The sequence below is a fragment of the Ipomoea triloba genome, chromosome 10 (genome assembly GCF_003576645.1).
Source record: "Ipomoea triloba cultivar NCNSP0323 chromosome 10, ASM357664v1".
In the NCBI taxonomy this organism is placed as follows: Eukaryota; Viridiplantae; Streptophyta; class Magnoliopsida; order Solanales; family Convolvulaceae; genus Ipomoea; species Ipomoea triloba.
In genome coordinates this window covers 4,466,651-4,538,739 of record NC_044925.1, presented here as the reverse complement: position 1 = coordinate 4,538,739, position 72,089 = coordinate 4,466,651, and the positions used below count along the sequence as shown (strand labels likewise).

Here is a 72,089-nt window from a genome sequence, read left to right as displayed (position 1 = left end):
CTGATTCCCAAACAACCAGGGAAGTTAAGCATGCGCTGGGCGTCCATCGATAGGTATCAAAGCCAACGTCACAGGTTCAAATTGATGGCGAGGCAGTTGCTAAGTTCACTCCTGGGTGGGATGGGTATAGATAATCAAGTTGCGTAACTTGAGAATAAGCATAGTGAAACGCTAAGATCCATCCAAATGATCGAATCCTAACCATCTTCCGTGACTAAACTCATTATGAGGAGATGGTCTAGTTGATAATGTATGTTTGCTAATTAATTGGTCTTTACCGAAGATATATATCTTTTGCATATATATATTATTTTCTTATATTATTTTAAGAATTTATTAGACTTTTTTTTTTTGAAAACAAGAATTTATATTAGACTTATTTGTTGTATCTTGTAATATTTAAAAAAGAAAAGTATAATGCATTTATTGTTTTGATTAAAAAAAAAAAAAGAAAGAAGAAAGAACCAAATACTGTATTAAGCTGAACAACGGGAAACTGGAAACTAAACATACGGTTATTTAATGCCATTTACTGAATTTGTCGAGTGAATAAATGTGGCACTCCTTTCTATGAAAAAGATAAAATAAATTAAGACTTGTTTCCCAGAATATCAATTATACTTCCCAGATTAGTGCAGTGCATCCATATGCAAGGCATTGACCATTAACCAAATTGAAGGCCGCCGATGAAGTTGAGATACGAAGAAAGTGTTTGATCTTACATATCGTGGTAGTTTAGTTCAGATTGCATTTTGATTATGAATAACTGTGATTTCCTGGAAATCCAATGGTTAAAAGTGTGCAGCCAGAAAAGTGGGAGCTATCAACTTTTAAACACCTACCATCTTAATAATCACCAGTATAATGTGTATATTTCAAGACGTTTGATTTAAGGCTCCCCAACTCTATAAATGGAAGAAGTTGAATAATATAAAATTGTTGAGATATTTTTGCGAGTAATTCTAAACTCTCCAAAGCTTATAGCATCATCTAGATTATGTATTGAAGTATTCTAAACACAAACACAATTCTTTGTTTATAAGGTTGGATGTCTTATCTTAATCTCAAGGTGACGTGTTGGACAGTACAACCTTTTCGGTTGAAGTAGGGTTATTAGCGAACAGAGCTTTCGACAAACTACTCGTGTTCGAGCTCGGTAAGCGTTCGTTTATTAAGGTAAACGAACATTAACAAACAAAATTTAGAGTTCGATTAATAAACGAACAGAGTCTGAAGAGTGGTAAGCTCGTTTGTTAAGTGTTTGCGAACAAGTTCGTTTGTGTTTGTTTAGTAGTGTTCATGAACAAGCTCGTTTGTGTTCGTTTAGTAGTGTTAGTTCGCGAACAAGCTCGTTTAGTGTTCGTTTAATAATGTTTACGAACATGTTTAGAAATATATATATATATATATATATATATATATATATATATTATAATAATGTATATAATTGTTCGTGAACGTAGATTATTTCTTGTTCACGAACAAATTGTGTTCACGAACATGTACAGGTGCTTGGTTATTAAGTGTTCACGAACGTGTTCATGAAGTAAATGAACATGTTTGTGAACATGTTTGTTAACGTTCGTGAACGTGTTCGCGAACGTTAACGAACACTAACGAACGCTTAACGCACGAACACGAACAGGATTTTCAAAAACCTTAACAAACGAACACGAACAATCCAAAATCCTTAACAAACGAACACGAACAACCTCCGTTCGTTTGTGTCCGGTTCGTTAACAGCCCTAGAAGATTATGTAGTGGAGATCAGAATGTACAACGTAGTGAACAAAAGTCATTTCATATATGGATTGTCAACAAGGGCTTTTAGCAAGTAATCTAGTTAGTTTAGTTTACGAGTGTGAAAAACTAAAATTTCAGTTGCATTCATATTGTACTAGTCAAATCTTATTGGTATAAGGAAAATAATTCACCACTACTATAAAAATAGTACTTCGATTTCTCTATTCCTTACTCTTTATTTTCTATTTGCTTGAACTCAAACACACACTATATTCTTCTGCAACAAAAATATTTGATAGTATTTTGCATTTCAAAGTTTTAAACCCATGACCTTGTGGTCTAATAACACTCGGTTGCATTCCCATATGGGAGGAGGTGGGTTCGAGTTTTAGTGGATGTGATATTGACTCCATCTAGACTTTATTGACTCCATCTTCTTATGAAATAGCAATAGCATTTATTTTGGTTATGAAATAGCATCAAACCTTCAATAATGTGATGACTTAAAAATGGAGCTTGGAAGGTTTGAGAGTTCGAGAAAATGGTTTCTTGAAATAGCTCTTTTCTTCCCTAAGCTATATTATGATTGGCGGGATAAAAGTACTCCATAGACAATTGAGAAATCAAAGAAATTACTTCATTGACCCTAGAGGGACAGAAACTTAACAATAGTATAATTGAGAAACGAATTGAAATGTGCAAAGTCAAATTATATGAAAATTGCATATGAGGATGTGTTTTAGAATTTATAATATATGAAGTTGCACTATTAGGACTCTATGTATATGAGTCATACTAGGATTATCAATTCAAGTCATACTAGGACTATCAATTCGAGTCTACTTGAGACTACTCTTGTATATATACTCTGGTCTTTATCATTATATTGAATTGAACATTATTGAATACAAGCAATCTGTTCTCATCTGGTATCAGCTAGCCTAGGTTTCTTTCCTATGGCCGACGGATCTGCTAATTCCTCCGAACGGACCGTCTCCAATGCTGTTATTTCTTCTTCGGTCTCCTCGGCCGTCACCTCTCTATCCACTGCCCATCACTTTATTAGCGTCAAATTGACCAACACGAACTTTCTTTTCTGGTGTACTCAAGTTATTCCGTTTCTTCATGGTCACGAGTTAATGGGTTTCGTTGATGGTTCAATTCCTATGCCCTCCGTTCTTCTTCCGGCTATTGACGCAACAACTCTCGCTCAGCCTCATCCGGCATACGCACCATGGTTTTGTCAGGATCAAAGTGTTCTCAGTATGCTGATTTCTTCTCTTTCCCCGGAGGTTATGCATTTGGCGATTGGCTGTCCTACGTCACGATCGTTATGGTCGGCTATTGAACAGGCGCTGGCGTCCACCTCGCAGGCTCGTGTTCTACATCTCCTTGGGCAGTTTCCCTCCATCCAGCAAGGAGATTCCTCCGTCACCGATTACATAGCCCGGGCGCAGGTCGTGATTGAAGATCTTGCCCTCGCCGGACGAGCCGTGTCATTGGAGGAGCAAAACCTCTATGTTTTTAGAGGCTTGCGTCCAGAGTTTCATCTCGTTACGGCGTCGATAGCTGTTCGCGGTCGTCTGGTGTCTCTTCAAGAGCTTGCTGATCTACTGGGCTCTCATGCGTTTGTTACGGGCACTGGCTCTTCTCCTACAGCCATGGCGCCTGCGGTTTTTGTGGCTAATCGCGGTGGTGGAGGTCGCCGTTCGTGGCGGGGTGCGCAGCATCGTGGTGTAGGTGGCCACCGAGGTGGCGGACAGCAGCAGCAGCAGCTTCATGGCGGCAGTGGCGGTGGGCAGTTTGCTGGTCGTGGCGGCAGAGGTGGTAGGACGCGTGGAAGGGGCAGGAACAACTCCTGGCAGCCAAAGTGTCAACTTTGTGGCATCTTTGGTCATACAACATCGAATTGCTACTCTTACGTTCAATCACAACCTCAAGCAAATTTAATTTATTCAGATAATGCTCCGAATTATAATTTGGACTCTAATTTGTGGATACCTGATACTGGAGCCACGAATCACGCTACACCTGATATTGCTGCGTTGTCCACTTCGGAGGCCTATTCTAGTGATGATACATTGAGAGTTGGTGATGGTAAGGGATTACATATTAGTCGTGTAGGTCATGCATCTTTTGTTACCCCGTCTAGAGTTTTTAAGATGTCTGATATTTTACATGTTCCTGGTTTATCTTCGTCTTTGCTGTCTGTTCAGAAGTTTACTCAGGATAATAATGTCCTTTTTTGAGTTTCACCCTTCTTTCTTTCTTGTGAAGGATATCACCACCAGGGCGACTCTTCTACGCGGCAGTAGCTCAGGCGGGTTGTACGCGTTGCCCGTTCCAACTTCTCAGCCTGGTCCTCAAGCTCTTGTTTCTTCTCGTGCGTCCTCGTCGGTGTGGCATGATCGCCTGGGTCATCCTCATCAGCGGGTTTTAAGTCGTATTCTACCTTCTTGTTCTGTCATTAGTTCGGTTAGGTCTACTAGTTGTACTCCTAGTCTTTGTTCTGCGTGTCAGTTGGGCAAGTCTGCTCGTTTCCTTTACCTCGTCTTGATACTGTTAGTTCGAATGTTCTTGACTTAATTTATACTGATATTTGGGGACCAGCTCTTGTGTTGTCATCTACTGGCTATCGATATTTCGTTATTTTTGTTGATGACCATTCCCGATATACATGGTTCTTTCCTATGCGTTTAAAATCAGATTTCTATGCTATATTTGATTCTTTTCGTGCTTTAGTTGAGCGATATTTCAGTCGCAAAATCGAGGCTATACAATCTGATCTTGGTGCCGAGTACAAAAAATTGCATTCTCTGTTTGTTACGTTAGGTATTAATCATAGGCAGTCTTGTGCCTACACTCATGAACAGAATGGTCGTGTCGAACGGAAGCACAGACATATTGTTGAGACCGGTCTTACACTTATGGCTCGTGCTTCTGTTCCTTATCGTTTCTGGGACTATGCCTTTGAAACTACTGTCTATTTGATCAATAAAATGCCATCTAGTATATTACGTAATTCGAGTCCTCATCTCTTATTGCATAGATCCCCTCCGTCTTATTCCTTCCTTCGTGTGTTTGGTTGTCTCTGCTATCCTCATCTGCGTCCTTATAATAGACACAAGATGTCCTATAAGTCCACTCCGTGTGTTTTTTTGGGATATCCAGAGTCTTTTAGGGGGTATAGATGCATGGATTTACATACTAACAAAATCTATATTTGTAGACATGTGCGGTTTGATGAGCAGGTATTTCCCTTTGTTCCCACCACTGCGCCATCCTCTCCTGCTGCTGCCCCTCGACCTTGGGCTGAGTCTGTGCTACACGTGCCTCCTATCTCCACTCCTGCAGTGTCCGACTCGCATGCTCCTACTACAGTCACTGCTCCTACGCAGAGACGGGGTCGTCCCCGTGGCCGATCCACCAGGCCAACTATTCGGACTCATGCCATGGCCACTAGGAGTATATCTGTTGATCCGCATGTTGCCTTATCTGCTCAGGTTTGTCCTTCTGAACCCACGTGTTATACTCAAGCAGTCAAGTATCCTTAGTGGCGGGATGCTATGGATCAGGAGTTCAATGCTCTTTTGCACAATCACACTTGGGATCTTGTTCCTCCTAGTCTAGGTATGAATGTGGTTGGCTGCAAGTGGGTCTTTCGTACGAAACGAAAGGCTGATGGCTCAATAGAAAGACACAAGGCGCGGTTGGTGGCCAAGGGTTTCAATCAAGTGCCTGGTCAAGATTTTTTTGATACATTCAGCCCGGTTGTTAAACCAACAACAGTCAGGTTACTTTTGAGTTTAGATGTCTCTTCTGGTTGGGTTATACGACAGCTCGACATTCATAATGCTTTCTTGAATGGTCATCTCACCGAGACCGTGTACAAGCGCCAGCCTCCTGGTTATGTTGATGCTCTCTTACCTGATCATGTGTGCTTGTTGAAACGGTCCTTGTATGGTTTAAAGCAGGCTCCTAGAGCTTGGTCTAAAACAGATGTGTCTTTATTCTTGCTCTCTCAAGATACTGCCTGTGTTTATTTACTTGTTTATGTTGATGATATACTTGTGATGGGGAATGATCCCAAGCTTGTGACTGATTTATTGTCAAAGTTGTCTACTGCTTTCAAGATTCGGGATCTTGGTGAACCAGGGTTCTTCCTGGGTATTGAGGTGGTTAGGAGTGACAATACCATTATTCTTTCTCAGCAACGGTATATGACTGATATCTTAAAACGTGCTGGTATGTCTGAGTGCAAGCCTTTGGCTATTCCTGTATCCACCACGAAGTTGTCTACTTCTGATACGGATCCGTATGATGACCCAACTCAATTCAGGAGTCTGGCTGGTGCTCTTCAATATCTCACGGTCACTCGTCCTGATCTATCCTTTGCGGTCAACCAGCTCTGCCAACATATGCATGTTCCTGCGGTATCACACTGGGAGCAGCTGAAACGAGTGCTTCGGTATGTTAAAGGTACACTGACTTATGGTTTGCGTGTGAATCGTTCGATGTCCAGGGAACTGCATGCCTTTTCAGACTCTGATTGGGCTGAATGTCCGGATGACCGGAAATCTACCAGTGGCTATGCTGTGTTCTTGGGCACCAATCTTATATCTTGGGTCTGCAAAAAGCAACGGACAGTGGCCAGATCTTCTACGGAGGCGGAATACAAGGCTCTGGCGGATGTATGTGCTGAAGTCACCTGGATTATGTCGCTACTGCGTGAAATCAATATCACTAATGTTCCTGCACCTAAGCTCTGGTGTGACAACCTTGGTGCTACATACATGTGTGCTAATTCAATCTTTCATGCTCGTACCAAGCATGTTGAGATTGATTATCACTTTGTCAGGGACAACGTTGCTATTGGTGCAATTCAGGTCAATTTTATTTCAACCAAAGATCAACTTGCAGATATTTTCACAAAGGCTCTTCCCGGACCTCGGTTCTCTTTTCTTAGAGACAAGCTGCAAGTTGCTAGCTTACCCTGCGCTTGAGGGGGAGTATTAGGACTCTATGTATATGAGTCATACTAGGACTATCAATTCAAGTCATACTAGGACTATCAATTCGAGTCTACTTGAGACTACTCTTGTATATATACTCTGGTCTTCATCATTATATTGAATTGAACATTATTGAATACATACACTCTGTTCTCATCTGCACTACTTTTATAATCCATTATATTACTGTATTGTTTAGCACTTTTTATTCTTCATAATATTTTTTTTATTCATGGTAATATAATTTTTTCCTGCAGTCAAAAGCTAACTTGAAAAAGAACTCTAGTATAGTATATGACGTTGTCTACGTCACGGTGTAGATTCTATGGATCCCGCCATGGATTTTAATCAAAAATAAAATAAAATAAAATAAAATAAAAATTAAATTTGATGGTCGGAATTAATGATTTAATGGGAAATCATAATCACCAGAGTATGTAGTTGACCTATACTCCATCCCTTGTAACCTATACATCTCAAATTCTCACTCTCTCTGATATGACAATTTAAAAGAAACGACATTGTTTTGACCTGGGTCTCGTTTCACTATATATATATATATATATATATATTTTTTTTTTTAAAATTACTAAACATATAGCCCTGAAATGTGAGAATATGAAGGTTTCAAATTGTGAATATGGAGTATAGAATTTGTGAATATAGAGTTATGGATGTGTGAATATGGAGTATAGAATTTGTGAATGTAGAGTTATGAATGTGTCAATCTGTAGTAGAGTTAACAGAGTTCTAGCTGCCCTGAAATGTGTGAATGTGGATGTTTCAAATTGTGAATGTGGAGTATAGAATTTGTGAATGTAGAGTTATGAATGTGTGAATCTGCACTAGAGTTAACAGAGTTCTAGCAACTTGTAGCCCTGTAATGTGTGAATGTGGAGTTCCCAAGTTGTGAATATGGAGTATAGGACCTGTGAATATAGAGCTTTGAATGTGTGAATGCATAACAGTGGTAATATAGTTACTAAACATATAGCCTTGTAATGTGTGAATGTGGAGTTTTCAATTTGTGAATGTAGAGTATAGGGTCTGTGAATGTAGAGTTTGTGTTGTGTTGCGATGAGGAGCCGCCGTTAATTTTTTTTTTTAATTGTAAAACGACGTTGTATTGGAGGACCTGGGTCCACGGCATAACTACTGATAATTTTCCCTTCTAAAGAATTTGGGCTTCAGAACATATAAGATGATTCTAAATGGGCCAACTAAGCCTATTTTATTCCACCAAATTAAGTCCTAACACTTATTTTTTTTTTGAAAACAAGTCCTAACACTTATTAATAATATAATAACAATATCAATTAGGGGTGTAAACGAGCCGAGCCGAGTTCGAGCATGGGGTGGGTCGAGCTCGAGCTCGCCAATTTTCGAGCTGCTCGAGCTCGATTGTTCGAACTCGATCTTGAGCTCAAGTTCGAGCTTGAATTCGTGCTCGAGATTAGGGTTGAACTCAAGTTTGTGTTCGATTTTGAGCTCAAATTTAATCTGTTTGATTTTAAATTCATGTTTCAATTAAAAATAAACTGTAATTTTATATGTATATATATATATGGCTCGCGAGCGACTCGACGAACCACGAGCCTAAGACATTAGAGATCAAGCTCGGCTTGATTATTAAACGAGCCGTTCAAGCTTGGCTCGAGCTCGAATTTGACCTAGCTCGAACCGAGCTTTGACCGAGTGGCTCGCTAGCAGCTCGCTAGCAGCTCGTGAACTGCTGGGCTCATTTACACCCCTAATATCAATATACAATTATGGCCCAAAATAATCATAAACTTAATTATTTAAATAATTATTATATTAATTCAAAATATAAAATAAATTTTAAAATAAATATAATGTTAAATAAATAAAACTAATTTATTATAAGAGTCAATCTAAATTAATTATAAAAATAGTGTTCATCAACACTCTACACTCTTTTTTATTTGGTAAATCCACCGGATCTTTTTCTATTCGTTTATCAACACTCTACACTCTTGTGCTTAACTATTTAGTATTCAATCAACTCCACTTCGATTGAGGACGACATTTCTTCATTCTCTTACTACTTTTTACACAATTTTCAATTAACATAATGCATTTATTAATATGAAACTTTAAAAAAAATGAACACGTTAAGGTTTAAAAAAAAAAATTAAACAAACAAACAAACAAAGAGTTGTACGTACACTTCAATTATATTACACGATGAGATATCCATATAAAATAAAACGTATACTGTTATATTATGGATCATTTTCTACCTTGCATTGTGAACTCTGATCTCAAAAAAATATTAAGGGTGTGTTTAGTAACTCGTAAAATGACTTCCGAAAAATATTTTTTGAGTTTTCGGTGTTTGGCAACGTCCGGGAATGCGGTCAAAGAAAAATGTTTTCCGTTGACCGAGGAAAATCAGTTCATTTTTTTGTAAAATGACTTACGGAATTCCGGAATGGTCAAAATGGTCGTTTTGCATGTTCTCGGCCAAATTGACCATCTTTCCCATTCCAGTTGCTCTGATTTCGGCCAGAACCAAGAGCCGGACCTTTTTATTTTTTATTTTTTAATAATATTATTATTTATATATTTTTGATATTATTTTATATTTTAAATAAAATAATAAAATATATAATTATACAATTCTACTCATTTTCCAGAAAATGAGCAAAGCACACCAAGACAGATTTTTATAACGCAACCACTGGTACTCATTTTCCAGAAAACATTTTTCGGAAGCCATTTTCCTGCTTTCCAAACGGAGCCTAAGATTATATGTTTGCAGCTAACATATTATATAACTTCAATTAATAAATTACGGAGTATGTACTTACTATAATAACATATTATATGTATTTGCAATTAAAATAAGATGTGCTTACCGCTAACATACATATTATGTATCGAAAATATATTTATAGTTGCATAATCGGTTAAATGAAGTTACATAATATGTTAACTTTATACATATAATTTGAATTCATTTTAGACTAAGGATCTACAATACAACGTGTATCATTGTCTATTGTATAATTACTTATGGTAAGTTACGTGTTGTGTTGTATGTTGCCCCACATCACCTCTCAGTCGTTAAACCGTGGACCGTGATCACAAAACGACGGCGTTTCAGTAAGTGGGAGACGGAGTTTCGTAATTGATACTACAGTTCATCTCAAAAGATACTGCCTTACATCTGTTTTTATATTATCAAATCAAACTATAGTTATATCGAAATGTAACTGTAGTTGTGTTGAAATGTAACTGTAGTTGTGTTGAAATGTAACTGTAGTGTATATGAACGGATACTGAATAACAGTTTCACATTTGTGTTTTATATTATCGAATGAAACTGTAGTTATATCAAAATGTAACTGCAATGTATATGAACTGATGCTGAATAACAGTTTCACATTTTTGTTTTTATATTATCGAATGAAACTGTAGTTATATCGAAATGTAACTGCAGTGTTGTTGAAATGTAACTGCAGTGTATATGAACTGAAAGAGATCATAATGACGCGGAACGAAGGCCATTTCATCTATCTGTTTTCATTAATCAAAACAATATCGTTTTGATGCGCGGTCCATGATATAATTTGCGATTCCCCTCTATTCAGAACATTCCGAACATAGTATTAGTTACGTGTTGTGTTCTATGTATGTTGCCCCGCAATCTCACATCACCTCTATTTAGAACTTTCTGAACATAGTATCATTACCTCAATTGGGTTGTCAATTATGTACTGCGATTTCTGGCGTTCCGGTGTACTCCGGGCTAATTTTTCTCTATTTCACTGTTTTTTGAATTTATACTTTTAGTTTTGAATTTTGTTTAAGAAAAGTAAAATAATAATTCCATCTCTCGCTCCATCATTAATTTTAAAATGAATAATACTAGAGACTTAATAATTTTTCACATCAAATTCAACCTTCATCATGACAATATTTAATTAGTAACTTAGTTCTATTTTTAATTAATAGTAGGGACAGTCAATTTATGATAACTAATGAGTAAATTTTTTATTGGAGCTAAAATTTTAGAAGCAATGAATAGTGTGGTACTGTAATAATACATCTAAATGAGTAAATTTTCTTTATTAAAATATTTTTGAATCAAATTGCGTCTTAAAGCCAACTACTATGTAGTGTGATAACACATCTGTGTAGGATCGAACCTAATTGAGCGGGCATTGATTCTTTGAGCTGAAAATATTGAGAAAGTATAGAGTAGATGAAGTTGATACTACCTTGTAAAGAATCATGAGTGTTTCAAAAAAAAAAAGTAGTGTACCAAAGAATTTGAATTCATCTTATTAACTTGTAATAATATTAATAAAGATAATAAATTCTGATTATCTTTTAAAATTAATTAATTATCTTCTAATATTGATTTGTCGCCATGATAATAGTATATTACACAATATACGTCTATGAAATTTTAAAGAATTTTCTTTACATTTATTGATTATATGTGAATTAATTAAATAAATAATGTAACACTTGCTTATCACTTGAATTGTTTTAAAAACCTTTAAACTGAGTAAAGTTTTTTATTTCAATTTATACTAGCATCTATATTAGAACTATCAAAACGGGCCAACCCGTCACGAATTAGGGAAACGGGTTATGGTTTGATCCAACCCATTTTTAAAAACGGTTTGGGATTTATAATTGAGTACTGACTACGGACTTACACTTATTGTATTAGACTATTTCTTTTTTAAATATTACTGGCTGAGTAACTCGTGGGTTACTCGGGTTTAGGCCGTTTTACCCGGACAGCCAATGGGTTAAACAATTGTTATATGGTGGACCAGGGTCCAAAAACGACATTACTTATAGAAACGATCGGTTATATTATTTAACTATTCCTGTATTTATGATGTGCTTAGAATAAAATGAAACTACAATGTATTTAAAATGAACCTGAATAATATGTCTCACGTATTAGGTGCACATTGTCAAATGAAACTGTAGGTGAATTAAAATGATACTTTAGTTGTGTGGTAATAAACTACAGTATGTATAAAATGAAAATGAATAACTGATCTCATATATTGAGTATATATAGTGAAATTAAACTTTATTTATATCAAAATGATACTTTAGTTGTGTACTTGTTGTAATGAAACTACAATGCATATATAAAATGAAATTGAATAACAGTTAGTTTCACATATTTGAGTGTATATTGTTCAATGGAACTGTAATTGAATTATAATTATACTTTAGTGGTGTATGTGTAATAAAACTACAGTAGGTATAAAATGAAATTCAATAACGAGTCTCACATATTGATTGTATAATGGCAAATGAAACTGAAGTTGAATCAAAATGATACTTTAGTTTTGTTGTAATAAAACTACAGTGTATATAAAATGAAACTAAATATGTCATAATAACATAATTAGTTGGACAAAACGGGTTCCGTTTCTTTTCATTAAAAAAAACGACACGGTTTTGGACCATGGTCCACAGTAAAGTTTGCTGGTCGGGTTAAAAGAGTCGGGTTGGAAAAATCTCCTAGCTGGCCCGTCTAAAATTAGGGTTAAACGTGTCTAACCTGACGAGTTTGGCCAGTTTTGACAGCTCGACTCTAGAATACGAAGGGAATATTTCCACTCTAAATCATCAACCAATTTCGGCTATTTCCACATCATCATCATCATCCACTTATTTAAAAAATATATTAAAGAAAAAAGAAAAAAGAAAATAGAAAGAGAAGTGTAAACGTTTACACTTTTGAAGCCCGTGCAAAACTGTCCGTTGAAACTGTAGTTATATCGAAATGATATTGTAGTTGAGTTGTAATGAAACTATAGTGTATGTAAAATGAACTGAATAACAGTTTCACATATTTGAGTGTATAATGTCGAATGAAACTGTAGTTATATAAAATGAAACTGCAGTGTATATAAAATGAAATTGAATATGTTATACAAACAAAGATAATTTACGTGGAACAGTGCAGACGCGTGTTATTTCTTTTCATTAAAAGAAACGGCACCGGTTTGGATCATGGTACACGGTTCCCTTCTAAAGCAATCATTACAGTTGTGCGGTCCATACTATCAAATAATGTACATTGTATTCCGATAAAAGTATATTATTTGAGTAATTAAAATACATTATTTTGTATATTTTACATTCAGTATACAAATAATGTACTTTAATATATTAAAAATATACTTTTTATTATAATCCACATAACATTGTGTGGACCATGATCCACACAATAATTTACCATTCTCAATGATTTGGACTTCAGAACATATAAGATTATTTTAAATGGGCCTATTAAGCCTATTTTATTCCACCATCAACTAATTAGGTCCAACTATTATTAATTACTCTCCCGATCTTATTTTATGTGTCTAATTCGGTTAACAATACTTGACTGAGGTTATTTTTACTTCAACTTTTAATAATATTAAGTTTAGTGTTAATATACAAAATTTATATATTTAGAAAATACATAAAAGTACTATTAAACACAAAAAAAAAAAAGCAAATTTAAAAACAAGTAAAAAATAATAAAGAAAATAAACAAAGAAGAAAGAGTTAATTTCACAAATGAATAGTAAGTTTGACAGATAAAATAGGATAGAGAGAGTATATAATAACAATATAAATATAAAATCCTAATGGCTGAAAATAATCATTAAACTTAATTATTTAAATAATTATTATATATATATTTTTTAAACTGTTAATAATTATTTATTCGTTGATATATAAAATACAGTTTAAAATAAATATAATGTTAAATAAATTAAAATAATTCATTACGTGGTATAAGAATCAATCTAAATTAAATAAATAAAATAGTGTTTATCAACATTCTACGCTCTTGTGCTTAATCATTTTCGATCAGCTCCACTTTAATCCACTTCTTGAGGACGACATCGCCTTGCTACTTTTTACACAATTTTCAATTAACATAATACATTTATTAATATAAAATTAAAAAAAATAAATACGTTAAGGTATATAAAAAAAATAAAAAATAAAAAAAGAAAAACCAAAGAGTTGTACGTACACTTCAGATATCCATATAAAATAAATTATATACTATTATACCAGGATCATTTTCTACCCTTGTATTGTGAACCCTGATTCCAAAAAACATTAAGATTATATATTCGCAGTTAACATATTATATGATTTCCATTAATACATTTTGTACTTACTATAATAACATATTATGTATTTGCAATTTAAATGATGTGCTTACCATTGACGTATTATGTATCTAAAATGTATTTATAATTGCATAATTAATCTGTTAAATGAAGATACATACTATATAGCACACAATTTGAAATCATTTTAGACTAAAGATATACCCTACAACGTGGATCATTGTCTATTGTATAATTATTTATGGTAGTTAGTTACGTGTTGTGTTGTATGTTGCCCCACATCACCTCTATTTAGAACATTCCGAACATAGTATTAGTTACGTGTTGTGTTGTATGTTGCCTACAATCGCCGTTGTGATACCGTGGACCATGGTTCACAATGTATTGTGAATCATAGTCATGAATGATACTGTAGTTATGTTTGTGTTGAAAGGGATGTGTGAAACAGATGTCGTTTCATCCGTTTGGAACTGTAATTGTGTTGAACTGATACTGTAGTTGTGTTAAAAGGGAACTGTAGTTGCGCGGAAGAGATACCGTTTCATCTGTCTATTTTCATTAATCAAAACGACGTCATTTTGATTGCGCAGTCGACGGTATAATTTGCGTACAATCCCACATCACCTCTATTTAGAACTTTCCGAACATAGTATCATTACTTCAATTGGGTTGTCAATTATGTACTCCGATTTCTGTCTTTCCGGAGTACTCCAGGCTAATTTTTCTATATTTCACTCTTTTTTGAATTTATACTTTTACTTTTGAATTTTGTTTAAAAAAAGTGAAATAATAATTCCATCTCTCGCTCCATCATTAATTTTAAAATGAGTAGTACTAGAGACTTAATATTTTTTCACATCAAATTCAGCCTTCGTCATGACAATATTTAATTAATAACTTAATTCTATTTTTAATTAATAGTACGAACAATCAATTTATGATAACTAATGAGTAAATTTTCTATTGGAGCTAAAAATTTTAGTTGTGTTGTAATGAAACTACCGTGCACATAAAATGAAACTGAATAACAATTTTACATATTTTAGAGTATATTGTCCAATGAAAGCGTAGTTGGATTATAATTATATTTAAGTTGTGTTGTAATTAAATTTCAGTATGTATAAACTGAAATTCAATAACAAGTCTCACATATTGATTGTATAATGACAAATGAAACTGAAGTTGAATCAAAATGATACTTTAGTTGTGTTATAACGAAACTATATTGTATATAAAATGAAACTAAATATGTCATAACAACATAATTAGTTGGACAGAACGAGTTCCATTTCTTTTCATTTAAAAAAAAAAAAAAGACATTATTTTGGATCATGGTCCACAGTAAAATTTACCCGGAATAAATGAGTCAGGTTGAAAAAATCTCCTACCTATCCTGTCTAAAATCAAGGTTAAACGTGTATGTCTAACTTGACGGGTCGAGCCAATTTTAACAGCTAGACTTAGGATGGGGAATATTTCCACTCTACATCATCAACCAATTTTAGCTATTTCCGCATCATCATCATCATCCACTTATTTAAAAAATATATTAAAGAAAAAAGAAAAGAACAAAATAGAAAGAGAAGTAACGTCTACACTTTTGAAGTTAAGTGCAACCTACCTTGCAACTTTGTGCAATTCCTTTTAACCTATCACTAATTTTAATTATGCATATTAATAAAGAAATTCCAATCACTATCTTCAAAGGTATAATATCTTATCGTAACAAACTTACGACTAGGCAAAAGTGTTTCTCACCATATATAGCATAATAAGAGTAAATATCAGTGGAGGTCACCCGACTTTGATGGCACCGTCACTTTTAGTCTTCAACTTTTAAATCAATCACTTTTAGTCCTCCGACTTCGATGGCACCGCCATTCTCAAGGGCAATTAAGTTATTTCATAATTGTACTCAAAAAAAATTATTTCATAATTAATGTATTAAGTATTATGTTTCCTCATCAGAATAATTGAAGAAACCCTATTCTCCACTCTCCTTTGTTAACACTTCCAATTGTAAAGGAAGGACCATAGGTGGTTAGAAACAAAAGTAAGAGGACTAAAAGTGGTTGATTTAAAAATTGAGGATTAAAAGTGGCAGTGTCATCAAAGTCGGAGGAGTAAAAGTGATTAATCTAAAAGTAGAGGACTAAAAGTGGCGGTACCATCAAAATCGGAGGACCTCCACTGGTATTTACTCAGCATAATAAATTGCCAAGCAATACACTACATACGGCTAAGCCAAATGTCTTTCCTTCATAATTTGTGACACCTTCCAACCCATGATATATTATATATTCCACTCTCGTGCATAACCATTTAGTCCATTTCAACTTCATCAATACCATCAGAGCACTGTGTTAAGCTTATCCTTGGAGCTATTGTGGTTTTGCCTCACCAAACTCTTGAAAACCTATCTCATATCAAAGCATCCAACCCTTCTACTTCGGCTGCCATGGCCACCATTGCCACCACCATTATTCCGGTTATAGACCTGTTGGATCCCGCGGCCAGAGAGCAGATAGTAAAGGCCTGCCATGAGTTCGGATTCTTTAAGGTTGTCAACCATGGTGTCCCCTTGGAAGCCATGACAAAATTAGAAGAAGAAGCTGTGAATTTCTTCAACTTGCCTCAGCTTGAAAAGGAACAAGTTGGCTCTCCCAACCCCTTTGGGTATGGCCACAAGAAAATCGGCTCTAATGGTGATATGGGTTGGGTTGAATACCTGTTCATGTCCACCCACAACCCCATCACCATTCCAAGCCACTCTCAACTTTTCAGGTAATTAACAAATCTTTCTTAAACTATCTTAGCTTGACTTATTTAATTAAGAGCAAATTGTCATTTTGGTGTACTGACTATAAGGGTCCTATTAATTACAATCCACAGACTTTCAAAATTGTTAATTTCGTACTTTAACTATGCAATTTTTATCAGTTTTAGTTACTCCGGACAAATTGCTGGTCAAATCTCATCCAGCCTCTCGAAAATATGTGGCTAAGTCCACCACCCAGCACCCGGTCATTTTTTTTTAATCAATTTTAGTCACTCCGACCAAATTATCGTACATTAACTATGCAATTTTTATCAATTTTAGTCACTATCCGATGAAATATTTGTTGAGCGGAGGTCCGTAAAGGGGCTCAGTCCAACACCCAACCTCTCGAAAATATGTGGCTGTATAAGTAAATAAAGTTACTAATTCGTTACTAGTTATACCTTTTGATTTAGTATTAAGTGTTTGGTCCTAACACGTAGTGTTTATGCAAATTGCATAGGTGCCTTGTGAAGGAGTATATTGGGGCTGTGGGAGGCATTGCATGTAAGGTTTTGGAGATGATAGCTGAGGGATTGAAGATTGAGGCAAAGGATGTGTTAAGCAGGCTAATAAGGGATGAAAAAAGTGATTGTTGGTTTAGGATAAACCATTATCCGCCATGCACGGAGCTCCAAACTGGGATGAACGGTGGAGATCTGATTGGGTTTGGAGAGCATAAAGACCCACAAGTGATCTCTGTTGTGAGATCAAACAACACAACTGGATTGCAAATCTTTGTTGGAGATGGGACATGGCTTTCTGTCCCACCTGATCACCACTCTCTTTTCTTCAATATTGGTGATTGTTTGCAGGTATTCATTTTTTTCTTTTATTTTTTAGTTTCAGAAGAACCAAACATGGCGCATGTAAACAATTAAAAAAAAGGAAATATTTCTTATCATTCTTTTTCACTTCAACAGGAAATATTTTTTTTTTCCTTGATAATATGCTATATTAAGGATTCAATTTACAACAAACTATTATTCGTTGTTAGATTTGGGAAACACGCCAGTTGTCCCAACTATAACCATACTACTAGTGTCACTAATTTCCGATATTGAGTATTTCAAATTTTATGAATAATGCATCTAACTTATTGCTAAGTATGTTTTGAAAATTGACAATATCATTGCCAATTAACACAGCAAAAATGCACTTTTATATATATATATATATATATATATATATATATATATATATAATAGAGATAAAATGAGAACCAACATCCCATAAGTTTATGAGAACTAATTTCATCCATCAAAAAAATGAATACATGAATGAGATTAATTGGAGATTAAAAACGTGTGCGTTCATATTAATTAAGCATGTCACTATGTTGCACACAACATACACATGCTTAATATACATAAACGGTCTTATTATACAGACATCATAATGCTTAATATTCACACACCATTTTTAATTCCCAACTAATCTCATACATACTCAATTTTTTTTCTAAATAATGTGATGTTTTATTTATTAAAATATTTTATATTTAATTACTACTTCCAAATTATAAAAACATGACCGATTAAAATTTTGACTATAACATTACTGGATCTACAGTTAATGAATTTTCAAAGTCAATGCTGATGTTGATTTTTAATTTTTTTAAAAATTCTTTCTTGTGGGTATTAAATTAGTTTATATACAAAAGTGATAGATTATGACATTACAATTATTTAATTAGTAATTGAATTTTGGTGGAAGGCGATGACTAATGGGAGATTTAAGAGCGTAAAGCATAGAGTATTGGCAAACAGTATTGAACCTAGGTTGTCAATGATCTACTTTGGAGGACCAGCTCTGAGTGAAAAAATAGCACCATTGTCTTGTTTGATGGAGGAAGGAGAGGAAACCTTGTACAATGAGTTCACTTGGAGTGAATACAAGAACTCAGTTTACAAGAACAGGTTGGCTGATAACAATCTGCTGGCCTTTCAGAAGAACAAATCTACCTGTGACATGATTAATTAGTCAACATTTGGCACAAATTTTATGTTTATGATGTTATATATATGTATGCAAAATGATGGAAAACTTTCAAGACCTTTAATTTCAATACCTTCAACATAATATAATAATGTTTATGATGAAATTAAAACTTTGCATTTCGTGCAGGACTTAGGTAGTTATGTGCATATTTGTTATTTTACCTATTTTTAAATTATTTATATGTACTTTTCAAATAAATTAAACAAACTAAATACACATTTGTAGCTTCAACGATTCAACATAGAAGTTAAAGAATAAAACCATTCCAACTAGATAGATTTACTATTGTGTATTTCTTATCACTTACGCTTTAGCTTACAAGATCAACAGGACCAAATAAGTCGTATACAATAAGCTTAGTGGCCATGATGTTGATTCATGGAACTTGGATTTGAACGATGATTTCACTTGTTTGCTTTTTCTTTTATATCAGGTTCATTTCCTTGTTAGAATGTCTTAAAAAGAATAAATAGTATTAAAAAAAGAAAAAGGAAATTGTTATGATAAAATGTTAAATTTTTATTAGGAATATTTGCATATTTGGTCCTTGAGTTAGACCTAATTTTTACCTAATTTTTATTAGGGAACTAACATGTTCATTACATACAAACATAATCAGAAAGTATTTTTTTATCGCAGTTTGAGGAGAGGAAGACTTATTTTTCTTTTACTAAAAAGTTTCACAATATATGAAAATGGAGTCGTAATATGATTAAAATATAGTAGATGAGCTGAATTTCCCATTTTTGTCCTCCATTTTAACACCAACTTGATGCTAATGCTAACGGAGGACTAATATGACTTAAATTTCAATAGTCGAAGGACCAGTTTGGCTGCAATTAAAAGTCATGACCAATATAAAAAAGGTCATAGTCGGAGGACCATTTTAAGAATTAACTCAAAAATTATTGTGAAACTCACTTCTATTCCCACTCCCTAATGCATATCAAATGTAGTTAGGACTTTTATTTTGATCAAAATCTCCTCTCTCTTTTTTTTTTTTTTTTTTTTTGATGGCGAGGGAAACCTTATAACTCTTTTTGAGTGTGAGTAAACACCACCTTGTAGCCTTAACCGATGATAGATTACAAGTAAATCAGCCTAGGCTAGGCATAGCTGATCGACTCAAATCAAAGAGAAATGATTCGAACTCGTAACCTTGTAATTACAAGCGTGAATCTCTTGCCATTTTAATTGGATTATCTTTTTTTTTTTTCACTCTTTAAGTAAAATTGATATGAGAACTACATCAACGGACTAGGTAGGTATATAACTAATGGCGATTTAATGATTATGTTTACAATTTTAATTAATTATTATATTCTTTTTCATTGTGTAATATATTCTATCAAAAACGTTCAATAATTAAAATACAACAAATCAAATCATCTAAAACATAAAACAATCTATTGACTATGACGAATCTTTCCGGCCGAATCAAAGTTATACAAATCCAAAACCAATCCCAAGTGCTAACATGAAAAACACAATCATTATACGTTTATACTGTGGAACATTATCTACATTCAACAATTGATATACAAATTTATTTTTAACAATTGATATACAAATTTATTTTTAATATACTGAAAATTCAGTTTTTAAACTTATGTATACCATCCATCTATTCCAAAAACCAACAGCTCTAGTCATCATTAACGGTACATCAATTAAGTTTAACAAACTTAATTGTAATATTAATTGGGTCACACTTGTGTGAGACCGTCTCACGGATCCTTATTTGTAAGAAGGGTCAGGTTGAGTTATCATGCAAATATCATACTTATATGCGTAAATGTCATACTAATATGCTCAAATGTAATACTAATCAGGAATAAATTTTTTGTCATTTATAAGGGAAAATGTAATACTTTTGAAGAAAAATGTATAGTAATAATTTTGCATTTTGATGTAAAAGTATTATATTTTCCATCAAAAGTATTACATTTTCCATAATAAGTAATGTTCACCTTACTTATAAGGAAAAATATAATACTTTTGAGGAAAAATGTAATACTTTTAAATTGAAATGTAAAAGTATTACATTTTTCCTTAAAAGTATTACATTTACCATTACAAGTAACAAATTTTTTATTCCTGATTAATATTACATTTGAGCATATAAGTATGACATTTGTGCGTATAAGTATCACATTTTCACCTTGACCCGACTCGACCCGACATGTCTCACGGTGAGACGGCCTCACACAAGTTTTTGTCATATTAAGGGTTAATAAGACTGTACTAATACACTGAATAACGTAATGCCTACACCATCTATAGAAGTGTTTGAAAAATGACTTATCAGTCAAAGTCTAGCTTATTTGACTGGTCACATAGCTAATATGAATGTTGGTAAACAGTTTTTGGCTTAGATTTTCTTTTGAAAGATATTTTTTTCTTAGCTTATTTATGCTAATAAGCTTAAAAATGAAAAAGTTACTTTGAGTAGCTTATTGAATTAGTTTATTACGTTTTCGTTTTAAAATTCTAATTTTACCCTTAATAGTTGTTAATTATTGTGGTGTTTATATTTATTCAATTTTTATTTAGACTTACATTTTTAATATCATCATAACCGCCTAGAGCCTTACATCTAAATTGACTCTTTGCCTAAGACATACAAACACGTGTGTGTGCGTATAAATAATTGTGTTAACCATTATGTTAAATTATTACTAACTACTAAGTATTTCTTATAATTATCAGTATTAATAATAAAATAAAAAAATAGTTAAAAATAATTAATAATAAAATGAAGATAACAATAAATTATAAAAATACTTTAAGCTAAGTAGATAGTAAAATACACTTATGTCCTTATACATTTTTACATGTAATAAGTCAAGAGTAAACAATTAATTTAATATACACTTTTTGTTGGAAATAATATAATTCTTGAAAAACCCAAGAAAATTAAATGGAGATAATAGAAAATTCACAATAAACAAATAATCCAGGAAATTAAACCTACACAAAAGTTAAATAAACCTAGAATAACTTGGGGACGGAGATGAACGATCTTTGAGGTAGTTGTAACCAAACATTTCATTTTTCCGCTCATTTTAGACAAAAACAAATTATTTTAAAATTTGAAATCAGATCAGTCAACATAAGATAACAATACTTAACAAAATTAAATTATATTTAAGTGAATACCTTAAATTTGGTACATGTATATATATAAAGCTTACTAAATAAAGCCATTATTGAATTATATATACATATAATGACTTTATTTGGTAAGCTTTATATATAAATATATATATATATATATATATATATATATATATATATAGATTTTGTCCTAAATTGTTATAAGATTAGAAATTTATATATTATGCATGTTGTCATAAAAGAAATTAGAACTTTGTTTTTCCAAAAAAAATATATGTTTAATTTTTCACTCTAATTTTTATTAAGTTATAGAAAGTTTGTAATGACTAAAATAATTTTTTTTTGAAAACTGACTAAAGTTTATTTGCAATGAAAAAATAAAAACTAAAAAATGAAGTTCTAAAATAACTACAATTAACTAATTGTGGTATTATATATATTGGTTTCTGATAGAGTATTATACGGGAATATGAATAAAAATACTCTTTATTAATAATAGAACGGGTATAGTACAGACTACCCTAGGAGAATCCGATCTACGTGACAGTGGGTCAGATGTTCCCGGTCTCTTTGACTATTATATAGTTGAAACATCCAAAAGTCCTGCTGCCAACATTAAATGCGGTATTTATAAGTGACCTTTGGGGACAAGTTCCGGGCTCGCGGCAATCTAAAGTGTTGTATTCTCTTGTATTATTATTTAGTTATATTATAAATCTGCTTTTATTTATTGTAGTTAAACAATAAGACTTGTATTCTTTAACATGTTTTTTTATAATCAGTTTGGTTTGGAAAGAAAAATTACATATGACTTTTTAGATTCGAATTCCATTCAACCTAAATTGACAAGTCCCGAAAGCAAGACAAAATATAATTTCGCTACTATTGAAGAAGGAAAACATTTTATTTTGCAACATATGTTTACAAGTAAGTATTTGGGTTATACATACAATAATTTATATAATACTATTGTTTTGATTTAAATTAATAATAAATTTGTTTGCAATGATCTTTGGATATTATTGTGTGTGATTTGTCCTGAGTAGTTTAAAATGTACTGGTTTAGTTCTATATATATATCCAACTGTTTCAACCGCAATTGATGGCGGTTCCAGCCGAAACTGCAGGATTTTTTTTTTTATAAATATTATATACAACGTTTTAAATAGTATATTAAGTATCCTCATAAGATATTTAATTGTTCTAAACAATCGTCATATAAAATATTTATTTACTATGTCGGTCAGTTATACGTCACTCTGTAAATCGTCATATACTATGTGTAAAAAATAAAATCATAGTAGTATCTATTTTCTATAGTAATGCATGTGCAGAAATCATAAGCTACTCACTTAGTTTCTCCATCCTTTCGGATGACCATATTTTTCTATATGCTCACATTGATACGGGTATACGTATAGTAATTCATAAAGTTAGAAAAATCAAAATTTGAATTTTCTCCAGTCAAAGAGAGGGTGTTGGACTACTGGGACTAAGCAAGTTGCTTGTGTAACTGTTGCAGCAGTCGTACTCTACTCAATTAATTTGTCCACTAAAGGATGACCATATATTTTTCTATATGCACACATTGATACGGGTAGTAATTCCCAAATTAGAAAAATCTAAATTTGAATTTTCTTTTTGAAATTTCTTTAGTCAAAGAGAGGGTGCTGGATTACTGGGGCTAAGCAAGTTCCTTGTGAAGTGACTGTTGCCGAACAAGACAGTCCATATTTTTATATAAGCACACATTAATACGATTCAATAGTGTACAACAAAATTGATTAGCACATTATATATTCATCATCTTTACCAAGAGAGCATGATGAACACGACATGGATTTGGACAACATTTGCAGTGATTGCAGCCATTTCTATCTGCAACAGATTTCTGAAGAGCAAAAGCAAGAGGCTGCCGCCCGGTCCCAGAAGGCTTCCAATCTTGGGACACCTCCATTTGGTGGGGAAAACCCCCCATCAAGACTTACAAAAACTGGCCAAAATCCACGGTCCTATCATGCATTTGCGCTTCGGTTTCGTCGACAATATCATCGTCTCGTCACCGCGAGCCGCTGAACTGTTTCTCAAGACACACGATCTCAATTTCGCATCCCGGCCACCCTCAGAGGCAGCAAAGTACATGGCCTATGGCCAGAAAGATATGGCGTTTGGCGAATACGGTCCGTTCTGGCGCAACATGCGAAAGCTGTGCACTTTGGAGCTCCTTAGCAACGTCAAGATCAATTCGTTTCAATCTATGAGACGAGAGGAGTTGCGTCTTCTCATAGAATCGTTCAAGCAAGCGGCTGGGAAAGGAGAGGCTGTTGATTTGAGTGCCAAGGTTTCTTCCATGAGCGCAGACATGAGCTGTCGGATGGTGTTTGGGAAGAAGTACGAGGATAATGACATTGGTGAGAACGGGTTTAAGGCTGTGATTCAAGAAACAGTTCATCTAACAGGTATTCCCAATCTTGGGGATTATTTTCCTTATTTTAGTAAGCTTGATATTCATGGATTGACAAGACGGATGAAGGCGGTTGCCAAGCTCTTTGACCAATTCTTCGAGAGGATCATTGATGAGCATGAACAAGCTAAAAACCAAGGTAACACTCAAACCACAAAGGATTTTGTTGATATAATGCTGGAAATCAGAAACTCTGGAGAAACTTCGTTTGAGTTCACGCGAGAACATATCAAATCTATGATGCTGGTAAATATACCTTACTTTCAACAATTTACATCGACTCTCAACATACATCCATATAGTAGATGTCAACTACTTTGTTGTTGATCTTTATCAATTATATATTCATTTAGCATGGTACTTTTTTCACCTAATTTTCAAAAAAATCTTGACTTTGTAGGATTTGCTTACAACTTCAATGGACACGTCATCAACAGCCATAGATTGGACAATGTCTGAGCTTTTCAAACACCCAGAAATAATGAAGAAAGTGAAGAAGGAGATAGAAAGACAAGTAGGGTATGATAGGATGGTGGAAGAGGAGGATTTGGAGCACTTTGAATACTTAGAAATGGTTATAAAAGAATCCTTAAGGTTGCATTTGATTGTGCCGTTACTCGTTCCCCATGCATCCATAGAGGATTGTATAGTTGATGGCTTTCATATACCTAAAAAATCAAGAATCATTGTGAATACTTGGGCAATTGCACGTGATCCAAATGTGTGGAGCAATCCAGAGGAGTTCATTCCAGAAAGATTCAATGGATGTGATATTGATTACAGAGGCAAGCATTTTGAGTATCTCCCATTTGGATCAGGGAGGAGAAGTTGTCCTGGAATGCAACTTGGAATAACAACAGTTCGACTAGTGGTGGCACAATTAATACATTGCTTTGATTGGGATCTTCCAAATGGGATGCTACCTAAAGACTTGGACATGACTGAGCACTTTGGTGTTGTTGTCAGTCGAGCTAAGAATTTGATAGCAGTTCCTAAATATAAGTTGTGTGTTTAAATTACTTCTATAAATAAATTCTTGTCAATAGGTTGTATTCCTCTACAACAATATGTTAACGAGTAACGAGTGAGTCTCCAAGTGAGACCATCTTACGCAGTGACGTATCCAGGATTTCGGTTGAGGGGGGGCGAAGAAGCAAGGGTAAATTAAATTAAAAAATGATTTTTGAGTACCTACTTTTTCAACCTATTGAAGCAAGCCTCCACTGAGGCTCGAACTCACTCTTTTCCATGTGGCTCGAACTCACTCTTTTCCATGTGGGAGTATAAACTGAGTGCCACAAGGTTCAAATATCAAATACGAATAAATTCTTAAATTACAAAATACATTATAAATATTGTTTGATATAGGCAGAAAATAAAACACATCAAAACTTTATTAAAATATTCATAACTCTATATAAAATATAATTAATTTAATAAAATAATTCAAATAGAAAACACATTATAATTATACATCTTATCATTAATATATATATATATATATATATATATATATATATTAAATGAGCAATATGTACGTATACAACTGAAAAGCTGCAAAAATAATAATAAAAAAGCAAGCGCTAGGGCTAGGATTCAAACCCTCACCATTTTTTAAATAACACCACACACTTACCAACTCTGCAAGCTTATCAATTGATAACTTCTATCTATTTTTATCTATTTATATATAAAACATGTACTATATATATATATATACATACAAAGGCTATATATGTGGTAGGGGTGGGGTGAGTGGAGGCAGCTGCCCCCACTGCCCCCAGGGTGGTTCCGTCAGTGATCTTACGGATCTTTATCTGTAAGATGTTTGAGGTCAAGATGGAAATGTAATAATTATGCTGGAAAATGTAATACTAATTATAAATAAATTGTTTGTTACATATAAGGGAATGTGTACTACTTTTTGGAGGAAAAATATAATACTTTTAATTAAAAATTAAAGTTAATTTTTAGTTGTTGAACAATAACTTATGAGAAAAACTGTAATACTAATCATAGATAAATTGATTGATTGTTACTTATGAGAGAAAATGTAATACTTATGATAAAAAATGTGATATTTTTGATGAAAAATGTAATACTTTTAAATCAATATGTAATATTAGGGATGGAATAGTTACTTGTTAGGAAAATTGTAATTCTTACGAGGAAAAGTGTAATACTTATGAAAAACTTACCCATTTTACGAGTAAGCTAAGAATTCGTGAGACGGTTTCATTGGATACTTTGCCTATGGTAACTGGTGTAAATTGATGTGGGTTTGGGTGGTAATAGGGTTGGCCGAGTCCAACTTTATAGAATTAGGTTTGGATCTGCTATGAAAATCTAAAGCCTTGGAGTTGTTATACCATGGACCATATTTTTAATTTTTCTATATGCACATTGATACGGGTAGTAATTCACAAATTAAAAAAAATCTAAATTTGAATTTTCTTTTTGAAATTTCTTTAGTCAAAGAGAGTGTGCTGGATTGCTGGGGCTAAGCAAGTTGCTTGTGAAGTGACTGTTGCAGAATACGGAAGTCCATATTTTTATATAAGCACACATTGATACGATTCAATAGTGTAATCCAAATGAAAAACTTGGAGAGGTGGAAGAGTTACTTGTGAGGAAAATTATAATCCTTATGAAAAACTTACCCATTTTACAAGTAATCTAAGGATTTGTGAGGCGGTTTCATTGGATATTTTGCCTAAGTTAACGGGTGTAAAGTGATGTGAGTATGGATGGAAATAGGCCGGTTTCGCAGAGTCGAACTTTATAAAATTATATTTGGGCTTGCTATGAAAATCTAAGGCCCTAGAGTTGTTATACCATGGACCAGGGTCCACCTTCATTTCGTTCAGTGGTTGCGATCTCCTCATCCATCGCTTTTTGCCATTTTGGTTCTCTAATTGCTTCTCCAAATGTTGTAGGATCACAATCTGAAAATAAGGCAAAATGAGTAAGTGGGTCTTCAACATTATTTACCTCATAATCAGCCATCCAAGTGGGTTTTATTGGAATCCGTTGAGAACGTCGGAGTTGATTATTTGAAGATTTTGATGCATTATTTGAACCATCTAAATTTTGTTGGTTAGTCTCCTATACTCTCCATAGGTTGTTGCTTCTGTTCCTCTACATCATTTCCTTCAAAGTTGACCGAAATTCTTTCTTGTGCTACATCGTCATTACAAGGCCAAAAAACTTTTAGAATAGCTTAGTGCGATTTTTGCGTTTGCAAACACCATTTTGATGTGGTGAGTACACTATTGTAAGTTGCTTTTTAATTCCATGATCCTCACAAAATCTTTGGAACTCCTGTGACATATAATCACCATCGCGGTATGTACAAAGAACTTTGATTGGATGACCTTTTTCCCTCTCAACAAGCACTTTAAAGTTTTTAAAAGTGTTAAAAGCTTCATATTTTTCTTTGAAGAAATAAACTCAAAGTTTTCTACTAAAATCGTCAATGAAAGTAAGTATTTGTTACTTCCATTTGAAAGTGGATTTATTGGCCCACAAATATCGGAGTGCACCAATTCTAACACCTTATTCGCTATCCTGGATGTTAATTTAGGAAATTGCTTACGGTGTTGTTTGTTAAGAACACACTCTCCACAGACTTGAGAGGGAACTGAAATTTGAAGAAGACTAGATACCATATTTTTCTGTTGTAGAGTTCTCAAACCACTAGAGTTTAGGCGGCCGTAGCGAAAACGCCATAGCTAGGCTACATCATCTAGCTTTGATGCGAAGCATGAGTGAGAGGAGTAGCGAAGATAAAGTGGAAACATATGATTTTCCATCATTTTGACTCGAGCAATCAAGCCAAAATTTTCATCTCGAATTCGACATTCTCCATTCTTGATCAGGATCTCATACCCCTTCTCTTGAAATTGACCCAAATTAAGAAGGTTGGTTTTTGGTTCCATAATAAAAAGAACATTTTATATGGTGTGATTAAAATTCTCTCTTATTTGTATAGACACCATTCCTTTACCCATAACTGCTACACTGGAATTGTCACCGAACTTGACAGTGTTACTGAAAGACTCATCCAATGTGGTGAAGATTTCTTTATCTCCACACATGTGGTTGCTGCACCCAAAGTCTAAATACCACATGTTTTTATGAGTTTCCTCACTAGCCTGGCACACTAACACAAAAAAAAAAGAAATTTCTTCTTCTTTTTCTACAAAATTAGTACTTTCTTCATTTTGTTTGTTCAAATTAGTACGACATTCTAATTTATAACGCCCATACTTATGACATCTGTAACACTCAATATTTGACTTGTCTACTGATTTTGTTGAGTGATGGCCTCCTCTATCACGACCTCTGTTACCTCTACCTCTCCTGCGATCTCTTCCTCGATTACCACCATCAGTTGTCGATGACTAGTTTTGTGCTAAGACTTTTGAGGCTTGCTCAGCCTCATTATCATGATGATTCAACTTTCTTTCATGAACTAAAATAGAACTTTCTAGTTCATCAAGTGTCAGCACATCTAAGTCATTTGCCTCCTCTATAGCACAGACAACAAATTGATATTTTGATGTCATAGATCAAAGTATTTTTTCAATGACAACACTATCTTCATCTTTGTCACCATGGATCCACAATTTTGTTGACTATTGCCATAGTCCTTAAATAATATTTTGTGAAATTCGATCTCACCTTCTTTCATTCGAAGTGTTTCGAACTCCGACTGAAAATTTTGAAGCTGCAGCCTCTTCGTCTTTGTGTTTCTATGGCATTTCTTCTTCAGAGAATCCCAAATATCTTTAGAGGTATCATCTTTAAAGATAGTCTCCAGAACAGTTCGGTCAATTGCTTAGAAGAGATAGTTCTTAGCTTTGAGATCTTTCAATTTCAACACCGCTTTCTAAGCTTTAAACATCACATTGATTGATTCTCCTACTGCAGGGTTGATCACCTCCCACAACTCTTTCGACCTCAGAAAGTTTTCCATCAACATCCTCCAATAATCATAGTGACCATCGAAGCATGGAATTGCAGGTTGAACAAAGTTTTCTGTGGTCATTTTGCTTAGGAGAAATAGTGGAAGATATGTAAATCTCACTCACTTGTGTTTCACTCACTCACTGGTGGCTCTGATACCATTGTTAAATAATAAATGATTGCAAGAAAAACACTATGTATTATTGCTTTAGAAATTTAGCCTTAAATAGGCCATACAAGAACAAAATATAGCTAAACAGAAGCAAATAAGAAAAGCTCCTACAATTAAGGAGAGCCAATACATTTGCTAGTGTAAAGCATAAAACTAGGACAACTGTAGAAAAAATCTTACGGACTTAAATTTTTATTCAACAGGCATTTGGTTTGAATTTCGTTTCCCTCCAACAAAAAATTCAAAGAGGTATATAATACCTCAATTCAAAACTAAATGAGGTGTTGGTTTTTTAAAGAAAATCATGCAAGTGCTCAAAACTACTTTCAAATAAATCAAGATGACCATTGAGAGATAGTTGCTATTCATTTCAAGATTAATTGAAGACGTTGGTAGATTCAATAAGTATTCAACACCAAGTCATCATTAGTTGGAGAAAACAAGTTTCATGTTCAAACCCAACATCTCTACTTGTTGAAGTAGAAAAGGGAAGAATAACAAGTATAACTTGTTAAAACCTGCTTGAAGTTTGTGGCTAACATTGTGATCAAAGCACAAGTCCTCTCTACTTGTATAAGGAGTGAAATACTAGTGAAAACCTCCAAAAAAATTCTAGGAAAAGAGTGGATTCCCTATTGATTGAACCACTATAAAACTCTCATTTACTCTACGCTTTTATTTCGTGTCTATCTCATTAGAACTCAAACGTAATATTTAACAAGACTAGAACCTACCTCACAATTTAAAAAGGGTTAATATTGTTATCCGTTGCATTTTAAAAAACACTAACTTTCTAAATTAAGGCTTATTAGAATTTATTTTCAAAACTCAATTAAGTCTATTCACCCTCCGCTATCTAGACTTGATCCGCAAACCCTTCGAGACCAACATATCATTCTAGTGAAACTATGTGTATGCTCATTTGAAATATACACATACAATATTGTTCTAACATTACAATCATCTCGTAAGTTCCAGAATTATTTCTAACTGCATCTCGTAAGTTCCAACATATCATTCTCATAAGTTCCCCCAATATGTTTGGTTGTAATTTCAATTTGGTTTACAAAAATCAATGTTCAAACACAAATGTCAAATTGATATTACAACCAAACATATTGAAGAGAAAAAGTCAAAAAAGTTTAGCCAAAAAGGTTTTAATTGGGAAGCGTAAATGATGTCATTTCTTTAAAATAATAAGGTTAAAGATGGAAAAAAAAAAGTTAGGAAGCTACTAGCTTATTTTGAAAAAGTAGTGTTCAAAAATAAGCTCTTATTTTAAGCTACTAGCTTATTTTAGGAACAATACCAAACAGAGCTTATATCTCATTAGTACCTTAAAATAAGTTATAAGCTCTGCCAAACAGAGCTGATGAGGTAAAAAAGTATTTTCCTTCTAGCTTGAGTTATAACTGGGAGCAAATTCGTAACTTTAAAATATTGTACTATTAACAATTGAAATTCTTACGTTACTAATACTCTAAACCCCAATAAAATTTTCTTCTCCATCCAAAATAGACTAAATCATCCACGAAAATCATCTATAATGTGTAGAAAGAACTTGATAGGTGTTATGCTGTTCGGTTTTTTATCCAAGAAAATTATATTGAAAATACAATTTTGTCTTTCTATATTAGTGTTGTTTAGGTTTCTATTCAAAATAAATTCATCAATCAAAATAATGACTAAGTAAATATGTAACTTTGGTGACTAATTTGAGAGAATTATTGTAACTCTAAATTAATTAAGAGCAAAAATTACACTTACCATATAACTCAAGAATATACTAAAATTGCAATTTTCTCAATATAGCTTCTCTAAACTTAATAACTTATTGACAAAACACAAAATGGGCACATTTCTTCTATTCAAAATAATTCCATCAACCAAAATAATGACTAAATACGTCACTTCGGTGACTAATTTGGGAGAACTATTGCAACTTCAAATTAATTAAGAGCAAAAATTACACTTATCATATATAACTCAACACCAGACTAGTTAAAAGGTCACGAGTTTAATTATTGCCAACAACATTTCGGTTAAATCCGTCACACATGATTTTCTCTGTACGGTTTATCCTTCTAAATGATTTGCGAATTATAATTCATGAGCAAATTATACTTAGTAAACGCTTTCAAATAGTAATTATGCGTTTACGTAAGAAAATACATCAATACTTTTATGTAAATGTCTACTCGGTAAAACAAATTTATAATCTTTTACCTACGTTGGTGATTCGTAAATTGGTCTATTTAATGTGAGACTTTGAAATGATCCTTAAACAAATAACTCCTGAGGTGATAATGTCATGAGAGTCTCTTCTATACGTGACATATATGATATATCCCATTCCCGTTTCTCTCATTTGTCATTTTTGCAATCATAAATTTAAATTGTTGGATAATTTTTTTTTATGTATATTTTTATGTTTGAAACCTTATGTATAGAATATTGAGATCGAACCGGCCGGGATCGGGATGGATAACGGGGAAGTTAAGGTTGTCGAAGCCACAGCTTTTCCAATCAAAGATTCTGTGTTTATCTCTTCTCTACCTCTTCACCACTCTCTTCTTGGCTGTTTTCTCTTCTTTCTCTCCTAAATTCAAATGCCTCTTCAGATCCTCCCCTTACGATCCAATCCTCTCCCCTCTCTTCTCCTACAACTCCTCCTATGGCGAACACAAACACGCCCTATCGACCTCTCGTTCCTCCTGCAAGTCTCCGATTTTGTTCTCCGGTAAAGTTGGAGAATTAAATCTTTTTGACCCTTTTCTGGGAATGGGATTTGTGTTCTGAGAAATGGGTTTTTGTTGTTGTTGTTGTTTCAGATTATTGGGGCGTGGTGAAGGAAATCAAAGCGCTTTCTGAGGATTATTCTTCGTCGTTGGGTTCGTGGAACCTGAGGTATCTTCAAGAGAATGCAGATTCCTTCGGTGGGAATTTCACTGCCCGGAGACGGTTTTCGTATTTCCATCACAGAGATCATCGGAAGGCAATCCCATGCGGATTCTTCAAACATTTTCCGATTAGAGATTCCGGTTAGTATGTATTAATACGTTGTACATGAAACATTGGAAATTAAACCATTTATATCGCGTTGGCGGGAGCCGATAAAGGTCAAGTCTAGCACCAGGTGGCTAGAAATTGTTGGGCGAAAGCTGATAAATGCCAAGTCTAGCACCCGGTGGATAGGAATTGTTAGGAGAGACTGATAAAGGCCAAATCTAGCACCCGGTGGATAGGAATTGTTAGGCGGAGACTGATAAAGGTCAAGTCTAGCATCCGGTGGCTAGGAATTACTAGGCGGAGACTGATAAAGGCCAAATCTAGCATACGGTGGTTAGGGATTATTAAGCGGAGGCTGATAAAGGCCAAATCTAGCATACAGTTGCTAAAGGCCATATCTAGCACTAAGTGGCTAGGGATGGTTAGGCTGAGACCAGTAAATGCCAAGTCTAGTACTCCGTGGCTGGGATTGTTGGGCAGAAGCCGGTAAAGGGCCTAAAAAGTTAAGTTCAACACCCATGTCTCGAAAACGGACTGTATAAGGAAATAAAGTTGTGTCTTCGTTAGTAGATAGCTTTTGGCGTGAGTGTTAAGTGTTTGATCCTAACATATTGTTGTTTTCTTGGGGATTATTAGATAGGATTGCAATGGAGAAATGCACGGGGGTGGTGGTGGTCTCGGCAGCATTCAACGACCACGACAAAATCCGGCAGCCAAAGGGACTAGGATCCGAAACCCCAAAAATGGTGTGTTTTTTCATGTTTGTGGACGACGTGACGATGAACAGCCTCCATTATCACAACTTGGTTTCAAGAAAAGAAGCTACGGAGCGAAGGGTTGGGGTGTGGAGGCTCGTGGAGGTGAGAAAGGAAAGTCTATACCAAAGTGCAGCCATGAATGGGGTGATACCAAAGTTCTTGGCTCACAGGCTTTTCTCCAACTCCAAATTCAGTGTTTGGATAGACGCAAAGGTGCAGCTTGTGGTGGATCCGTTGCTGTTGGTTCACTCGTTGGTTATCAAGGAGAATGTGGATATGGCTATCTCTAGGCACCCCTTTTTTGTTCACACCATGGAAGAAGCCATGGCAACTGCTAGGTGGAACAAATGGGGGGATGTTTATGGGTTAAAGATGCAGATGGAGACGTATTGTGACAATGGATTACAGCCATGGACACACAAAAAGCATTATCCTTCAGGTAACATATATATGCTATACTTTTTTGGAATCAATATTGCATGGGTGGGTTCGGTCAGCCATGGGCAATTTAGACTGATCTATTAGTGATCCTTTCCTGGTTAGGCGGTCAGCTATTGGCAACCTAGATTGACCTTCTTGTGATCTTTTGCTGGTCAGGCGGTATGTTATGGGCAACATAGGTTGACCTCTTTGTGATCCTTTGCTGGTTAGGCTGTCTACTATAGGCAACTTAGGTTGACTTTCTTGTGATCCTTTGCTGATTAGGATCATAAGGTGGATCAGTGCACATTCTCGAATAGTGACTGCATGTTTTTCTCATCATCCTAAACAAAATAGTGCATGGGGCCTAACTGCATCATATAAATCACTATTCAAATGCTTAGAGTGGGCTTATTAATTAGAGAATTGGTTTACATGTCATTTCTCCAATTTCAAAATTTTGGAGAGATGTTCTTCATTTTTCTGAATTTTAGTGAACAAGTTGGGACTTGTTTTCAAATTTATATCACAAGTTTATTACCTCCTTGATAGATAGATTGAGTTGGACCCTAAGGTAATCAATAAAAGGATAAGATTTATAAACTTAGTGTTAATCAAGCTTTAAACTTTGTTTAATTTCCTTTTATGTTTGCTTACTTGTAGGCTCTAACTTAATTATCACAAGCACAATATTTCTCGTGAAGGTTCTCTTCTCTAGTACAGGCTGTTTCTTATAGGGAACTAACATAACCTTTTATATGTAGGTAGGTATAGTTGTCTTTGTCTCAGGGAAATAATGTGACCAAAAAAAATGAAAAAGAAAACATTCAAAGGGAAAATGAGTAAATAATGTGAGTCCTATCATTTAAGGAAATCTCATTCTTTAGGTGAAAGTGACAGATACAATTAAATCTGAATTGAGTAATTAAGAAGCTTATTGATATATATATTCAAAAAGGGACGATTTTTAAATACTCTTTCACCTCATTTTCATCTAGAAAGATCTCTTAACACTCGTGAATTTCATGAACCATTATTTTTATAATTTAACTAATTGAATTGGGTTTAATTAGTTAGTATACCATTAACCTTCATGGTAACTGTGCACAAGGAACCCCTCTCACTTTGAGAGGTTACTCCCACACTGTCGTTAGAGACTCGATCCGTGATTTTTCTTACCAAACTTCACCCATGTGACCAACTGAGCTGCCCATACGGGCTATTACACCAATTAACCTATCACAACTACTTGATGATATGCATTATTAAGATTTGTGGTTTGTTGATAATAATTTTAATTTTGCAGATGTACCAGACAGTGCTGTGATCATTAGGAAACATAGTACGGCAACAAACCTCTTCTCATGCCTAGTATTCAATGAGGCTGAAGCATTCAACCCAAGAGACCAACTGGCATTTGCATTCGTGAGAGACATTATGAACCCTAAGCTGAAGCTGAACATGTTTGATATTGAAGTTTTTGAACAAGTGACAGTTGAGTATAGGCACAACCTTAAAGGTGGCGGTGGTGGGGCCAGTGGGCCCCAAACCAAGGTGGCAAACTCTTATTGGTTAGATAGTAAGCCTAGCTCTGGCAAGTGTGGTAGGTACCTCTCAAAAATGTGGAGTGAATCCCATAATTGATTTTGTCTCTTTTGTTGGGTTCATTCTACACAATCACAGGGATTACTTATGTAAGTTAAAAGCCATTTTTTCTTTTAAAAGGTAAATCTCAACTACTAACAAACAACTACTAGATCAGAGCAGGTGGGCAAACAGAATTTATCATGGGATATGGAAAATATTTGTCTATGTTCGTAGTTCTGAAATTTCTTTTGAGGTTGGAAACGTTTTACCGTTGTAGACAATTGGCATCTTATCTATAATGCATCATAACTTGTCTTGAAAAATTACTTAGGTGAAAATGAATTGCAATAGTATTTTTTTAAAGAAATTGATCTGATTCGTCTAATTTTTTCAAATGTAAGATTAGAATTGGTTCTTATTTTTCTCCTAAGGATTTTTTCTCATTTGATCCAATGTAAGGTTGGAAGTGATTGGTCAAGTTTTCCCGCCCAAACTCAATGACATTTTAGTAATATTAACGTCATTAGACAAAAATGCCATTATAATTACTATTTAAAAACTTTAAATAATTTTTTACACTTTCCTTTTACACATAATAAATGTAAGTATGTTTAGGATCTTGGAAAAGCATACCCATATTCTCAGACTAGTCCAGACACCGCTTCTTTTCCCTCCTCACTTTCATTGTATGAGTCCTGAAGCGTAGAATTACTTTATGATGAATCACCTTAAGAACAATCTTCATCTTCTAAGTGAACTACCCTCATACTCATCCAATTTCTTCCCCTTGACACGCCTTCCAAAGATGTGAAATTAAACCCATATCAATAAATTCAAGAAAAAAAAAACGGAGAGAAAGCTAATAATATAATTATACTAATATATATTAGTGTAATTGACTAATAATTATTATGGTAATTAAAAAATTAATTGCATAAATATTAGTATAATTGACTAATAATGATTATGGTAATTAAGCAAATAATTATACATATATTAGTATTAGTATACATATATTGCGTATAATTTCTGAAAATACTGTACTATAATATTATTAGTCCGTTTTGCTCCATTTATTATTATGCTAATTAAGGAATTAATTGCAGAAAGATTAGTATAATTGCATGATAATTATTATAATAATTAAGCTAATGATAATACATATATTATGTATAATTTCTAAGAATAGTGGACTATAACATTATTAGGCCATTTTTACTCATTTTCTTATTATGCTAATTAAGGAATTAAAGAATTATGCTTCAGTAGGTCGAGAAAGTAGTTATAAACAGATATTGTATTGTAACAGAGACAGTAGTACTAAAAAAAAAGTTATTAGTTGCGTAAATATTAGTATAATTGACTAATAATTATTATGGTAATTAAGGTAATAATTATACTCATACAATATTAATTGTTTAGGCATTACAATCAACTCGTAAGTTCTAGAATGATTTCTGACTGCATTTTATTCCTGAATTATTATAAGCCTAAATAATAGGAACTGAAAAATGAAGTGTCACATGTATATATACATGATGGCTTTGATGGAATCGGGTCCACCTTAAACCGAGTATAGATATACAGAACGTGGGTAGGAAAGTAATAGCTTTACTACTCGGGATGCTAGGCCCAAAATAGTAAGTACAGAGACCAAGGTACTACCCAAAAAGGGAGGCCCAATATACAAAGACTAGCTAGGGCCATGAGGATGGGCTATAATTAACTATGCTAAGGATAATAATCGCACTAGCAGATGGGTTGGGAGTATGAAACAAGGACCACTAGACCAGGGTGCTTGTAGTATTCGGACCTCATCCTAATAAGAAGCCATGCACCGTATTTATAGTGAAACTACCCACATCTCGCATCATCCACGTGTACGTTCCTTGATCTAGTCCTCTTACGGCTTTCACGTGTCCCACGTCTCAAACACGTGTTTTTGAAAAGGCACATAGGTATGCCTTAAAAAAGCTTTAAGTCTATATCATGTAGGTCTTAAATAGGCTTTGAAGCCTTTTTATAAATGACCTACATATTAAATAGACTTCTAAAAAGGCTTCAGGGCATGTCAGATTAAATGTAGGCTCAGGCTTGAGTCTAACAAAAACCCTACATATAGGGCCCAAACCTAATTTTATAAAGTCGGACTCAGCCTAACCTATTTTCGTCCCTACTCACAGAAATTTGCACACGTTAACTTAGGAAAAACATCCCATAAGACCGTCTCATGAATCCTTAGCTTACCCGTAAAATAGGTCAAATTTTTCATAAGTATTAAACTTTCCCTCATAAGTATTACAATTTTACTCACAAGTAACTCTTCCACCCCTAATAATACATTTTGATTTAAAACTATTACATTTTTCATCAAAAGCATCACATTTTTTATTAAGTATTACATTTTCTATCATAAGTAACAATCAATCAATTTATCTATGATTAGTATTACACTTTTTCTATGTAATTGTTCAACAACTAAGAATTATTTTTTGAATTAAAAATATTATATTTTTCCTTAAAAAGTATTACATTTTTCCTTTCTTGACCTGACGTATCTCACAGATAAGGATCCGTGAGACGGTCTCACTAGAGACTTTTAACTTATTGTTGTAGAGGAGTACAACCTACTTACAAGAATTTATTTATAGAAGTAATTTATACACACATTTGATATTTAGGAATCGCTACCAAATTCTTAGCTCGACTGATAACAACACCAAAGTGCTCAGTCATGTCCAAGTCTTCAGGCAGCATCCCATTTGGAAGATCCCAATCAAAGCAATGTATTAATTGTGCCACCACCAGTCGAACAATCGTTATTCCGAGTTGCATTCCAGGACAACTTCTCCTCCCTGATCCAAACGGGAGATACTCAAAATGCTTGCCTCTATAATCAACATCACTTCCATTGAATCTTTCTGGAATGAACTTCTCTGGATTGCTCCACACATTTGGATCACGTGCAATTGCCCAAGTATTCACAATGATTCTTGATTTTTTAGGTATATGAAAGCCATCAACTATATAATCCTCTATGGATGCATGAGGAACGAGTAACGGCACAATCAAATGCAACCTTAAGGATTCTTTTATAACCATTTCTAAGTATTCAAAGTGCTCCAAATCCTCCTCTTCCACCATCCTATCATATCCTACGTGTCTCTCTATCTCCTTCTTCACTTTCTTCATTATTTCTGGGTGTTTGAAAAGTTCAGACATTGTCCAATTTATTGTTGTTGATGATGTGTCCATTGAAGTTACAAGCAAATCCTACAAAGTCAAGATTTTATGAAAATTAGGTAAAAAAAAAGTACTATGCTCAATGAATAATTGATAATCATCAACAACTTAAGTAGTTGACAACTACTATATGGGTGTGTGTTGATAGACCATGTAAATTGTTGAAAGTAAGGTATATTTACCAGCATCATAGATTTGATATGTTCTCGCGTGAACTCAAATGAAGTTTCTCCGGACTTTCTGATTTCCAGCATTATATCAACAAAATCCTTTGTGGTTTGAGTGTTACCTTGGTTTTTAGCTTGTTTATGCTCATCAATGATCCTCTCGAAGAATTGGTCAAAGTCCTTGGCAACCGCCTTCATCCGTCTTGTCAATCCTTGAAAATCAAGCTTACTAAAATAAGGAAAATAATCCCCAAGATTAGGAACACCTGTCAGATGAAGTATTTCTTGAATCACAGCCTTAAACCCGTTCTCACCAATGTCACTATCCTCGTACTTCTTCCCAAACACCATCCGACAGCTCATGTCTGCGCTCATGGAAGAAACCTTGGCACTCAAATCAACAGCCTCCCCTTTCCCAGCCGCGTGCTTGACCGATTCTACGAGAAGACGCAACTCCTCTCGTCTCATGGATTGAAACGAATTGATCTTGGCATTGCTAAGGAGCTCCAAAGTGCACAGCTTTCGCATGGTGCGCCAGAACGGACCGTATTCGCCAAACACCATATCCTTCTGGCCATAGACCATGTACTTTGCAGCCTCTGAAGGTGGCCTGGATGCGAAATTGAGATCGTGTGTCTTGAGAAACAGTTCAGCGGCTCGCGGTGACGAGACGATGATATTGTCGACGAAACCGAAGCGCAAATGCATGATAGGACCGTGGATTTTGGCCAGTTTTTGTAAGTCTTGATGGGGGGTTTTCCCCACCAAATGGAGGTGTCCCAAGATTGGAAGCCTTCTGGGACTGGGCGGCAGTCTCTTGCTTTTGCTCTTCAGAAATCTGTTGCAGATAGAAATGGCTGCAAGAACTGCAAATGTTGTCCAAATCCATGTTGTGTTCATCATGGTCTTTTGGTAAAGATGATGGATATATAAATTTGAGGTGAATATAATATGCTTATCAATGTTTTTGTCGTTGTAGTAGTGTAGTGCATGGTCTCTTGGTAAAGATGATGAATATATAAATTTGAGGTGAAATATAATATTGTTGTTGTTGTAGTAGTGTAGTTTATATAAAAATATTTTAGTGCACACCTATTGACATCAAATCTTTTGAAAAGATATCTAATTAATTGTTATTCCAATCAGATATCTCCAGGTTTAACATTGCCTCAAACCCCATTTCTTCTACATCTTGTCTTTATTCTGGGGTGGGGGAGGAAAGATAAGTGTACAAACTTGTTTAGGGGACATCCTTGTTAATAGATATCAATTGCTAGCAATGCTTTGTTCTGGTGTTATAGTTTTGACCCTTTTGGTTGGCCTTTTCGTTGGTTGCTTTGCTTCTTGATCTCTGTATTTTGTGACTAATGGAGAGTAATTTGGATGAGCATAACATATGTGTAAGAGGGCATGTTTACACGGGATAATATCGTTCTCGACGGATAGGGAATAGGAATCTGAACTCAAAGGTTTCAATCATAAGTTCGCATTGTTGCAATTGGAATTGTAGTCATTTCTCCAATTTGAAAATTTTGGAGAGTTGTTCTTCATTATTCTGAATTTTGGTGAACAGGTTGAGACTTGTTTTCAAATTTAGACTAATGGAGATCGAAATAGTTGAATAGACTTGCCATCGAATCTTCTTTCTTTCCTTTCTCTTCTTCTGCCTCCATGCCTAGTTTTCTCTCCCACTACCATCTTCTCTTTCTCCGATTCATATTTGTGCTTATAACTCTCAAAAATTGAGTTTCGCAAATGAATTTGAAAAATTAGAAAACTGAAAACGAAAAAACTAGATCTAAATTTTTTGTTTAATTTTTAACAATTGAGAACATTGAAAATTTTGAGACTTCTCCTATGGAATCACATATTTATAGTATAAGATTATTACCTCCTTGATATAGAGGTTGAGTTGGACCCTAAGCTAATAAATTAAAGGATAAGATTTATAAACTTAGTGTGAATCACATATTTAAACTTTGTTTAAACTAATAAGTTAAAGGTTGAGACTTCTCCTATGGAATCACATATTTAAACTTTGTTTCCTTTTAATTTTGCTTATTTGTAGGCTCTAACTTAATTATCACTAGTACAGGCTGTTTCTTATAGGGAACTAACATAACATTTTTATATGGCCGGTAAGTATAGTTGTATTTGTCACAAGGAAATAATGTGACTTAAAAAAACACCTTGAAAGGGAAAATGAGTAAATAATGCGAGTCCTATCATTTAAGGAAATCCCATTCTTTAGATGAAAGTGACATATACTACTAAGTTTGAATTGAGTAATTAAGAAACTCATTGATATAATATTCAAGAATTGACGATTTTTAAATAGCCTTTTCACCTCCTTTTCACCTAGAAAGATATCCTAACACTCGTGAATTTCATGAACCATTATTTTTAAATTTAACTAATTAAAACCTGACTAATTGAATTGGGTTTACTCAGTATAGCAAAGTTGAATTTTCTGACAATTGTAACATGCATGTCATAGATGTCTGATCTGCTCAATAGTGTTGCTGGAACCTTTCCTTCATACAGCTTTTCGAACCAAAACAAAAAAGTGAAATTAATCTTTTATGTGTAAAATATAATTACTACACCAACCTACCACAACTTGTTTATGATATGCATTATTAAATAATTTGATTCTCAAAGGGTTTAGTTGAGAAAATTTTAAACAATTCGATGATCAAATTAATTGAAATTGAAAACTATGGACTACATCGACAATTGAAAATAATTGAGGGATCGGACCAAAATGGTGATTTCCCCTTTTATAATTTAGTTAATTACGGAGTAAAACTTAATTGACTAATTGAATTGGGTTTAGTTAGTATAGTAGAGTTGAATTTTTTGACAATCGTAGCATGTCATAGATGTCTGACTTGCTCCGACTGCTCGATAGTGTTAATGGAACTTCTCCTTCCTACAATTTTTCAAACCCAAAAAAAAAAAAAGAAAAAAGAGAAATTAATCTTTTAAGTTTTAAATAATTACTACACCAATTAACCTATCACAACTACTTGTTGATGATATGCATGCATTATTAAGATTTGTGGTTTGTTGATAACAATTTTACTTTTCAGATGTACCAGATAGTGCTGTGATCATTAGGAAACATAGTATGGCAACAAACCTCTTCTCATGCCTAGTATTCAATGAGGCTGAAGCATTCAACCCAAGAGACCAACTGGCATTTGCATTCGTGAGAGACATGGTGAACCCAAAGCTGAAGCTCAACATGTTTGATGTTGAAGTTTTTGAACAAGTGACAGTTGAGTATAGGCACAACCATGAAGCTGGCAGTGGTGGGGCCAGTGGGAAACTAGGTGGGCCCCTACCAAAGTGGCAAACTCTTATTGGTTATGTAGTAAGTTCGGTTGTTATTTGAAGGAAGTATTTTGCGGTGAGGTGAATGTGATGTGGAAGGTGTTAAAACGAAGAGTACGTCAAGACCCCCGAGTGTCGTGTCTCTCAAGGATGGAGAATGGGAATCGAATTTATGTTGGCATTTATAAGGTTGAAAGGTAAGAGTTGCAAGAATCGTAGGGAGAGGTTTTGTTCATGGTTGGTTTTGTGAAGGGTTTGAAGGTAAAATGAGATAGAAAATACAAAAGGGAAAAGAAGGGGATGCATGCCGATGCTAAGCCAAATGATTGATTATCGTAGGTAGCTTGGAAATGGGTTTCGGGATTGGATTGATTATCGTAGGTAGCTTGGAAATGGGTTTCGGGATTGAACTAGGGAGTCACGGTATTTTGGAAATGGGTTTCGGGATTGAACTAGGGAGTCACGGTATTGGTACCGAGTGGTGTCACACTCAGACTCTCAATCCTCATTCGGTTGAGGCATTTTATCGAACACCTTGCCTACCACTCCTCTCGGATCTCGTCCTTTCGGACTAAGAGCGGAGATATAGATGAGTTGGCTCGTGAGAGGCCGCTATCGCGCACTCTCTCACTTCCACTCGGTTCACTAACTATCCCGGCCAGAAATAGAAGCAAAGTTTGAACAACATCATCCATACAAACATCAATCATACTACCACAATTCACAAGATCATAAGACAAGATTTAAACATCAATCAAAGGATTATCATGGGCACACACACCCAAACTACACTACTCTAGCATAGAAAGCATTAATAACAACAAAATAAACAAAGCAAGAATGTAAAAGATCAAACTTTATAATAATAAAAGAAGTATATTACCGAAAGAAAGCTCGAATCTACATCTTCTCCTTCATATTCTAATCTACTCTAGGGAGGTGTGTTTGTCTTCCTCCCCAAAGGGGAAGAAATTAGAAAGAAAACTAAATCTAAAGATTATTGGGTGCCTCCTCCCCTCAAGGTCTTGGAATAATGAGCTTTATATAGTAGGAACAAAATAGGGGCAAGATAGACAATTTTCCCGTAGCAGAATTTTAGGGCTGTCACAGGGCTCTCGACGCGTCGAGCCCTGAAGAAACATTCCGCGATCTATCCACACGCGTGGTGGAGGGCGTGGGGAGCTACTGGAATTATTCCACGTCCATCCACACGCGTGTGGGGCTGCGTGGGAGGCTCCTGCTTCATGGCTTCTTCATTTTCTGCTCAGTTTTGGCCTCAAGTTCTCCTTTTGGCTGTAGAATAGCTTAAAAACATCTTCCATGATCGTGTTAGAGGTTTTTGGTCACATCTGAGTCTTAATGCATGAAATTCTTATGAAATGGGTAATAAACTATACAATTCTAGCCCGTAAATGACCCTTAAAACAGACTATTCTTGGTGCTTATCAAAGTTTCCACACTTAAACCTTGCTTGTCCTCAAGCAAGCATACTTTTCTAAACTCTAATCATATAAGCACCAAGGATAGTTCGTTTTCTCATTGTTGATTGATCTAGTGATGTTAGTTCGTTTTCTCATTGTTGATTGATCTAGTGATGTGTGGGTGTTCGGAGTTGAGCGGGTAAAATTCCCTACACTATCTACCAAGACCACTAAACTCAATGGAGGAATCGTGCAAGCTAGGAAGCAAACCCATGCAAAGGGGGTTCGGGAAGGGAGGTGGTGCGCTAGGGCCACCGCCGCGGCACCGTGAGGGCGCCGGCGAGTGCGATGCCGCCCAGGGCTGTGGCGTCCCGAGTGCCCACCGCATCGTGGGGGGTGCTAGTGGGTGCGACCACCGACCGGGGCCGAGGCGCCCCGGGCGGGCCCGTCGCGCTATACGGTGAGCCGGTAGCGTGGCTGGCAGTTGGTCGCACCGCCACTCGGGCATCCGCATGTGCGCAGGCGCCATACCCCTCGGGTATGGCGCAGTAGTGTCCCTTCCACTGTATTCCTCAGGGAGTTTATGGAGATTCTTGGGTACATGGGTGGTGGAGGTTGTTGCGACATGAGGACGTGGGACGTGTGTTTAGTGGGGAGTTGACACAATTTGATGTCGTACACGTGGAGGGGGTAGGAGGATCCATCAACAGTATAAAAGGGGGGGTCTAGTCCAGATAAAGCATCTCTCAAATCATGATCCACTCAATAACTCAATGCATGGTTAAGTCTTCCTTCCCTAACTGGTGTGCCTGGGTTCAAGTCCTAGTGATAGCATAGTTGGGTTATTATTCTATATTTATTTATTAGTCCCTTCTTTTCTTATTTATTGTATTTATTCCCTAGTCCCCAATTATTTATTTATTTGTTATTTGGACCGCCATTTCTTGGGCCAGTACCCTTGGGCTTGTACGTATTCTGTTGGACCTCACACCCCAATCAATAATATTACTATTTCATATTATGTTCTATATTATTATATCCGATTTAAGGTGGACCCGGTCCCGATAAAACCATCAACGGTGATGGCGAAGAAGACGACGATGGAGAAGAAGACGGTATGGATTAACTCGTTTCTTGACTTGGATATGCAGTGTTTTCCATTCTTGTTGTTTGCTTGATTGTTTTTTTTTTCTTGTGAAATAAAAATCTAGCGTTGTTGTGTATTTTGAGTTTTGAGGATGGAGATGAACATGAGAAACTTGAGGAGTAATCCATTGGAAACACTATTCCATTTGTCTCTCTGTAATTGCAAATGATGTAGAACTAGTGAGAGGGGTTAGGGATTAGAGATACACGGCTAAAATGGTAATTTAATAAATATATCTTATAAGTTATTCAGGAACGCTACTCAACCTAGCGTTTCATTTTTTGGCTGACCCAATTAGCTAAGGCTAATCAGCCATTTACCAAACACATAAAAACAACTTATTGACTAATCAATTAGCTATTTTTTGTCAAAACGGCCAAATTTTAGCTGATCAGCCAATAACCAAACACTCCCTATATATTGCTTACATAGATTGAACTAAACCATAAATTTTATACTTGTTTTGTTTAAAAATAAATAAATTCAAAATTATTTTTAATAATCATATAATTTTACAGTTTTCTTTTTGCATTGAGCATAATTAAAATTCTAAAATCTTTAAATACACATAAATCAAATTTGCCCATAAGGATAAGACTTGAGCAGCTGCTGGAGCATAGGTTTGTATCATCACCGCCCCCCATCCCCCCCCACCCCCAAAGTTTGCTATGCACCAAAATAAATATAATTAAACAAGAAAAATTGTCAAATAAATTACATTAATTAACTAAATAATGAAATTAAACGTTTAACTAAAAAATTTTTCTAACATGATGTCATGTGATCTTATATTGCTTACATAGATTGTACATGTGTATTTCGTTGATCACCCAAAAAAAAAAAAAAAAAAAAAAAAAAAAAAAAGAAAGAAAGAAAGAAGAAGATGATAACCATGCTTTCTTCTATATTGGATAGTTGTTGGAGCCCTAATCTCAAAGGTTCAAAATCTTTTACATATTATATATTGGTATAATGGTCAAATAAATCTTTGAACTAGAAAAAGTTTCAATTAGACACCATAACTAAAAAAAAAAGCCGCACAATTAATTTCATTTGACCTGTTAGATGATTGAAATGCTACATTAATATGTTTTGATGACTTAGATGCCTAATAATAATAATAATAATAATAATTAATTTGATGACATAATTACATTTTCATGAACCGTTCAAAGACTTATTTGACACTTATCTCTTATACTAGTTTTATACGCGCATTGCGCGAATGGGTTAATGCCCAATGTTTATATTTAAATAAATATTTGAAAGTATATCAATGCAAGATTATATAGGAGAAGTTTATACATGGGTAATTGAATGTCGAATTTTTTTATTTAAATATCAAACTCAAAGTATATGAATCCAAGATAATATAGAAAATTCATTATAATTATTACTAAAATAAATGTTTGCAACCTTGTAAAATCGATAGTCTAAAAATGATAGTCTAAATAAATACTACTTTTAATTTGAATTTTTCTAAGTGTTCTTAATTCTCTTTTGAGTAACATTGTCATTGTCATCATCTTTACTATTTGTTCTCTTCCTTTTTGTTGGTAGTGTGTTATTTGCAATTCGGTTATTGTTGGTTTAACCATTATTGTTGAATGAGTTACTGTGGATAAAGAAATCCCTAATTTAAGAAAAAAGATTAAATAAATTAATAAAAATTTGAAAATTTAAAATATTATGTATTCCAAAGATATTAAAAGGTAGTTTCTCACATCAATTTGCTGGGTAATAGGTTATTTGAGTACTTTCATTGCCAACAAATCCTCCAAGTAGTTAATATGATTGGTTTCAAAGTATTCTTTTTTATTTTTTTCATGGTATTAAAGAAATACATATGTATCATTTTTTGGTGTAACTACTAATTTATTTAATTCAATAAGAGTAAAATAGAGTGATTCCGCTTCAATTTGTTGGGTTATTATTTGATTACTCTCTTTGTCAACCAATCCCCAAGTAGTTAATATAATTAGCTTCAAATTATTTTAAATTTTTTTTCATAGTATTAATAAAATACTTGGTAATAAATATATAACATTATTTTGTACTATAACTTTGATATTTAATTACAAGATATTGTAAAAATAAGATAATGGACAATGTAATGAATATCAATTGATAAATTTGAATGTAAAGAATCTTTGCATGAGAGAAAATAAAGACAATATAACTAATGAAATTATTTCTCTTATTTAATTTAATTTTTTGATAATGAATAATTTTTTTCAAATAAAGGTATTGTAGACACATAATTCTAAACTAAAGAAATACATATGTATCATTTTTTGTTGTAGCTACTAATTTATTTAATTTAATAAGAGTAAAATAGAGTGAGAGACTTAATTATATCAAATTTGATTGAGATGAGGTTCGAACTTAAGACCTTTCTTATAGAAATTAATGGGTAAGTTAAAAGTTAACGGAATATTAACGGAGAAGAGAATATTTAACGGAAAACTTAACGGATAATCATAAAAGTAAGGTTAAATTAGGTAATCTCTATTGATAATATTAATATGAATTATCTTAACCATTTATTTGATTAAATAATTCATCTGAACCGTCCATTTGATTAAATAATTTGACCGCCGTTTTTTCTACCCATTTTAGGCCTAACTCTCTTTGGCTCTTATTAGTATAGTAGATATTTATATTTATAATAAACTCTCTTTGCCTATTTTATGTGTCTAGTTTGATTAATTAACGAGAATAGATTAAAATTATTTACAATTCAATTTTTTAAAATATTTAATTTTGTGTTAGAACATAAAATTCATATATTTAGAAACTACATAAAAACTAATATTAAACATAAAAAGTCAAATTTAAAAATTATAAAAAAAATCAAGAAAATAGCCAGAAGAAGAAAAAGAGTTATGCCATGGACCCGGGTCCACCTTGCAAGATGGACCGAGGTCTATGTTCACAATTTCATAACTCTATATTCATAATTTCATAACCCCATGTTCACAATTTCATAACTTCATGTTCACAGTTTTATAACTTCATGTTCACAATTTCATAGATCTACGTTCACAATTTCATAACTCTATGTTCACAATTTTATAACTCTATGTTTACAATTTCATAACTCTATGTTCAAAAGTATCAAAACTCTATGTTCAATAGTATAACACAATTTTTAAATCTATATGACAAAATTGTGAAGAGTTAATTCCATTTTTGGTCATAGATTTATAGGTGGCATTCCACTTTTAGTCCTTTTTTTTCAAAACATCCACTTTTGGTCCTAGTATTATTGTGGCATGACCATTTTTGGTCCTCCGTTAAGAAAATCATTGAAATGCTGTTAAATACAATGACATTTTGATCCTTTTTATACAAAGTAAGTTGACCCGCTATATTTTTTATATTTATTTTTTGAAACAAAATCAAAATTGAAGACTGAAATGTTCTTGTATTTGACGAAATTTAAATTGTTTTGTTGATAGAGGACCAAAAATGGTCATGCCACTATAATACTAGGATCAAAAGTGGCTGTTTTGAAAAAAAATGACTAAAAGTGGAATGTCACCTATAAATCTAGGACCAAAAATGGAATTAACTCAAATTGTGAATATAGAGTTCAAAAATTGTGAATATTGAGTAATGTAATTTTGTATATATTGAGATCTAAAATTGTAAATATAGAGTTCTAAAATTGTGAACATAGAGTTCTAAATTTGTGAACATAGACTCGGATTCACCTTGCAAGGTGGACTCGCGTCCATAGCATAATTTGCTGGAGTTGCCCACATGGGCAGCTCAACTGGTCGCAGGGGTGAAGTTTGGGAAGAAAGGGCAAGGATTGAGTCTCACCAATGACAGCGTGGGAGCAATCTCTCAAAGTGAGGAGGGCTCATTACGCCTTTGTGTTCAGTTGAGTTCATGATTTAATGCTTTGTCGGGGGCCGGGGCGAAGAGGAGTTGGATTGACTAAATAATAGTAAACACATACAGGGGAATATCAAATATTTAATTAATATGAAGATTTATCTAATCTTCATAACTTAAATAGCTCAAAATACAACCCAATTGAAGATATAATTCAACATATATATGAAACTGGCCTGGTTCAACTAGACTCAAATTTTGTTCCAGTTTCCAATAATGAATATTATCAGCTCGCTAATGTTATCAAATTTTAAATGTTTGCCGTGGTAATTGATCATTGGTATTTTACTACATTGAGTGTAGATTTGTTTGTTTAATTTTTTTTTTTTTACAAGGGAAATCTGCAGCTAGCCGATATCCAAATAAAATATGTATATTAGATAAATTTAATTTCTTTATTCTAGCTTGCAAAGTAGATAGGAGAAGTAAACCGCACAAAAAAGATGATGTGCAACATCTCAACGAGAATCGTACTCCACCTATTAAATATTTTTTTATTATTTATCATTTCACCCAATCAATTAACGATGTGTAACAAAAATATATAATCTCTAGTAAATTTCTGCATTTTTCATTTATTTCCTCACCAAATTTGATGGAAAGTAGGCCCATTTTAATTTGATGCATTGATGCTGTTTGGTGTGACACGGGTCTCCTTTATTGCATTCAACGGCATTTCTTCATCTAATACTATGCACATATGGCAACTAACATGTAATGTGATGATATCTCGGTTATCATTTCAAATAGGTGATCATAGGTTCAAATCTTGGTGATAGGAGAAAATATAGAACATATACTACCTTGTAAATTATTCTAACATTACTATGTTTTTTCCCCGGACGATAAAATTTTGACTAGGGCAAAAACTTGTGTAAGACCATCTCACGGATCCTTGTTCATGAGATGGGTCAAGTCAAGATAAAAATGTAATACTAATTTCGAATAAAGTGTTTGTTACTTATAAGAGAAAACGTCATACCTTTGAGAAAAATGTGATCTTTTTACATTTTGATTTAAAAGTATTACATTTTTCCTTATTTCTAATTAGTTACATTTTTCGATATAAGTATTTCATTTCTATATTGACTTGACCCATCTCACGAATAAGAATATATGAGATGGTATCCCAAGAAAAGCACTCAAAAACATTAAAATCAGTTAAGCAAAATTGATTAGAGAGGGGTATACATGAATGATATTTTCAAAACTCAACAACATGTCAACATCCACAATGGGTGACTCATCGGTCCAAAAAATGCTTATTCATGCATATTAAATGCCCACAAAATTATAATCCCTAATTGTTAGCATAAGATCAAGGGTTCTACCAACCTTTTTATAAAAGAAAATACAAATTATTACGAAAATTTAAAAAGCAATTAGGAAGTCAATTTAACCTGAAATCAATAAGTTGAAACGCAACGATCAAAAAATTAGTGAGTTAGAATTTAAAAAAATAAAAAAATAAAAAAATTGAACCCGATAAAAAAATATATAATCAGTCATTTAATTAACTTGATGGTTTAAATGCACTAACTTAAAATCGAGTAGGTTTCTTCGATTGACATCTCTAATTGAAACGGATAGAAATGAAGATGAAGTTAAGATTCAAATGTTGAGGGAAAAGATGGAATCTATCACTATGCAAAATGTTTAGGTTTATGCATGATGATATTGTTTGAACTTTATATTTCTAATAAATTTTAAATGTGAAGCTAGGTATGAAATTTGAAATTGTTACATAAAAAATAATATTATGTAATTTACTCATAAATTAATCTTCTTATGAACCCCTTTTTAATGGTGGCTCAACAAACTTTTTCAACTTGAAAAGTAGCAATTAATGAAGTGAAAAATGCAATTTTAATCCTTCAATTGTTCTTTGCTAACGGTTTTATTCTCTAACTTTTTACCATTGTAATATACACCCATAACCCTTCAAAAAATTTACAGTTTTAACCCATAAAACAATAAACCTATTAAACTCTATAAAAATTTTACTTATTACATAAGTATTTTAATACTTTTTACTATTTCTTCTTTATTTATAATCTTATTTAGTCTTGATATTTCATTTGTTAAATAAAAAATAAAAATAAAAACATGATTTTGACAGAGTCATGTAGGAAAAATAGGGACGATGTGCGACAAGTGAAAATGGAAAATTTAGCGAAAAATGTTCTCAAATTTCTATTTTGCAGATGAAATAGCAAAACTAAAAATGCTATAAAGAACAAAGATAATAAAATTTTAAATTATCCCGGTACTAAGTATAAAATTTTAATAGAGTTTAACAGTTTTGTTGCTCTAGGGTTAAAAATATAATTTTTTAAAAGAATTAGGGGGTATATTATCACAGTAAAAGTTGAGAACTAAAATCCCTAGCAATCAATAATTGAGTTATTAAAATTGCATTTTTCCTGTTATTAAAGAATATAAAGAAAAAAGAAAGGAAAAATTAGGGGGGGAGGGCATTATTGTAACTTCGCTACCCCCACACCCGTTATAAATAAACCCCAAATTTTCTAACACAATATATCTATCTATCTATCAGTAGGAAAATCCGATCCATTTAATCACTCACTGACCTACGCGCCGCCGCTCAGCTGAAAATGTCGTCGTCTCAAGAACTCATCTCGACCCACCGCGAAAACGCGGAGATCTACACCGATCCGGCGGTGTGCAAGGAGAAGACCCTGGAGCTCCTCCGGGAGATCAACATGCCGTCGGGGCTCCTCCCACTAGACGACATCCTGGAGGTGGGTCGGAACCCGGAATCCGGGTTCGTGTGGCTGAAGCAAAAGAAGGCGAAGGAGCACAAGTTTAAGAAGATCGGGAAACTCGTGTGGTACGACAGCGAGGTCACGGCCTTCGTGGAGGAGCGGCGGATGAAACACGTGACCGGCGTGAAGTCCAAGGAGCTCCTCATCTGGGTTACTCTCTCTTACATCTCCATTCCCGACCCTGACGCCGGAAAAATCATGTTTGCTACCCCGGCCGGCCTCTCTAGGTCCTACCCCGTCTCGGCTTTCGAAGCGGAAGAAGAAGCCAACGAGAAATGATTTCTCCGGCGTCGGTCGGAGGGGTATTCCGGGAAACAAATAAATTATACTGAAACTCTTTCCCCCCATTTTCTTCTTTTCTGTTTTTCTTTTTCTTTTTAATAATTATGATGCATGTTATTATTGAATTATTTGTGTTTACCTTGTCTGATTAATTACAATTTTCTGTATTATGGCTCCATTTTACAGAGTTTGTAATTACTCTCTTTAAATTTAAATTAACAGAGATACTACAACAACTATAACTTTATTTTAACTAGTTTACTTGGCGTGAGTGACGGTGCATTCTCAAACTCCCATCTCGTATAGAAAAATCAATCTAGTCAACACTTTGTCTCTCCCTTAATTGGACCGTACCGGTGCAAATGAGGATTAGTCAAGTATGTCTCTACAGTTAAAATTTACTCAGAACGTGGTCCGACAAAAAAAAACAAAACTAAAAAAATATATTATAACTTTACTTTAAAACTCACAGCCTCTGAATCTCCATATGGCACAAATATGACTATTCTTGCAATTTTATGTGTAGCCTTGACAAATCTATGGTTACACGCAAAATAAAAATAAAAATAAAAACTACAAGTACTTAGCATTTTTGGTAATGAGTTATACCAGGGATTCCTACACTTTTTATCCCATTTTGAATACTCTAAATGATGTCATTGATATGAGTTAATGCCCTATTTAGTCTTCAATATTTAATTTCCTCGATTTAGTCTTAAATGATTTTTTGTGCTTAATTGAGTGTTGTGTTTCGATGATTTTACATAATTAAGTCTTTTTGTTAGGATAGTTTGATAATTTTCCCTCTATTAATATCTAATTTAGGCTTCAACTATAGTGGTTTGACCCAATTTAGACTTCAACTATAGTGAAGTTTTTCAATTTAGTCCTTAATTCTAACAAGAGTTTATTACCAATATGGTCTCTCGATTATTGCGAAATTACCAATTTGGTCATTGACAATTTTTCGTGTCCAATTAAGTCCATCGACTTTGAAAAATTTAACTAATTTGGTCCTCCGTTAATTTTGCATAACCAAATTGGTTAAAATTTGCAATCAACTGAAGCACAAAGAGCCAACATCGAACCTATAACCTCTCACTTGGGAGGGACATAGCTATGGCGCTTACCACAAGGTCTTTGGTGTTTTACAAGTTATCTTAAATTTTAATATATGATTTCCCATTTTTGTTTTTACTATTTACGAAGACAAGAAAATTCACTAGCCATGAATGCATTACTTTCAAAGTAATAAATGAAAATCAAAAGTACATTAAAATATTATTAAATAATAATCAAAACTAATCGATCTTTATTTTTTCCTTTTCACCATATTTTTTACAACTATTATAAATTCATAATATAATTTGCCTAAATTATATTACAGTTCCAAATTTCAAAGAGAATTGTAGCGAATCAGGTGATTTAAAACAACATTAAAATAAAGTTTATTTTAATTTTTTTCACAGCTTAATGCGGTTTTAAATTATTTACCACTTTGTTCTCATATTTATTTTAGTAATAATATGATTGCCTAAATCATATTACAATATTGATTTTTCCAAGATAATTGCAGACAACCAAGTCATATATTGTTTAATTAATTGGGTTATACTTTTGCATTAATCTTATAATCAAATAAATATACACTTTCAAATATTAAAATTGTTTATAATTTAATCTTTAATTTTATTATCTAAATATATAATAAAAAAATTTATTGTTACATCCCATGAGTAATTTACTAGTATCTAATATATAAACATTAATGTGCAATTCAACTATTAGCTTAGTCTTTAGTTGAGGCAAAACCGCAAAACACATCTTTCAGTTTAGTATCATAGTCAATTTAATAAGAGACAATGATGTTATTTCTTAACTGAAATAAAAAAAAAAATGTATAGATAATATAAGTTGTATTAATTGTTAGTTTTATATATATGTTTTGTGTGTTATGCTTTTACATTTTCTTTCCAGTTTTACCCTTCACATTTTTCATTTTGAGATTTTTTTAACATTAGTCCTTAACTAGAATATTTATTAAAAAAAAATTATTAATGATTAAATGGTGCATTTCATGGGTGTTTTTTTTTTTTTTTTGCAATGTATATTAATACCTTTTTACCAATTATATCCCTCAATATTTGCTTCTTCTTTTTTTTTTTTTGACAATTTTACCCTCACCATGTAAAGTACAAAATAAATTAAAAGCTCACTAAAAAAAGAGTTTGTCATTCATTCTTATTTTACTAATTTACTTGATGTAGAAAATATGCATTATTATCTTTTTGCCAACAAAACGTTATTGTGCTATTTTTTCTAGTATCAATATTAAAACTTCAATTATAAAAATTAAAAAAAAAAAGCAATAAAATTATAAGAAAAAATGATTTTCACCTGCAAAAAGTGTAATCATTTTGAAACACAATATCTAGCTACTAAATGTCTAAATTCAATGTAGTTTTTAAAAATCTATGAGATATAATAATTTTTATTATCATAAAATATCAAAATTTAATTTCATCATCTAATAGTTATACGATTTATGTGTTTGTTCATTTACTTCAATCATATAATTTTATTATCTTTTTTTTTTATTTATTGGACATTTTCAGTCGCACGATGTGCATGTCTATAATTAGTAAAATATTACAAAAGCAATAATGTTAGTATTTAACTGGAATGAAAATTGTGTTAGTAATATATGTTATATCATCAAGTGGTTGTTTTTCCAATTTTACCCTTTGCATTTTCGTTTTGATCTTTATTTTAACATTAGTCCTTAATTGGAATTAAAATTTTGTTAATAGAATAAGTGTTATTAAATGCTTTTTTTTTGTGTGTGTTCTTTGTGTGGTACATACATACATACCCTCACGATGTAAAATATAAACACACATACATATGTGTATATGTACTTTCAATAAAATATGATTTTCTTCTTTTGAATAATTAAATTGTATTTATTTTAAATTTTTTAAATTAAAAATTCATTTTTTGGGGTAAAAGAGTTATGTTTTTTCATTTTGTATCTTATTTGATGTGGAATATATGCATCACTGGCTTATTATCAACAAAACATTTATGTTTCATTTATTATGGTATGAATGTTAAAATCTAATTATAATAGAAAATTTTATGAAGAAAAACATACAAATTGCGTTTGCTAAAACCTATATCTAATCTTTTTGGAACACAATACTGACTAATTCAATGCATTTAAAAAAATTATGATATACAATTATATTTCTTATCATAAAAAATTAAAAATTCCCCTTTTAATATTTATAATAAGACTTATGTGTCTTTATTTATTTTAATTATTTAATTTTACTAACTTTTTATGTTTATTATTGAACATTATTATAACTAGTGTGTATAGTAATAATCAAATGAGACCACCTATTCTCATAAGTCCCGTGAGACTCTTCAAATGTATACAAACTACTATAGGAATATAATGCACACAGACTAGATTTTGTGCAATTCGCTCAGCATGAATCCACACAAGCTACCTTGTGTGCATTTGTGTAGTAGCTTGTGTGCATTTACGTAGGGTCTCATGGGACTCCCGGGAATTGAACAGGTGGATGCACTTGAATATTAGTGTGTGTATATATATATATATATATATGTATGTATGTATGTATGTATGTATGTATGTATATGGAGAGGGTCATATGAAAAGTGAGAACACACTCCCAAGAGAAAACGAATATTAACCTTATATTTGAAAAAAATCAAACGGATCATGTCAATTTTATTTTTTTTTTAAATGTGATGACATTATCGTAATTATTATCAACTTTACCATGCAACTTTTAACATTATATTGTGCACTTCTCAGAATTTTCAAAAATGCACATTATGTTGTTAAAAAAAAAATGCACGGTAAAATATTAAAAAGTTTATTCTTAGTATTAAAATTTGCACTTTGTAACATATGAAAGTGTAGTGCACTTAGGGTTTGGATTTTAGAGTTTATGATTGAGTTTTTTTTTTTTTTTTTTGGTCTAGGGGTTCACTTTTTACTATACGGGTTTAACATTTACGATTTAGGTGTACAATTTAGTTTTTTCGCTAATATTTTTAAAAGTTATTTAGAAATGCATTGTCTATTATTAAAAAGTGTATAGTATAGTGTTAAAAGTTGTACAGTAAATTACAAAAATGTCACTGTAAAAGGTTGAACACAAAGACTAGACTTTTAGTAATTTTTGACCGGTAACCTGATGGTTACCGATAAATTTGATCTATTTGACCAAAAATGACAAGTTTGAGAGTTTAATTGACCATTTTAAAAATTTAGGGGTCTAATTGACTTTTGATGTATAATTTAGGGGTCTATTTGATCCTTTTCTCTAATAATAATAATAATAATAATACGGAGTAATAATTTCAACGTCTTGTCCTAGCTTGTGATAGGAAGTTGACGAGTAAATGCATTTAATTAATGATCAAATGGTGCATGCAACTTCTAGGAGAGATAGTTTCTTTAACCAAATAAACGAGAAAGATAGTTGGCTACGGCTCTGGCATGTCTAGCTGTAGTTGAAAGTTGGAAATTGCTTAAAACAAAGTTAAAAAGTTTGCAATTAGAAATTGAAAATTAAAAACTTTTAAATTGGTTAATTAAAAATAAAAGTATTTGATAAAATTAATTGTTAAATAAGTTTATAAATGATAAAACAAATATTTGTATGTGTAGTAATAACAATTTTAAAAACTTTTTTTTTGGAAAATATTCAAGTAAAAAAAATTTAATATACTAAACAATTCTATGTATTTAATTTGAAATTAATTATTGAAGAATATTATATAATAATTTTTATAATATATTTGTATAGTTTACATTATAAAATTAGATGTAATATGCATTATGTAAGATTGTAAGTTGGTTTTAATATTCTAATTTTTTAATTAGTTGTAAGAGAATTTCGAATTTTAATTTTAAGTGATGGTGACAACAATAACAACAATAAGTTAACAATACTTATGGACGAATGAGATGAAATATAAATTTTACAAAAGGAGAAATTTTTATTAAAAAAAAATAGAAAAGGAACAAAAAGATGAAAGAAAATAGGCCAGGCAAAAATGATAAAAGTGGAGAGATAGTCGAAATTTAATTAAATAATGATAGTATATGTTATTTTTGTAAATTTATAAGAATAAAAGTAAAAGAAATAATGAAAAGTTTTATATTTATTACTCAAGACACTATGTTTAATAAATATTTGAGAATAAGTACAAATAAAAGCTTAGTATAAGTTGAAGTATCCATTAAAGACAATTTATCATTGCATGAAGCAAATTTCTTTCTCTTCCGTCTTTTACGATTTATTAAATTTTAGAAATAAGTTCCGTGGTGGCAATGCGTGAAAAAACACAACACGGTTTGCATTTCTATACAACCAAAATCAACGTTCTTGCTTTCTTTTACTTATTTCATTTTAGTTACGTTGTTTGTCCGACAAGATGTTTTTAAATTTATGCATGGGATTTACGAATGTGAGTGTTAATAGTAAGTTTATAAAGCGTGAATATGAGAAGGGAGAAGAAAACTCTTAGAAGAATTCAAAAGCATCGATCTTTTGTCTTTTATGATCTTTCTAGTTAGATAGAAAGATTACTCCTAAAAGCAACCTTAATTAATTATCTTATATACTATACCACCACATTTTCTTTAATAAAAGATCTTATTATTAGCTTATGAACAAAGTCATTGATAGTCATATTAAATCACCCCATCACTCTTTTCTTATCTAAGGAAAAAGAGAAATCTCCTATTAAAAAAAATTGTTAAAGAGTTAAAACTCCGGATTATCACAACATTCGTGTTGAAGGCGAAATTAAAGTTAGCAAGTAAGCTAGCCTATATTAGCTATTCTAGCCTATGACCATTGTCGGAAAGTTCAAACGATATCCAAGCACCAAAAGGCAAGGTTCCGAGGATGTAACTAGAGTGAATGATCCGCACAACATCGATTGATTTCAGACATCATTCTACGAAATTTGAACATATAATATATAAACATAAATGTGCAATTCAACTATCAGTTTAGCCTTTTAATTGAGATGAAATACATATTTCAATTTTTCTTTAAATAAACCCTAACTCATCCATTAAGAAATCGTGAAAAGATGTTGGATACAAGCTAAGCTATGCTAGTGGGAACAATAACGTTCGAGTGTAGACTAGCACATTCGTTGATCTAGAATAAAAAAGACACTGAATCAAATTATCTAACTAACATACGACATCCCTCAATAACACAACCAGCATAGGAATAATCTAGGGATGAAACATTAAGGAGATGAGACAATTAAGACAATCCAACTCCACCGTATGTAACCATTTGTCATCCTTCCTCTTTGAGCCAAGACAAGGCTTCTTTGACAGGTAGTGCTTCTGTCGTGTGAGGGTCATCCAGAGAGCATAACACACCATTCTTAGCAACCAAATACTCCCCTATCAGATAGAAGGACAACACCAAAGGAAGCCTGCCGACGATCCAAGAAAACCGTAGTGCCAACCCGGCAAATTACGCGATCACATGCCAAAGGTCAATTTAATTGGTTCATATGTTACTTGGAGCCCATCAACTATCAGTTTAGATTTTTAGTTGAGATGAAACACATGCTTCAATCGCACGAAAGGTATTCAATTGCACGAAAGGTATTGTCCCACTGGCAATGAAATTTAAAGCACCACCAATAGTAATTCTTGGGGAGGTTTTTCTTAACAAAAAATTTGAGATGAAACTTTTTTTTTTCAAAATTTTGCTCCTTTAAAATCAATTTTTTTGTGAAACCCATAGAATGAGGAAATAAGAGAAAGCTGTTGCGGGCTTGGACCCAGCATGGCACATGTACTGCACGAGCCATGCTAGGCTCATAAATTTAATTTTTTAAAAATTTGTTTTTACCTTTTCTTGTCAATTTTTTTTTTTTTTTTTTGCCTCATTTTTCCTCCCCTCCCTTGCATGGCATTGGAAATAAAAAATACAAAATTAATTGTTGTGGTTGCTCTCATGTCTTTTACTCAATTCTTTGTTCAAAACATATTTTCCTGTGATGTCAGACCCCCGAGGAGTAGTCTGTTTCCATGAGTCACTTTCTGGTTTTTAATGGCCTGTCCATGGCTCCACTGGGACGGTTCAATGAACAATAAAATGTACTAAGACTAGGAACCCTACGTGTCTACGTGGTTATGATAATTGATTGAAGAAGCAATTCAAGTCGAAGTCGCTCAAAGTGGGTACGGTTGAAAGCAAAGTAATCAAAATTCTCAAGTGGTGAGAAGTAATCCTTGAATTGGTCAAAATATGCCAAATTTATTATGTTTCATGGGGAATTAGATCCGGTAACTAGGGTATGTGGCTAACCGATATTACCCACTATCATTTAGCTATTGTAATTCTTTTCCTAATAAAGGGCCACATGTATAGAACTAATTAGGGCATTGGTCATAAACAAAAAGAAATTTTAGACGCCCATAAGGGTCTATTTACGGGTTAGGGTCATAAAGACTTATATGAGATCCTAATAATATCATGGCATGTTCAATTATGTCTTAACCTAGCAATATGTTAGGCTCTTTAACCATTATGGTAGTTCACCATATGTATTCCATGTCCCCTTATCCATATCTAGCTACTGACTATGGTACACAACTGTCATTATTCACACATTACATGTGGATTGAGGATTTCATATAAAGACTATAGTGCTAATTAATTGAATAATAACATGTAATGAATACAAATGTACAGTCAAATTATTAATTTAGGTTTTTAGTTGAGATAAAACACATGTTTTAATTTGGTATCATAACCAACCCCATATAAAAGATTGCTGATAAAAAGAGATTATGGCTCACATATTGTTTAAACCCCGTCAAAAGTAATCGATTCCCACACATGAAGGGACATGTTGAGCATATAATATGTAAACATAAATGTGCAGTTTAGCCATCAATTCAAGTTAAATTTTAGTTGAGATGGAGTGCATCAATTAGCCTTCTTTGTTAAATGTGAAATGATATAAATTTAAGTTTTTTTCCACTTTTGGTCCTATGACTTTAGTGCCTCCGTCAATTTAGGCACACGACTTTCATTCCTGACATAAGTAGTGCTTGACTTTAATTTTTTTGCCACTTTTAGTCCTTGACTTTGATTTTTTTTTTCCACTTTTAGTCCTTTCGGCCATCTGACAACTTTTAATTGAAATCAACAAACTGTTGTGCCATTAAGGGTAAATAACGTTTAATGTATTTAGGGATTTATGAATAGGCAATTTTACCCTTAATGGCACAACAATTTGTTGATTCTGATTAAAAGTTATCGCTTAAAAAGCGAAGCAAAATAAGCAAGTAATGTTTCTTTTTCCTATTTTTTCTCTGATTTTATTTATAAATATATTTAGGGCTTTATCAAAAGACACTTTTACCCTTAATGGCACAATAGTTTGTTGATTCCAATTAAAAGTTGTCGCTTGGATGGCCAAAAGGACTAAAAGTGGAAAACAAATCAAAGTCAATGACTAAAAGTGGAAAAAAAAATCAAAGTCAAGCACTACTTATGTCATGAATGAAAGTCGTGTACCTAAATTGACGGAAACACTAAAGTCATAGAACCAAAAGTGGAAAAAAACTCATATAAATCTAAAGTGAGAACTAATTGGATCAAATAAATGAAAATAAATGATTGTTTCAAAAAAAAAATAAAGTTTAATAATGTAATGAGACAAAATTAAAACAATATAATTAAATGTGTCAATTTCACAATAATTGATTTTTTTAAGGGTGTACTCAGGGTTTCCACTGTCAAACACAGTGACTAATGTCCTCACTAAATCGTAGACACCTTTTTAAGTGAGACAACTGGTTTGGAGATTTACACATCATAGTTGATGACTAAAAGTAAAATTTATTGTAATCTTAAAGTGATAATCTCAACAACCAGGTATTAATTGTATCTTAATTATTTTGAGAAAAAATAACATACATATTTTATCAATATGCTTAAAATAGAATACAGGTGGGAGGTTTGCATAATTTAATTTGAAAGCGCTATGCATGTGATTGTAATGTTTATGTTGACTATGCGTGACACGGATTGAGATGGAGATGCAAGAGTATTAATGATAAACTCATAGATCCCAAAAACAATATTAAATTCATCAATATTTTAAGACAAGCTCCAAAAAGTTTTGGATCAATAATCTTGTGATGAACTTGGGTTCAATTTTTCCCATTGTTATAATATGGATCTGAGTTCATATTGCATTGTGAATTTTGATTAAAAAATTATGTGTTTGCAGTTAATATATTTTGTACCTATAGTTAATAATTATTGTACCTATAAACAAATTGATAGCACATAACACAGTAATAACAGACACATAACATAATAACTACAGACACATAAACTGTTAATTGCATGTACAGAATATATTAACTACAGACACATAAGATATTGGTTAACCTGTTATGTATCTGCAATTCACATATTTTCTACATGTAGTTAACAGTTTATATATGCATGGATCTGTAGTTATCATGTTGTGTGTGTAATTACCCTGTGATGTGCCTTTAATTTGTTTACATGTACAGAAACAGTTAATTGTATGTACATAATAATGTGTTAATTACATGTACAAAATTTGAAAATTATTTCTGAATCATAATTCACAACGTAAGGTAGACCTTAGTGCCCAATTTTTCATGAGAGAATTATTATAAGATAATAGCATATTTAATACTTACATTATACACAACACTACTTTTAGTCATTGAATTATCAGTGAAGTGAAGTTTTTTTTATCCTTTCATAATGATGTGTCAAAATTTTTTATTGCTTCTCAAGAATCTTTATTGACTGGATTTACTATTGAAAGTTGAACTCATATTTTTTTTTTCTTGTTTTGCTTAAATAGCACTCCGATTCCGCAAGTTAGTGGCAAACAACGCATACCATTAAATTTTTATCCTCAAATTTGACTATAATTGGTCATTTGACTATCAATTTTGTTTTAAACTTAGTCCTTTGTTAATAAATTCGTTTTGGAAGCTTTAGTTATTAGGGCAAAAATGTCAAAATCAACATTTCACATGCACCTTTCTTCTCCCCCAGCTCACTAATAACGTCAAATATTGCAAGCCTTTTTCACGTCATAAAAATGTAATAACTTCACAATAACTGAACAATATATAAGTATTTGCTTAACGCTATTTAAATATATTGACCTATAGGAATTTAATTAAATTAAACCTAGACTTTTCATTTATATTAATAGTTAAATGACATGAAATGCTGAATTATATATTTTTTGCCTCCAAATGAATTTCTTAGTGGACGACAAAAGTTAGGACAAAATTTAGAACAAAACTAATAGTTAACGAACCAATTATTAGAAGTGTACGATAAAAAAAAATAGAAAATTAACAATATTCTAGAACTAACCTTTTTGTGGATGAAGACAAATAAGATGTAATATAATATTATTAGTAGATTTGGTCAATTAATTTTTTTTAAGTAACAAATTTTAATAGAATGATCAAAAATCTTCACTTTACTAGTAATTTAGAGAGGCTAACAATGTGTTTGATTCAAGAAATAGACTTAGAATATAATTATATTTCTAGGGAATAAGCATATTCTATTGTTTGGTAATGCCTTTTATTCCTGGAAATATTATTCTCAGTAATGATGAGCTATTTCCCATGCAAGGCGATTGTATAGCTATTCTACCCTAGTACATACTCCGTATTAGACTATTCATGAGTTCTTAGCCTCTCAGGAATAACCTAAATTTGTTACGTCGTATTTTATATTTTACCCTCAATTAAACCTAAAATTTGTTTAGGTTTTTTTTTCTCCCTATCACAATTTTTATGTTGTTTTTTTCTTTTATATTTATCTGATTCTATGATGAATGTATATAGAGTTTAATTTTTTTAATATGATTTTCAAAATGGTGTCTCTTTTTTTTTTTTTTTTTGTATTAATTATGATTCCCACATATAAACAATAATTTGGTGTAGAAGGAAATTGACTTGAAATACCTATTTTGCTCTTATTTTTAACAATTTAAAAATCTAATTAGCATTGAGGGAAAAAATCGTTACTTTTAAAATATTTGAGAGGACAAATGTGAATATATGAATAATTCAGGAAAAAAATGTTATATGCGCATAATTCAGAGAGAGAAACTGAAAAAAGTATCATTTTGCAATTTAAAAATCATATGTAATATTATAATAATAATAATAATAATTATTATTATTATTATTATTATTATTATATTTTGTATAGGTATTTATGTCTTTTGAAAACATATTACATTTATATTTATTAAATCAACCAAACACTACAACAACATTTATAAAGTTTATCCTTTCAACGAACCAAACAATAGAATACAATTCTTGTTCTATTCCTTTCATATTTCATTCCTTACGAAAGAATTTATATTTCCTTAAAATTCATTCTGTAAATCAAACATGATATAAAAGTTAGAGGGATAAAAATTGTAATTCTTCCATTTTTAGCTAAAAAATATTGTATATTCAAGTATTATAACTCTTCATATTCGTAAATTACACGGTATTACAGTACACAATACAATGTGCCAATACTACACATGCATTAAGAGATCTATCATCTATCCTAGGCTAGGGTGGGTGGGTCCATGTGATAAAATCTAATCAAATGATGCAAAAGATTAAAGATTTGGTTGAAGTAGCAAATGCATATCATTAACTCCAACCTCTTTCCAAAAAAAAAAAATAAATAAATAAAATACTCTAGCCTGTGAGTTAGGATATATTTGAAAACTCGAAAAATAATTTTAGTGTTGAATATGTCTGAAAAATCAAGTCAATTAAAAATATTTTCCGTTGACTTGAAAAAATATGCTTGTTTTTTAAGAAAATGACTTCCGCCAAAATTTGACAGAAGTCATTTTCCAAATAGTTTCCAAGAGTGAAAGCCTTGGTTTGGAAACCATATGTCTGATTTTCGTCGAAAACTAGTGATATTTTTTTATTTTCCTTTTTCTTTTTAAATTTTTACAAAATAAAATTATATTTAATATTAATATTATTATAAATATTGTATATTCTAAAAAACTTAATTAAAATATTTAATTATACAATTCTATTCATTTTTCAGAAAATGAACCAAACACACTAAGACAGTTTTTCAAAATGCAATGAAACACAAAATAAATCTATTTTCTAAAAATGACTCATTTTTCCTAGTTACCAAAACACACCCTTGGTGGACTAACACACACCGAATCATCATCATTCAATGCTTCCACAAGTTAAAATAAATGTCACATCGTCATTTCTTACAAGTTATGGCAATGTTATTAATGAATTGGGTAAAGTACAAGCAAACACATGTGAAACACTCGTAATTGGATGGGAGGATAAGTATTCTAATTATTGTATTATTTATTTAACAACTACTCCTAGAGCCTTGAGCATGGTGTTTAATTTGACAATGCGTGTTTCATATTTATTCGTGTCAAGCATGTTAATGATTTATGACATAATAAGACTAAACCAAAACACATTATTTCTACATCATGTTCTATGTTGTTGTCATTTTGGACCAAAATCTACATGCAAAGTGGACATTTGCCTATGATATAATTTGATGTAAGTTAGGGCATGGACCATTTTCAATATTAAACTGAAGGGGTGATGAAAATTATTTTGTGGATTCAAGGTGAACTCGAATCCAAAATACACCTTTTACATACTGAATGCTTAATTGTGACAGAGTTATAGTATAACTATTGAGGGTGATAATGTGGGCTTAAACTCCCAACCACTGGCTAGAATTTTCATGGGCTGAACTGCAAAGCCCACAAGCTATACTTCTCTAGCCCTAACCCGCCCCATGTCAGGGTAAATTATATTGTGAATCATAAATAAATGTTTCTTTTTAATTTAGATTATATCAAATATACATTATTTATGTATTGAATATTTATTTATTATTTAATGATATCTCAAATTATAAATCTTCAGTATTCAAATAATATAACTTCAAAAATGTACCTTATGTCAATGGTTCAAAAATGTACCTTATATCAATGGTTCACTTTACAAAGTGAATCATGGTGGTCCATGACATAATGATTACTACATGAGTTAGCAAGCTTCATGGACCAACTCATTGGCTAATATTCAAACTTATAACCTATGACAATCCATTTGAAATATTAATCAGAGTGATCACACTACATAGTAGTTGGCAAAATATGTTTGATTTCATTTAGCTTTTAATTAAATATTACTATATTATATTTAGTAATTTATCATAATATCTAAAATTCTTACTTTAATAATATTAATCATATCATAATTATTTGTCTTTCAATGATGATATAATATGTTGAATTTATCAACTACAAATTCTACAACTATAAATTTAAAAAAAAAAATTATATACTCTTATTTAAAAAAAAATATTTTAATATAATTAAAATTTTAACATTGTGTATTAATATTAGGCATATATATTTGCGCATCGTGCATATAAAATACTAATAAATTAATAAAAGTCAATATTTAAATGCAAATTAACAAAATAACAAGGGAAAATCACTAATGCACATGAATATCATGTTTCGTATCAACTATTTTGGACAAAAATGTGAGTCACAGAATTGCACATACATTTATTAATAGTCTTATTTCAACCAATAAATCAACTAAATAAGTATAAGTCAGATGGTTGCATCCATTTTTCAGTGGCAACAAAATTTCTGAATAACAAATTTTCGCATTTCCTAATTGCCAGCTGCAGCCTGCGGCTTTTTATTTTATTTTATTTTATTGGTTAGCCTGCAGCCGAATCATTATTCATGGACTATGGTCCACACAACTATGCGGACCATAAATAAAAATATGTGGTCCATAAGCCTATGTGGGCCAGAATTTCTTGTCCCTTATCCACCATATGGAGTCATCTAATTCTGCATTCTCTGACCTGCAAAATAAGTTGAGGGTGACAAACTCATCTATTAAGGAACACACAAGTGGTACAACCATTTACCATACTACATTCTTTTTAGTTTTTATTTCCATTTCCAGATTATAAATAATATTTCTAGCTTAACCCATCAACTTTCCAGGTTACTTTGCATTGTATATGGAGATCAAATAAAAGGCTTACCTGCTATTGTGAAAAACTCTTCCATAGAACCAGGTAGGTTTATTAGCTTGCTTCTAAAAACCCCAAATTTGTTTTGGTCTTCAAAACTTTGTAACAGGTCGGTCATTCACGTTCTACTAGAGCCTTTGCTGTCCACCCTGTTGCATCAGTTCTATTTACGCTGTTTACTCCTTTCACCAGACTCTTAGCCACCTCAAGATTCCCCTAGCATCAGCTAAACTTGTATCCATTTCAGACCTGCATTTCTGCAAATTATCTCGTGCATATTACCTCTCTCCTCGCAATTCACTACCAACAGTATTGCTGAAGACCAAGTGTGGGTCTTTTTCGTGGTCCTCAGAGCCTAATGTTTGCAGTTTCTATTTTATGACAAAAAATAGCCTATAATGAGCTTCATTCTGCAGAATTGGAATGGAAAAGACTTCAGAATAATACATCTACATTCTTGTATGTTCACCTGTAACAGATTGATTGTTCATAATAATGCGTTCGTATTCTGTATTTGCATGAAGAATGTTCATCAAAGTTGCTCTTCTGCTCAAACCTCTATATTTGAGAAATCTCAACCCTTAATGCAGCAAACAGTTGCTGCCTTCCAAATAAAACCCCTATTTCTCCAAATAGTTATATTGCAGCTGCCCTTCCAAAGGCCTGCATATGTGTGGGAATAAAAAGTTAGCTCATAGATATAGAAATATATCAATATATATATATATATATGCCAAGCACCTTGTGCTCAGATGGCATGTAGTGACTCTCCTATACGGGAGGTCATGTGATCGAGCCTCAGTGGAGGTGTGGTTGACTCTTTGTGCTTCAACCTAGTATAGATGAACAGATACTACAATGTAATAGAGTCAATAGCATTCAAAAAAATAAATATTTATTTATTTATTTATATATCAACTCCTCTCACCTCATGCTAGCATAATTTCCTGTGAAAGATTTTCCAACTTTTTATCACCACCAAATCGATGGCTTTGTACCCCAAGTGTCTTGTAGTCCCAAACAATTTCAGATACCTCATCTTGAGGTAAAGATATAGATTGCCTTTTCACCGACTTAAGCAGTTCACAGAAAAATTTTGGATCTTGTAATTTGGCATACTCATGCAACACTCTCTCGTGATCAGGGATCCAATTTCTGGGGAATGGAGTGTAGTCACAGGATGGGATGAAAGACGTGCGAGAGAACTGAACACCTTCAATCGCATCAACAAGTCCCATCCTCAAAAGATCAGAATACTCAGGTGCAGAATTGTTAGTATGCTCCCTTAAGGGACGACTTAGATCACGCGAAGCAATCTTATATACCTTGGCACGAGATTTCAATCTATATCTTGCAGCATATAACTTAGCCAGAGAGCTCCGGATAACATAAGCACAGAAACCTACCACTTTTCTCCTATTATCCGCAAATCTATACCAATCAGCCAGAGTTTCGAGTAACTTGTTCATTTGAGCATTAGTATGGGCTTGACCCGAATAAAGCATTGGTGTGCAAGGTAGTGGTTCTGGATCTTTATCACCCTTCACAAGCTTCAGCTGCCTAAACTGGCGAATACATTGCTGTAAGCTGGCTGTGACGGAAAGCAAAGAGCCTACACCTTTCTCACTCACAATGTTTCCACCAGATGCTGTGTAACGAAGTGTAGGGTATATAACACGGCGACAAATTATGTGATCCAAGAATTGAATTCCCCTACTAATGTGCTCAATTTCAATCTTTGAATTATCCAATCTTACCCCATACTCCCTATCACAAAACTCAATTATCTCCTTTCTAATATCCATAGCATCCTGTCTAGACCCTCTAATGCCAATCAAGAAATGACCCCCAAACCGAATATAGTCCATCTTCCTGGTCTTTCCCTTCCCACTGGAAGGAACAAACTCGGGCCAAGATGGATTGTGACAACCATCATCAATAGAATATTTCCAAATACTGTCCTGCTCACAAGGCCTAAAGAACTCAACTATCTTTTCTTCCATCATATGATCAAGCTCATTAACACATATATTAGCTAGCAATGGACTAAGAATTCCACAATAACCATAATTTGGTACCTTTGCAGCCTCCTCCGGAGAAAAATCATAGAATGTTCTCAACCAATACGGGTCTGGCTTTGGCTCATTTGCCTTCAAAATTCTTTTCTTTGTATGGACTTTCTTCTTCTTCTTCTCCATCTTCTCTTCTTCATCTACCCCTCTAACTCGAGTGCACGCAGCAGCGCTCAACCCTGATTTAATCAAGCTTATCACCTTCTTATCTTTCACAGCTTTTCCGATGCAATCCATCACAATATTGACACCAACATTGTTGAAAATATCACTAGCATCGCCTCTCAAAAACCACAAATACCCAGCAAAGTTACTTCTGATGGTCCGAATGACCGTATGGGGGTTCCTGCCAGGACGAAAAGCATGCGACTTAGGAGAAAACATGGGCTCGAAAATCGGCTCAAGAATCATCAGAAGAGTTTCCTGAACTATCCGATCCTGAAATGCCGGGGTTTTGGAGGTGAGGAGGGAATTGAGTTGGCGGCGTGAGAGTGTCGAAATGGGCCTCTCATTGGGCCCCCGAATTATAGGATGCATCTTGTCATTCCAGATGAATTTGCCCGAAACGACAGCGTTCCGGAGGGAGACGAGGTCGGAGAGGATGTGCGTGTGGAGTGCATTGCGAGGAGGAAAGGAGCCGGTGACGTGAGCGCAGGTGCGCTGGTAGGCGAGGACCCATAGGTCCAGCTTCGAGAGGAAGCCGGTGAGGTTGGTGAAGGGCTTTCCCGGTTGCGAGAAGGTCTTGACCCAGAGGTTGGATAACACTTCAATTGGGTCTTCCTTGAGGAGGCTGTGTGGGTCTTGCTGTAGAGGTGGGCTAGCCACCGGCGGTGGAAGAGAATGGCGGCGGTTGGGACGGTACTGGCGGGAAAAGGAGCATACCGAGGTGGTGCTCATAAAGCGTTTGATTTTTGTTCTCAATGACATTTCTCCGTGTAACCGGGGCAGATCCTACTGAGTGTGGGCGAATGTCAAATAAATTCAAAAATGTCAATGACAAAATATCAAACATTGATAATATGATTCAAATATAAAATACATTATAAATTACAATACAAAGTTTATCATTAATCAATCCTGCTACATTACAATTTACTAATTCAAACTTCAAGCAGTTGACTAATAGCATATTGAAATTTGAAATTTTGGAATCAATAGCATTCAACATACTGGAATAGTGGAATAATCATTAAACCAATAAACCATATGGATTATAGAGTACTTAATTTAAAGATAATATACACAGAATATACACAAAATACAGACAATATACACAGAATAATTTTTTTGGGGCTATATGTATATATACAGCATACTGATACGGGAATACTTGACCAAAAAATCATATGGATTATGGAGTACTTAATTTACATACAATATACCGAAAATATTTTTTTTGGAGATGTATGTATATATACAACATACCGATACAGTGATGCTAGAATAGTGGACTAATCATTAAACCAGTAAACTGGATTATCGAATACTTAATTTACAGAAAATATACACAGAATATTACATAACAACAAAACAATTCAAACACAATTCAAAAACAATTCAACACATGGCCATGTACTAGAAGGAACTGGAATTCCTTCCAGTCTTATTGGAATAGAATTACAGTTAAACTGGAACGAATTCCAGTTTAGATGTGTCCTCCTTATGGAAGAATTGCAAAGGAATTGATAACAAAGCTAAGCAAAGCTTGAGAAGAAATTGTGATAAGCTAGGAGGGAGAGAATGAAAATAACCTGCTTGCTATGGCCTTGGGAGAAATACACCACTCTGGTTCCCACAGCAGGTAGGGAAATAAGAGGACCGGCACAGACATGCCAAAGTTCTGAATTTAGTCATTTTTTCTCCCCTGCAATTCCACCCACCACATTAAGACCATTCTTCAACAAACAAATTGCTACTTTATCCATTTAATCAGAAGTGGATATACAAAAATTCCAGTTTAATATCATTCACCACTATGATATCATAAAAATAACATAAAAATTAAAAGATTAACAGTAAAATAATTTATTAACAGAACAATATCATACAAATTTACCTAATAAAATATTACCAGTAAAAGAAATAAAAATAACATATTAGTAATTTAGTATATTACCGACAGGTTGACGACAGTGAGGGCTCACCGGAGTGTAGAACTCTCTGACCGGAGTGCTTGACGCGGTGAGCACCGGCGACCAGAAAGGGGCGTCGTTTCCCGCAGGGAGGAGGAGTTCCTGTGCGTCGTCAATCCAACGGCCGTAGACTTGAGGGCTGAGGCTGATTAAAAATGGAGGGATAAAGGGCTTGGGCCGGGTCTGCCCAATTATGCCAGACCTGGGCTTATTATTAAAAAATTGAGCCTATATATGTTGTTGTGATGAATTAAATAATCAGGTTTGTGGGTTTTAGTTGGGCCTTGCATGGCCCAATTAGGTCAATTAATTTGAGCATATTTGGTTTATTTAAAGCGTTAAAGACTTGCTTTAAATTTTAAGCTTATTTAATTTGAGTTTAAAATTAATAAATTATATATAGGCAATTTATATAGTGGACCAGGATGTACAATGCATTGTGCACTCGGATCTAAAACGATGTCGTTTTGATTCTTTTAATTAACGGTTTTTCCGTTTTTCGTTCGGCCTTAACTAATAAGATAAGTTTTGTGTATTTTGTGATGATATTCTGTGCATTCTGTTGTGATATTTTGTGTGTTCTAATCATTGATTTTATGTATTCTAGTATGTAATTCTGTACATTATTGATTTCCAATACCATACATGATAGAACATAAGAGATAATACTTAGGTTTATATGATGTGTATCCTTTTCATTGATTCTGTGTATTCTAGTATGTAATTCTGTACATCCAATCTCATATGCAAAAGAGAGCTAAGTAGCATGAGTCTTGGCATATTGCATATATCGCAAGAGAACAAAACCAAGCAGCGGATTCTCTTGCTAAACTGGCCACGGGATTCCCTAAAGGAATGTCGGTCCTATTCGATCCACCGAATGTAATATTAGGCCTACTAGAGGATGATATCGCTGGTCTCCCAACTTGGCGAGATGTTTGTAATGCATAACCTCCGTGCATGTCTTTGGGTAACCCCCTCCTAATGAAATAAAAAAAAAGCTCGTACTATACTCAAACTAATCCATATTCAATTCGTACTGTCGTACTGACACAGCTCAATTAACATATTGGTTTTTCCATACCATCACATTTATATAATTTCTTTTTAGTACTACTGACTCTGTTACAATATAGTATCTGTTCATATTTATTTTCTCAACCTATTAAAACACAAAGAGTCAATATTGTCACACTGAAACTCGAACACATGACCCATTTATATAATTAATTCATAAGTAAATTGGTTTTGATTAATATTGAAGTTCAACTACTAACTAACTTCGAATAAAGAATACTATATATCAACAATTCAACACTAATAATTCCACTATTACCTTATTTAATAAGAAAATTTTAAATTCTTCTATCCGAGCTCTATGTCGGTTGGTAAATTTTGATTTTTTCAATGAATTTGATCCATCTCATTTTCCATGTTTGGTCAAACTATTTTTTTTTTCTTTGTCCTTCTCTCTTTTTCTATAACATTTTTAATAATGGTTAAATAGTTAATTTCAGGAATAATCTCTTGACTCTTGATATTTATCAATTTTTAGTTTCGACTTTCAATTTGATCATAAATGGTCAATTGACTATTAATTTTGTTCCAAATTTGGTTCTCCAGTTAAATATCCATTTAGTAAACAATAAATTTAAAAATAATAATGTAAAAATTAGCTTGTTGAGATTACCAAATTGAGCTCATAAACTTAATACATTGAGTTTATCATTAATGAGAATGCAAAGAACCAAAATTTTACATTATTATCCTTAAATTTAATGTTTATTAAATTGATATTTAAATAAGGGACTAAATTTGAAACAAAATCAATAGTCAATAGTCAAAGGATTATTTATGGTTAATTTGAAAGTCGATGATGAAAATTGATAAATGTCAATAGTTAATGGATTACTTTTTACTTATGGTACAATTGATGAAAGTCGGAAATAAAAATTAGTAAATGTTAATAGTCATAGACCATACATGAAATTAACTCATTGTTAAAATTGACTTTATTTGTACCTCTCGAGTCTTGTTAATTAAATCTTACGAGAAATATAATGGAGTTTAAAAGTAAAACAAAGGGTGAGCATTACCATGCACTTTATTCATGGAGTGTACGCAAAGAAAGGTTTAGTCTTCAATCCATGAGGCAAGCCCCAGAAACGATGGAATTCCATATGCTCCATATTCCCCCACCCCCCCCCCC

General features: G+C 33.1%; 6 protein-coding genes across 8 annotated transcripts; 4 read left to right on the top strand and 2 right to left on the bottom strand.

Annotated features, from left to right (window-relative positions):
- The first annotated feature begins 16,245 nt into the window (after positions 1-16,245).
- On the top strand, positions 16,246-18,695 carry LOC116032356 (gibberellin 2-beta-dioxygenase 1-like). The gene is made up of 3 exons (XM_031274859.1): positions 16,246-16,678; positions 17,176-17,527; positions 18,429-18,695. The coding sequence occupies exons 1-3, from the start codon at positions 16,353-16,355 to the stop codon at positions 18,693-18,695; spliced, it is 945 nt and encodes a 314-aa protein (XP_031130719.1). The 5' UTR covers positions 16,246-16,352.
- A 4,907-nt stretch (positions 18,696-23,602) lies between these two features.
- Positions 23,603-25,484, top strand: LOC116033716 (cytochrome P450 CYP736A12-like). The gene is made up of 2 exons (XM_031276485.1): positions 23,603-24,540; positions 24,695-25,484. The coding sequence occupies exons 1-2, from the start codon at positions 23,653-23,655 to the stop codon at positions 25,307-25,309; spliced, it is 1,503 nt and encodes a 500-aa protein (XP_031132345.1). The 5' UTR covers positions 23,603-23,652; the 3' UTR covers positions 25,310-25,484.
- A 6,392-nt stretch (positions 25,485-31,876) lies between these two features.
- Positions 31,877-35,297, top strand: LOC116032355. The gene is made up of 4 exons (XM_031274858.1): positions 31,877-32,174; positions 32,266-32,475; positions 33,080-33,640; positions 34,928-35,297. Exons 1-4 carry the CDS (start codon positions 31,877-31,879, stop codon positions 35,263-35,265), a joined length of 1,407 nt encoding a protein of 468 aa, XP_031130718.1. The 3' UTR covers positions 35,266-35,297.
- Positions 35,298-37,696: 2,399 nt separating this feature from the next.
- Positions 37,697-39,605, bottom strand: LOC116032963 (cytochrome P450 CYP736A12-like). The gene is made up of 2 exons (XM_031275713.1): positions 38,634-39,605; positions 37,697-38,481 (listed from the first exon to the last, which is right to left on the bottom strand). The coding sequence occupies exons 1-2, from the start codon at positions 39,519-39,521 to the stop codon at positions 37,867-37,869; spliced, it is 1,503 nt and encodes a 500-aa protein (XP_031131573.1). The 5' UTR covers positions 39,522-39,605; the 3' UTR covers positions 37,697-37,866.
- An 11,364-nt stretch (positions 39,606-50,969) lies between these two features.
- On the top strand, positions 50,970-51,740 carry LOC116031904. The gene has a single exon (XM_031274256.1). The coding sequence runs from the start codon at positions 51,041-51,043 to the stop codon at positions 51,488-51,490; it is 450 nt and encodes a 149-aa protein (XP_031130116.1). The 5' UTR covers positions 50,970-51,040; the 3' UTR covers positions 51,491-51,740.
- A 13,377-nt stretch (positions 51,741-65,117) lies between these two features.
- LOC116032357 (nuclear intron maturase 1, mitochondrial-like) lies at positions 65,118-69,997 on the bottom strand. Of its 3 annotated transcripts, none has more exons than XM_031274860.1 (6): positions 69,865-69,997; positions 69,500-69,612; positions 66,605-68,702; positions 66,146-66,339; positions 65,689-66,047; positions 65,118-65,502 (listed from the first exon to the last, which is right to left on the bottom strand). In XM_031274860.1, the coding sequence occupies exon 3, from the start codon at positions 68,673-68,675 to the stop codon at positions 66,606-66,608; it is 2,070 nt and encodes a 689-aa protein (XP_031130720.1). In that variant the 5' UTR covers positions 68,676-68,702; positions 69,500-69,612; positions 69,865-69,997; the 3' UTR covers positions 65,118-65,502; positions 65,689-66,047; positions 66,146-66,339; position 66,605. The 3 variants fall into 3 exon arrangements, with proteins under 3 accessions (XP_031130720.1, XP_031130724.1, XP_031130721.1); XM_031274864.1 differs by having other exon boundaries at positions 66,605-68,699; XM_031274861.1 differs by having other exon boundaries at positions 69,893-69,997.
- Positions 69,998-72,089: the final 2,092 nt, after the last annotated feature.

Bases quoted from the DNA above. Each gene is read 5' to 3' on its own strand.
- LOC116031904 (XM_031274256.1), top strand. From the start codon at position 51,041: ATGTCGTCGTCTCAAGAACTCATCTCGACCCACCGCGAAAACGCGGAG.
- LOC116032355 (XM_031274858.1), top strand. From the start codon at position 31,877: ATGTATAGAATATTGAGATCGAACCGGCCGGGATCGGGATGGATAACG. The intron at 32,476-33,079 runs GTTAGTATGTAT...GGGGATTATTAG, and splicing joins TTTTCCGATTAGAGATTCCG to ATAGGATTGCAATGGAGAAA. The intron at 33,641-34,927 runs GTAACATATATA...TTAATTTTGCAG, and splicing joins CAAAAAGCATTATCCTTCAG to ATGTACCAGACAGTGCTGTG.
- LOC116032357 (XM_031274860.1), bottom strand. From the start codon at position 68,675: ATGTCATTGAGAACAAAAATCAAACGCTTTATGAGCACCACCTCGGTA.
- LOC116032963 (XM_031275713.1), bottom strand. From the start codon at position 39,521: ATGATGAACACAACATGGATTTGGACAACATTTGCAGTTCTTGCAGCC. The intron at 38,482-38,633 runs GTAAATATACCT...TTGACTTTGTAG, and splicing joins ATATCAAATCTATGATGCTG to GATTTGCTTGTAACTTCAAT.
- LOC116032356 (XM_031274859.1), top strand. From the start codon at position 16,353: ATGGCCACCATTGCCACCACCATTATTCCGGTTATAGACCTGTTGGAT. The intron at 16,679-17,175 runs GTAATTAACAAA...CAAATTGCATAG, and splicing joins AGCCACTCTCAACTTTTCAG to GTGCCTTGTGAAGGAGTATA. The intron at 17,528-18,428 runs GTATTCATTTTT...TTTTGGTGGAAG, and splicing joins ATATTGGTGATTGTTTGCAG to GCGATGACTAATGGGAGATT.
- LOC116033716 (XM_031276485.1), top strand. From the start codon at position 23,653: ATGATGAACACGACATGGATTTGGACAACATTTGCAGTGATTGCAGCC. The intron at 24,541-24,694 runs GTAAATATACCT...TTGACTTTGTAG, and splicing joins ATATCAAATCTATGATGCTG to GATTTGCTTACAACTTCAAT.